This window comes from Cherax quadricarinatus, chromosome 3, assembly GCF_038502225.1.
Source record: "Cherax quadricarinatus isolate ZL_2023a chromosome 3, ASM3850222v1, whole genome shotgun sequence".
In the NCBI taxonomy this organism is placed as follows: Eukaryota; Metazoa; Arthropoda; class Malacostraca; order Decapoda; family Parastacidae; genus Cherax; species Cherax quadricarinatus.
In genome coordinates this window covers 71,860,647-71,932,735 of record NC_091294.1, presented here as the reverse complement: position 1 = coordinate 71,932,735, position 72,089 = coordinate 71,860,647, and the positions used below count along the sequence as shown (strand labels likewise).

General features: G+C 43.0%; 1 protein-coding gene across 1 annotated transcript; it reads right to left on the bottom strand.

Annotated features, from left to right (window-relative positions):
* Positions 1 to 26,994: 26,994 nt before the first annotated feature.
* LOC138853771 (C-type lectin 37Db-like) lies at positions 26,995 to 54,959 on the bottom strand. The gene is made up of 4 exons (XM_070092427.1): positions 54,854 to 54,959; positions 48,232 to 48,282; positions 29,118 to 29,294; positions 26,995 to 27,257 (listed from the first exon to the last, which is right to left on the bottom strand). Exons 1-4 carry the CDS (start codon positions 54,885 to 54,887, stop codon positions 27,016 to 27,018), a joined length of 504 nt encoding a protein of 167 aa, XP_069948528.1. The 5' UTR covers positions 54,888 to 54,959; the 3' UTR covers positions 26,995 to 27,015.
* Between the last annotated feature and the right edge of the window lie 17,130 nt (positions 54,960 to 72,089).

The following is a 72,089-nucleotide window of genomic DNA, read 5'->3' as shown; positions in this document are numbered from 1 at the left end:
AGAGTCACTGTCTTGGTCTAAAATTGTAGCCGTAGACATAACAGAACGACTCTGAAAATAATCCAGTAGTTATTCTAATTTCTGAAGTGAGTTATTGTGTAAATAAATCAGTAAATAAAAGTGTAATTTTAAAAATAAATATTGTAAGTAAATTACAGTATAACTGATGAGTAATATTATTTTTTAGAAATATTTATAAATACAGTTAAAATTTTAAATTATAATTTAAAAAATAAGTGAATACTGGGAATTAAGCTTTAAAATGCATGGAAAAGGTGAAAAAAATATTTAATTTTCTTGAAACTCGTTGGCAACATCGCTAACAAATTCGTAATTATCATGCCATAATTATTAATAATTATCAATAATGAAGTTTCATTAGAAAGTGTTTATAATAATCTGTCTAAAAAAATCACAGAACGGGCAGGGAGACGAATCCATGGCAGGTGAGTTTTATGTCTCACAGGCCAGTGTGTTAACCACTAGGCCAGTTGGCTTTGCTAAGATTCATCCACCTATGTATAAGTCTATATACAATAGATAGGTTTGCCTGGGCCCTGCTGTGGGGCCCAAGCTAACTTCCCGTTGATTTTCTCTGACTATTTTTGTCACTCTTGATTCTCGCTCCCAATTTCTTTCTCCCTGATGATGATATTCGTTGCCTGATTTTGACCGCCTTTCCATTTTGCGCTCCCTATTTTTGTTTTCCCGTTAATTCGCTCTGCCTATTTTTGCTTCCCCGTTGATCTACAGGCAGATTGTTTTATTGATCCTTACCTGGTATATTTCTTTCTCAGAAGATGCTCAATACTATTCATTTCATTTCTTCCCACTAATTCTCGCTCTTAACCTTTGTCATGATAAAGAGACAATTGTGGAATGTTTAGGTATCTTTATTCAGGAAACGCTTCGCCAGCCAGTGGTTTTTTTCAGTCCAGTGCACAAGTGGCTCATTTATCAACTTGTCATTTTTCTGATGGCCGTTGTTGGCAATCTTTGTCTGTTTGAATTATATTAAGAGACGTTATTTCTCGCAAAACCAAAACAAACTACCTACAAACCTGAACTAAACTTTCAAGTCTAACTAGCGCAAATATTTACCAATTCACCCTCACCACAGTAGTGTTAACTCTGGTTTAATCCGATTATCACCTCACCAAACCTGTGCTCATCTCGCTATAAGCCAAATTTGCCTTGACTTTCCTATAAAGCAGCCAACTACTCTCCAGGGTCGTTTTTATATTATATTATGATGTCTTCTATATGGCATGACAAGCATATACGAAACTCATATAACTATAGAAAGGTCTTGGACACGAAAGTTTTACTTAGTAGAAACTGCGTTTCCACAAAGATATGTGAAAGAGAATGCTTGATCCCGAGGTAAAAAAAGAAATACTGAAGCATGGTCTAAGAGATAAAAAAAAAATAAAGAAGAGAGGAATGGTGGATGGCAGGCTGGGAACATCAAGTGTCCCCGCCCAACCCATTTGGGAATTAGAAGCCAGTTTAGGAATTGAATAATGGAAGTAGATCTTAAAGATTGTTATCGTAGGTCAGACTTGGAATGATCCCCAGAGAATAAGCTGGTGGATGAGAAGCATCTAACAAGCTGTAGCTTGGAGATCCTCCTTGGGGATTAGTCTCCAAGTTCAGTCTCGATGGTCGGCCGTAGAAGAGTACACTGGGTAAGAGAAAGTGATGAGATGATAAATGGAGGATAGGGGGCAGGGTAGTAGGACCATTTCATTGAAATAATATATGTAAACGTCACAATAAGGGCGTCACTGCTCCATTAAATTGTCCACATCAGTTAACCAATAGTGTGAGAGTTGGCATCCCAGTAAAACTAAGGTTGAGCTCTACCCATTCCCCCAAGATGTGTGTCAAACGCTCACAAAAGCTCGTCATATTCACTCAAATTCTGTTGTCTGTTCTGAGGGGTAAAACCAACTGATGTAATTGGCTCTTTGCTCCCTGGATCATTACTATTATATTACTAAACATTTAACTCTGTACATACTGTGCATATCCTGGTGAAGGAATATACAGATAAAGAAAAACTACCTCCTGTGTTTGCCTTTGGTTGCTTGGGTTGATTCTTGGTTTGAAACTTTAGTTACAGCAAGGTACAATAACATTGGAGTTGATTACCTTATTAGTAATAATTACCTACTCGTGTATATGTCTTCCAGTGCCCGTCAGTATACTCGTTGCTCAAGTTTAGACCCTCTTGTATCGCCCGTTTCCACTGAGAACACTAAATCGTTAATGCAATACTTCACAGACTTTGTTGTTACTCGTCAGCTCTTCCCCCCTCTTGAGTCGAATTACCTGATCTTTCAATGTCATCTGTCTTCTGATGTGGCTGTAAGGTAGTTTGGGCTTAGTTTTGACTTCTGCTCCTACGTCAATCTCAAATTGCTGCTCAACCTCTCTCCTTACCCTTGCTTATTCGTTTCTGGCTCTTCTGCATCCTTCTCTGTTTTCGACTGCCATTCACTTTTCATAGTATTTCTCCCCAGATCTTGTGATCTTCACGTTTTCTTCTCTGCATCTTTAGTGGAACTAAGAGCTCTGTTTTTGAGATTTTCCACCCTTAAGAGTATGAATTTCTTTTCTGTCTCCTTGTACTCCCCGGCTAATACTCCACCTCATTCAGTGACTTTACCCTCCTGCTCTCCATGTCTCTGCATTGTATTTAGAAATTCTTTCATCCCATCAAACTTCCCTCTTGTGAAGTCTATCACCCTCCACCTGACTCTCTACCTTCAACATTTAGTTACAAAATAAATATGAAGTTAAATACTGTATGGATGCTAGTGTGCATGGGGCTCTCATATTCTGTTTCACGTATGTCAGAAGTACTTGTAATAAATACAAGATTCAATCTCGCCAGCTCATCTCTTTTTCGTCATGTCCTTAATATGTTGACACAAGAGTTTTCCCCTAACTACCTCCATCCTAGCTCTCCATATTTCCTGTCTCTCATGTGGGTCCCAGTTCTCCCAAACATTTACTTTTTGATTGATATCACTCATAAGTAACAACCTCCCTTTATCCCTATGAGCTCTCCTTGATGCCTCTGTTAAGATGTCAACAATTGCCATGTTGTTCTTTTCATATTCCTGTCTTAGTCTAATATTGCTTGTTGGTGGGTTGGAAATGACTCCTATCAACACTTTGGATCCCCCAGCCTTGATTGTAATCAACTGCCTCATTTTTATTTGTTCGTCTCATCTCTTCAAAACTCCACTGATTTCTAACTAGCAGAGCCACTCACATCTTTCCATGTTTCCTCTGCCTTTCCTTATTACCTGGTATCTTGCTCAGAATATGGCATCAGTTATCTTCTCGGGTAGATTCGTCTTTGTGATAGCTATGATTTCTGGGTTTACCTATGCTATCTATTTTGTAAACTCATCACTTTTGTCCGATAATCTATCCACATCTGAATACCATACTCTGAACTTTCTTTCCTTTACAATGCCCTGGTTATTGTGGTTTAGTCTTTGTTGATCCTCTGCCTGAAGTGAAGTAGGTAGAGCTGGGGTTGGAGTATGCCTCTTCTGCCATTCTCTCTCTCTCTCTCTCTCTCTCTCTCTCTCTTTCTCTCTCTCTCTCTCTCTCTCTCTCTATATATATATATATATATATATATATATATATATATATATATATATATATATATATATATATATATATATATATATATATCTCAGACACACACACTAACACACACACACACACACATACACACACACACTGACGACACTGGAGGACAGAAGGGTCAGGGGAGACATGATAACGACTTACAAGATACTGCGGGGAATAGACAAGGTGGACAGAGATAGGATGTTCCAGAGAGGGGACAGAGGGATAAGGGGTCACAACTGGAAGCTGAAGACTCAGACGAGTCACAGGGACGTTAGGAAGTATTTCTTCAGTCATAGAGTTGTCAGCAAGTGGAATAGCCTAGCAAGTGAAGTAGTGGAGGCAGGAACCATACATAGTTTTAAGAAGAGGTATGACAAAGCTCAGGAAGCAGAGAGAGAGAGGATCCAGTAGCGATCAGTGAAGAGGCGGGGCCAGGAGCTGAGTCTCGACCCCTGCATCCACAATTAGGTGAGTACAATTAGGTGAGTACACACATACACACACACATACACACACACACACATACACGCACACACACACATACACACACACACACACACACACACACACACACACACACACACACACACACACACACACACACACACACACACACACACACACATATATATATATATATATATATATATATATGTTATATATGTATAAAGTTTTTACGAGGGTAGTGAGGTTCAGGTTAGACTATGTAGGCAAGAGAAAGATTATTTCCCAGTAAAAGTAGGCCATAGACTGGGATGTGTGATGTCACCGTGGTTGTTCAATATATTTATAGATGGAGTTGTAAAAAAGTGAATGCTCGGGTGTTGGCAAGAGGTGTGGGGTTAAAAGGTGAAGAATCTAACACAAAGTGGGAATTGTCACAGTTGCTCTTTGCTGATGACACTGTGCTTTTGGGAGATTCTGAAGAGAAGTTGCAGTGGTAGGTTGATGAGTTCGGTAAGGTATGTAAAAGAAGGAAGTTAAAATTTAATATAGGAAACAGTAAGGCGATGAGAATAACAAAAAAAAAATTAGATAACGGAAGATTGGATATCAGATTGGAGGGAGAGAGTATTGAGGAGGTGAATGTATTCAGATATTTAGGAGTGGACGTGTCAGCAGATGGGTTTATGAAGGATGAGGTGAATCATAGAATTGACGAGGGAAAAAGGGTGAGTGGTGCACTGAGGAGTCTGTGGAGACAAAGAACTTTATCTATGAAAGAAAAGAGGGGAATGTATGAGAGTAGAGTTATACCAACGCTTTTGTATGGGAGTAAGGCATGGGTTGTGAGTGTTGCAACAAGGAGAAGGCTGGAGGTAGTTTAGATGTCATGTCTGAAGGCAATGTGTGGTGTGAATATAATGAAGAGAATCCGTAGTTTGGAGATCAGGAGGAGCTGTGGGATTACCAAAACTATTATCAAGAGGGCTGAGGAGGGGTTATTGAGATGGTGTGGACAAGTAGAGGGGATGGAACAAAATAGAATGACTTCGAGAGTATATAAATCTGTAGTGGAGGGAAGGCGGGGTAGGGGTCGGCCTAGGAAAGGTTGGAAGGAGGGGGTAAAGCAAGATTTGTATGAGAGGGGCTTGGACTTCTAGCAAGCGTGTGTGAGCGTGTTAGACAGGAGCGAATGAAGACAAATGGTTTTTAGGACTTGACGTGCTGTTAGAGTGTAAGCGAAGGAACATTTAAGAAGGGATTCAGGGAAACCAGCAGGCCAGACTTGAGTCCTGGAGATGGGAAATACAGTACGGGCACTTTGAAGGAGGGCTGTTAATGTTGCAGTTTTATAACTGTAGTGTAGGCATGCCTGTAGCAAGACAGTGATGGAGTGAAAGATGATGAAAGGTTTTCTTTTTCGGACCACCCTGCCTTTGTGGGAAACCGTCGACGTGTTAATAAAAAATAATTATATTTTTTATTTTATTATTATCACACTGGCCGATTCCCACCAAGGCAGGGTGGCCCGAAAAAGAAAAACTTTCACCATCATTCACTCCATCACTGTCTTGCCAGAAGGGTGCTTTACACTACAGTTTTTAAACTGCAACATTAACACCCCTCCTTCAGAGTGCAGGCACTGTACTTCCCATCTCCAGGACTCAAGTCCGGCCTGCCGGTTTCCCTGAATCCCTTCATAAATGTTACTTTGCTCACACTCCAACAGCACGTCAAGTATTAAAAACCATTTGTCTCCATTCACTCCTATCAAACACGCTCACGCATGCCTGCTGGAAGTCCAAGCCCCTCGCACACAAAACCTCCTTTACCCCCTCTCTCCAACCTTTCCTAGGCCGACCCCTACCCCTCCTTCCTTCCACTACAGACTGATACACTCTTGAAGTCATTCTGTTTCGCTCCATTCTGTCTACATGTCCGAACCACCTCAACAACCCTTCCTCAGCCCTCTGGACAACAGTTTTGGTAATCCTGCACCTCCTCCTAACTTCCAAACTACGAATTCTCTGCATTATATTCACACCACACATTGCCCTCAGACATGACATCTCCACTGCCTCCAGCCTTCTCCTCGCTGCAACATTCATCACCCATGCTTCACACCCATATAAGAGCGTTGGTAAAACTATACTCTCATACATTCCCCTCTTTGCCTCCAAGGACAAAGTTCTATGTCTCCACAGACTCCTAAGTGCACCACTCACTCTTTTCCCCTCATCAATTCTATGATTCACCTCATCTTTCATAGACCCATCCGCTGACACGTCCACTCCCAAAAATCTGAATACATTCACCTCCTCCATACTCTCTCCCTCCAATCTGATATTCAATCTTTCATCACCTAATCTGTTTGTTATCCTCATAACCTTACTCTTTCCTGTATTCACCTTTAATTTTCTTCTTTTGCACACCCTACCAAATTCATCCACCAATCTCTGCAACTTCTCTTCAGAATCTCCCAAGAGCACAGTGTCATCAGCAAAGAGCAGCTGTGACAACTCCCACTTTGTGTGTGATTCTTTATATTTTAACTCCACGCCTCTTGCCAAGACCCTCGCATTTACTTCTCTTACAACCCCATCTATAAATATATTAAACAACCACGGTGACATCACACATCCTTGTCTAAGGCCTACTTTTACTGGGAAATAATTTCCCTCTTTCCTACATACTCTAACTTGAGCCTCACTATTCTCGTAAAAACTCTTCACTGCTTTCAGTAACCTACCTCCTACACCATACACTTGCAACATCTGCCACATTGCCCCCCTATCCACCCTGTCATACGCCTTTTCCAAATCCATAAATGCCACAAAGACCTCTTTAGCCTTATCTAAATACTGTTCACTTATATGTTTCACTGAAAACACCTGGTCCACACACCCCCTACCTTTCCTAAAGCCTCCTTGTTCATCTGCTATCCTATTCTCCGTCTTACTCTTAATTCTTTCAATAATAACTCTACCATACACTTTACCAGGTATACTCAGCAGACTTATCCCCCTATAATTTTTGCACTCTCTTTTATCCCCTTTGCCTTTATACAAAGGAACTATGCATGCTCTCTGCCAATCCCTAGGTACCTTACCCTCTTCCATACATTTATTAAATAATTGCACCAACCACTCCAAAACTATATTCCCACCTGCTTTTAACATTTCTATCTTTATCCCATCAATCCCGGCTGCCTTACCCCCTTTCATTTTACCTACTTTCTCACGAACTTCCCCCACACTCACAACTGGTTCTTCCTCACTCCTACAAGATGTTATTCCTCCTTGCCCTATACACGAAATCACAGCTTCCCTATCTTCATCAACATTTAACAATTCCTCAAAATATTCCCTCCATCTTCCCAATACCTCTAACTCTCCATTTAATAACTCTCCTCTCCTATTTTTAACTGACAAATCCATTTGTTCTCTAGGCTTCCTTAACTTGTTAGTCTCACTCCAAAACTTTTTCTTATTTTCAACAAAATTTGTTGATAACATCTCACCCATATATATATATATATATATATATATATATATATATATATATATATATATATATATATATATATATATATATATATATATTTTACAGAAAATATATATAGGGAAGTACCACCTCTATAGCTGGAATGGGGACCCTCATCCTCAGAGAAGACAATAAACGTACCTCAGAGAAAACTCAAGGTTCTCCCCGGAGCTGATGATATATATATATGTACTTTACACGGTTAGCTTGAATGATACCAGGTGAAAGTGAAAATAATGAATGACAAAATGTAAATAAGCATAGGTGTACGAGTTAACAAGAGAATAACAGTAGTTTGTATACAATTATATCCAGAGGTTTATGAGTAAACAAATAATGATAAGTACTATAATTATAATTATAAAAAAAATGCATAATAATTGGTAAATTAAGGAAGATTTGATCCAAATATTAAAATATAATTAATTATTGTAACTAACAGAGGCAGTTGATGATGAAACGTAAATTTAATAGTGAACGATATTAAGGTAACATTTTTTGTCGAGTCAATTTGTTTGCTGTGTGGCTAAATGTGTACAATGAAAATGTCAGTGTGATTGTTGTCAGGCTTAATATGTTGCGAATAAAGTACAGTGTATATTTATTTATTGAAAAATGCGTTTTAGTGAACTAAATATTTTTAGATTTTTTGCAAAATTTACTATCAATTAATTCCTATAGTAAGTTATGTACAATGATAATATTATTTAAATGTGTGATGGTGTATATAAGACACTCTGTAGTTATTCTCAATAACAATATAAAAAGTAACAGAATCACTGAGGTGGTCCTTTAGGCTCGTGCTAGGTAAGTGTGGTGATGGGATGATGTGAGGGTGATGATGGGATGATGTGAGGGTGATGGGATGATGTGAGGGTGATGGGATGATGTGAGGGTGATGGGATGATGTGAGGGTGGTGATGGGATGATGTGAGGGTGGTGATGGGATGATGTGAGGGTGATGATGGGATGATGTGAGGGTGATGGGATGATGTGAGGGTGATGGGATGATGTGAGGGTGATGGGATGATGTGAGGGTGGTGATGGGATGATGTGAGGGTGGTGATGGGATGATGTGAAGGTGGTGATGGGATGATGTGAGGGTGATGATGGGATGATGTGAGGGTGATGGGATGATGTGAGGGTGATGGGATGATGTGAGGGTGATGGGATGATGTGAGGGTGGTGATGGGATGATGTGAGGGTGGTGATGGGATGATGTGAGGGTGGTGATGGGATGATGTGAGGGTGATGGGATGATGTGAGGGTGATAGGATGATGTGAGGGTGATGGGATGATGTGAGGGTGGTGATGGGATGATGTGAGGGTGGTGATGGGATGATGTGAGGGTGATGGGATGATGTGAGGGTGATGGGATGATGTGAGGGTGGTGATGGGATGATGTGAGGGTGGTGATGGGATGATGTGAGGGTGGTGATGGGATGATGTGAGGGTGATGATGGGATGATGTGAGGGTGATGGGATGATGTGAGGGTGATGGGATGATGTGAGGGTGATGGGATGATGTGAGGGTGGTGATGGGATGATGTGAGGGTGGTGATGGGATGATGTGAGGGTGGTGATGGGATGATGTGAGGGTGGTGATGGGATGATGTGAGGGTGGTGATGGGATGATGTGAGGGTGATGATGGGATGATGTGAGGGTGATGGGATGATGTGAGGGTGATGGGATGATGTGAGGGTGATGGGATGATGTGAGGGTGGTGATGGGATGATGTGAGGGTGGTGATGGGATGATGTGAGGGTGGTGATGGGATGATGTGAGGGTGATGGGATGATGTGAGGGTGATAGGATGATGTGAGGGTGATGGGATGATGTGAGGGTGGTGATGGGATGATGTGAGGGTGGTGATGGGATGATGTGAGGGTGATGGGATGATGTGAGGGTGATGGGATGATGTGAGGGTGGTGATGGGATGATGTGAGGGTGGTGATGGGATGATGTGAGGGTGGTGATGGGATGATGTGAGGGTGATGGGATGATGTGAGGGTGATGGGATGATGCGAGGGTGGTGATGGGATGATGTGAGGGTGGTGATGGGATGATGTGAGGGTGATGATGGAGTGATGTGAGAGTGGTGATGGGATGATGTGAGAGTGGTGATGGGATGATGTGAGTGTGGTGATGGGATGATGCGAGGGTGGTGATGGCATGATGCGAGGGTGGTGATGGGATGATGTGAGGGTGGTGATGGAGTGGTGTGAGAGTGGTGATGGGATGATGTGAGTGTGGTGATGGGATGATGTGAGGGTGGTGATGGGATGATGTGAGGGTGATGGGATGATGCGAGGGTGGTGATGGGATGATGAGAGGGTGGTGATGGAGTGATGCGAGGGTGGTGATGGGATGATGTAAGGGTGGTGATGGGATGATGTGAGGGTGATGGGATGATGTGAGGGTGGTGGGATGATGTGAGGGTGATGATGGGATGATGTGAGGGTGGTGATGGGTTGATGTGAGGGTGATGATGGGATGATGTGAGGGTGATGGGATGATGTGAGGGTGGTGGGATGATGTGAGGGTGATGGGATGATGTGAGGGTGGTGATGGGATGATGTGAAGGTGATGGGATGATGTGAGGGTGATGGGATGATGTGAGGGTGATGGGATGATGCGAGGGTGGTGATGGGATGATGTGAGGGTGGTGATGGGATGATGTGAGGGTGATGATGGAGTGATGTGAGAGTGGTGATGGGATGATGTGAGAGTGGTGATGGGATGATGTGAGTGTGGTGATGGGATGATGCGAGGGTGGTGATGGGATGATGCGAGGGTGGTGATGGGATGATGTGAGGGTGGTGATGGAGTGATGTGAGAGTGGTGATGGGATGATGTGAGTGTGGTGATGGGATGATGTGAGGGTGGTGATGGGATGATGTGAGGGTGATGGGATGATGCGAGGGTGGTGATGGGATGATGAGAGGGTGATGATGGGATGATGTAAGGGTGGTGATGGGATGATGTGAGGGTGGTGATGGAGTGATGCGAGGGTGGTGATGGGATGATGTAAGGGTGGTGATGGGATGATGTGAGGGTGGTGATGGGATGATGTGAGGGTGATGATGGAGTGATGTGAGTGTGGTGATGGGATGATGCGAGGGTGGTGATGGGATGATGCGAAGGTGGTGATGGGATGATGTGAGGGTGGTGATGGAGTGATGTGAGAGTGGTGATGGGATGATGTGTGTGTGGTGATGGGATGATGTGAGGGTGGTGATGGGATGATGTGAGAGTGGTGATGGGATGATGTGAGGGTGGTGATGGGATGATGTGAGAGTGGTGATGGGATGATGTGAGGGTGGTGATGGGATGATGTGAGAGTGGTGATGGGATGATGCGAGGGTGGTGATGGGATGATGTGAGGGTGGTGATGGAGTGATGTGAGAGTGGTGATGGGATGATGTGAGAGTGGTGATGGGATGATGTGAGTGTGGTGATGGGATGATGTGAGGGTGGTGATGGAGTGATGTGAGAGTGGTGATGGGATGATGTGAGAGTGGTGATGGGATGATGCGAGGGTGGTGATGGGATGATGTGAGGGTGGTGATGGAGTGATGCGAGGGTGGTGATGGGATGATGTGAGAGTGGTGATGGGATGATGTGAGGGTGAGGATGGAATGATGCGAGGGTGGTGATGGGATGATGTGAGGGTGATGGGATAATGCGAGGGTGGTGATGGGATGATGTGAGGGTGGTGATGGAGTGATGCTAGGGTGGTGATTGGATGATGTAAGAGTGGTGATGGGATGATGTGAAGGTGGTGATGGGATGATGTGAAGGTGGTGATGGGATGATGCGAGTCTGGTAATGGGATGATGTGAGAGTGGTGATGGATTGATGTGAAGGTGGTGATGGGATGATGTGAAGGTGGTGATGTAATGATGCGAGGGTGGTGATGGGATGATGTGAGGGTGGTGATGGATTGAAGCGAGGGTGGTGATGGGATGATGTGAAGGTGGTGATGGGATGATGTGAAGGTGATGATGGGATGATGCGAGGGTGGTGATGGGATGATGTGAGAGTGGTGATGGGATGATGTGAAGGTGATGGATTGATGTGAGGGTGGTGATGGGATGATGTGAAGGTGGTGATGGGTTGATGCGAGGGTGGTGATGGGATGATGTGAGGGTGAGGATGGAATGATGCGAGGGTGGTGATGGGATGATGTGAGGGTGATGGGATAATGCGAGGGTGGTGATGGGATGATGTGAGGGTGGTGATGGAGTGATGCGAGGGTGGTGATTGGATGATGTAAGAGTGGTGATGGGATGATGTGAAGGTGGTGATGGGATGATGTGAAGGTGGTGATGGGATGATGCAAGTCTGGTAATGGGATGATGTGAGAGTGGTGATGGATTGATGCGAGGGTGGTGATGGGATGATGTGAAGGTGGTGATGTAATGATGCGAGGGTGGTGATGGGATGATGTGAGGGTGGTGATGGATTGATGCGAGGGTGGTGATGGGATGATGTGAAGGTGGTGATGGGATGATGTGAAGGTGATGATGGGATGATGCGAGGGTGGTGATGGGATGATGTGAGAGTGGTGATGGGATGATGTGAAGGTGATGGATTGATGTGAGGGTGGTGATGGGATGATGTGAAGGTTGTGATGGGTTGATGCGAGGGTGGTGATGGGATGATGTGAGGGTGGTGATGGGATGATGTGAAGGTGGTGATGGGATGATGAGAGGGTGGTGATGGGATGATGTGAGGGTGGTGATGGGATGATGTGAAGGTGGTGATGGGATGATGAGAGGGTGGTGATGGGATGATGTGAAAGTGGTGATGGGATGATGCGAGGGTGATGGGATGATGTGAGAGTGGTGATGGGATGATGTGAGGGTGGTGATGGAATGATGCGAGGGTGGTGATGAGATGATGTGAGGATGGTGATGGGATGATGTGAAGGTGGGGATGGGATGATGAGAGGGTGGTGATGGGATGATGTGAGAGTGGTGATGGGATGATGTGAGGGTGGTGATGGAATGATGCGAGGGTGGTGATGGGATGATGTGAGAGTGGTGATGGGATGATGAGAGGGTGATGATGGAATGATGCGAGGGTGGTGATGGGATGATGTGAAGAAGGTGATGGGATGATGCGAGGGTGGTGATGGGATGATGTGAAGGTGGTGATGGGATGATGTGAAGGTGGTGATGGGATGATGAGAGGGTGGTGATGGGATGATGTGAGGGTGGGGATGGGATGATGTGAAGGTGGTGATGGGATGATGAGAGGGTGGTGATGGGATGATGTGAGAGTGGTGATGGGATGATGTGAGGGTGGTGATGGAATGATGCGAGGGTGGTGATGGGATGATGTGAGGGTGGTGATGGGATGATGTGAAGAAGGTGATGGGATGATGTGAAGGTGGTGATGGGATGATGCGAGGGTGGTGATGAGATGATGTGAAGGTGGTGATGGGATGATGTGAAGGTGGTGATGGGATGATTCGAGGGTGGTGATGGGATGATGTGAAGGTGGTGATGGGATGATGTGAAGAAGGTGATGGGATGATGTGAAGGTGGTGATGGGATGATTCGAATGTGATGATGGGATGATGTGAAGGTGGTGATGGGATGATTCGAATGTGATGATGGGATGATGTGAAGGTGGTGATGGGACGATGTGAGGGTGGTGATGGGATGATGTTAGGGTGGTGATGGGATGATGTGAGGGTGGTGATGGGGTGATGTGAAGGTGGTGATGGGATGATGCGAGGGTGGTGATGGGATGATGTGAAGGTGTTGATGGGATGATGCGAGGGTGGTGATTTGATGATGCGAGGGTGGTGATGGGATGATGCGAGGGTGGTGATGGGATGATGCGAGGGTGGTGATGGGATGATGTGAGGGTGGTGATTTGATGATGCGAGGGTGGTGATGGGATGATGCGAGGGTGTTGATGGGATGATGTGAGGGTGGTGATGGGATGATGCGAGGGTGGTGATGGGATGATGCGAGGGTGGTGATGGGATGAATGTTTTAAATGCGAATGTGAGGGGAAAGTTCAACAGATAAGAGTAGCGAGCGAGTATATGTTAACGGCATTAAGGGGACTTGAGCTAGAGTTCGTCACGGCCACGCTAGCTGGAGATTCGTCTGTAAAAACTTGCATTTGTGGTCACAGAGGTGCCTGTGCTAACCTTCCTATGGTGTAGAAATATACCTAGTTGGACGAATCTTATTGTGGCTAGCTGGTCCAGTGGCTAACGCGACGGTCTGGAGTTTTGAGACTCTCTGATCGCGGGTTCTATCCCCGCCCGTGGCATGGTTTGTGACGATAGTTTGATTACCAGTTTGCTTGTTAAGGTAGGGTCAGTGTCTAGCTCCCGCTATCTCCCCCCCCCTTTTTCCACCCAGAAAGGTGACGTGTGGGGCTCCGACCAAATGGATAATCACTTGACTCACAGCTCCCAACGCAACTGTAAGTAAAAGCCTCTGCTGTTTTTAATGGATATATTGGTTAAAAGCTTCTCTTTTAACTAACTGTGGAGACTAAATTTATCCTTCCTTAAATTTCATGTTTAAATCCTCACCAGTCTTTTAATTTCCGTACAATTATCATGGAGAGTGATTTGTCGAGCAGTGAGTTAACCTTTCTCTTTCTAGCTTGGAATGCCAGCTTGGGTCATCTGACGTCCCAGAACTCACATGAGTTCTGGGACGACACTTTTTATGTACATACCTAAGTGTAGCCAACCCTGGGCAACTACCTCTCATCTTTGCAGTAGTGAAGGACCTACGTTCCTATTATCTTGACGGATTATTCAAAGCTAGAGACACTGTGACGAAGAAGTCGTTGGGTTGTCACTCAACAGCTGTGACCTCCTCCCCACATCCTCAGCAACGGCTACAATTTCTACAATACGCAGTGTCAACAACATCAACCAGACACACCAGTCTAACTGTACATATTAGCGTTGAATTCAAATATCATTTTTATATTTCATTTTTCATTTTTCTTTCAAGTAGGACAAAAGTTCATATTTAAATGTTTTATATTTTCAATTATAACAATAAAGTGTTTATATATGTGTGTTATTATTCTTTTTCTATTCATTAATTTTCCTAAGGAGGAGCCATCCTTGGTAAGACCAACTTAAGATCTTACATGGTTGAGTAAGCCTTCACAGCGAAATTTCTGCTTTGCGTCTTTCAGTAGGTTGTTGTTGGAATTCCTAAGATGAAGACACTTCATACGATGGGAACATAAATTACTCATCCCGGCCCCATGTACAGTTCCCGCAAAAACAATCCGATTTACATATATGAGTTTCTACGGTAACAGCCTCCTGTGAAGGGACGTTTTACGTTGTCCGACTCCTGTGAAGGGACGTTGTGCGTTATCAGCCTCCTGTGAAGGCTGCTGATTCTCTACATTGCTATTGATTCTAGATTTTCTTTATATCGTTTACTACTTCCTTATGTTCATTTAATTCCCTCCCAACTCTTTCCAAAAGATCGTCTGTCTTCTCATGTCGAATGAAAAATGAATTCATTCCAGATGGGGATTGGCGCTCCAGTGGTACTCATGTGCCGATGGGTCACACTCACCCCAACACCTTATACGGAAATTCGAGGTTTTGTTGATTCTGGATACTGAAGGATGAATGGTCAGTAAGGGATTTTCAGGTTGTTAGGTAAGACACATATGCAACAGTTAGGTATCTTTATTATGAAACGTTTCGCCTACACAGTAGGCTTCTTCAGTCAAGTACAGAAAAGTTGATAGAAACAGAAGATACTTGAAGACGATGTAATCAGTCCATCACCCTTAAAGTTCAAAGGATTTTCAGAGAGTGTGAAGACTTAAATTTAGTGTTATCAGTATGATTTTTTTGCGTTTTCAGAAAATCTATGCGTGACGAGTGTTAATAGATTAGTTTTCTTTATTGATTCAGAAACATTGAGTGGTGAATGTTAATAAATTACTCTTTTATAATGATTAGGAAACACTGTGTGACAAGTATAATAATTTTATTTCTTTGCTAAGGGTGAGAAATACCGGATCAGAGTTTGTACCTGCGTTAAAAATGAGTATTATTCGAGCGCTAAACCCTACCTTGTATAAACTCATTCCTCAATTCATTCGACTCATATGAGAATTATTATAATCATCGGGGAGCGCTAAACTCGTAACGATTATATACTGCCTGTGGGGGGCCGCGGATGGAAGACATTTACACTTAATTCAGGGAACTGGAGCACAGATCCAATTCCCTAGATCAAGAGCCTCTCACCAGCGTCAAAGAATCTCCCGTTAGGGGTCGACTAGAGAAGAAAATGGACGTTCCTTTGGAGAGGGAGGGGGGGGGGACTTCCTTAAATGAACACAAGCAAGTATTGAACGATGTAAAATCCTCGTATCAGTAGTAATGAAGTTTGAGAATATTTCATATTATAATGTAGAGAATCACCTTCACAGGAGTCGGTTAACGACGAACGTCGCTACACAGGACGACGTTAACGTAGAACGTTCCTACACAAGACGATGTTAACGTAGAACGTTCCTACACAAGACGATGTTAACGTAGAACGTTCCTACACAGACGATGTTAACGTAGAACGTTCCTACACAGACGATGTTAACGTAGAACGTTCCTACACAAGACAATGTTAACGTAGAACGTTTCTACACAAGACAATGTTAACGTAGAACGTTCCTACACAGACAATGTTAACGTAGAACGTTCCTACACAAGACAATGTTAACGTCGAACGTCCCTAAACAGGACGATTATAACGTAGAACATCCCTACACAAGACGATGTTAACGTAGAACGTCTCATTTGTAAATCAGATTTTTTTACGAAAAATGTACATAGAGCTGGGATGAGTACTTTACGTTTCCATCGTATGAAGTGTCTTTATCATATGAATTCCAACAATAGCCTATTAAAAAACCCAAAGTAGAAATTTCGAATATAATATATTCATCCCTATCACCGCCCTCATTTAGCATATCTGATGATGATGATGATGATGATGATGATGATGATGATGAATAAACTGCACATAAGATATGAAGGTAGTTAAAAATTTAGAAATGATAGTTACAGAAAGGAAGAATAGTAGTCGATGGTGACGCTGATGTGACACGGAGTTGTAATCTTGAAAGGCTACATTTTGAATGTTTTACATGTATATAATGTCACTTGTGTGTTTGAGATATAAAAATTTTTTCTTGAAATTGCCAAAAAATCCTTGTAAAAATTTGTAATTATTTTTCATGCATGACTGTGTTTAATATGCATATTTCACTATTGATGTGGTTGTACATGCTTACTTACCGTTGGGGGACCAGGAGCTGTACCTTAAGTTCCACATTAATGGTCAGGTCACCTGCTTACCCTTCGAGGCCAGGAGCTACACCTTAAGAGGCGCATTAAGTGAAAGGGTTATACTGAATATACCTTTGATACACTGAATTGGTAAAATGAGCCTTATGTACAAATGGATTACGATTCAGAACAGCATAACACAATTTTATTTAGTTACAAGACCGCGAGAGTGAAACTCTAAGGATAACACGACCTATATTTCATTATTATTAATATTTATTCGTAATTATCTCTTGAAAAAAATCGAATTTTCATATTTACAAATATAAATCGGAGAAAATATTCTTGATGCGAGGAAATGGAGTGAGGATAAACTCTCGAGGAACTGAAAACGAAATTTCATTCGCCGAAGTCTTGGGAAAAAAAATTTGTGATTTGTTTCTTTAACAAATTTGATCCTACGAAATGGAGCTAACCCTAGCCTGAGACCATAGAGCTAGCCATAGCAAATGTATATATATATATATATATATATATATATATATATATATATATATATATATATATATATATATATATATATATATATATATATATATATATATATATGTCGTGCCGAATAGGCAGAACTTGCGATCTTGGCTTAAATAGCAACGCTCATCTTGCCATATAGGACAAGCGAAAATTTGTGTATGCAATAATTTCGCCAAAATCATTCTGAACCTAACGAAGAAAATATATTTCACTGTGTTTGTTTAGTATTAAATTATTGTAAACAAATCTAAAATATATTTAGTTGGGTTAGGCTAAAATAAATTGCTCTTGTTATAATAAGGTTAGGTAAGTTTTCTAAGATTCTTTTGGTGCAAAATTAAAAATTTTTACATTAACATTAATGAAAAAATATATCTTTAAATGTATAAGAGAAAATCTCAGAAAGGACATAATTTTAAATGAGTTCTTGCTAATTGACCAGTTTTACATATTCGGCACGACATATATATATATATATATATATATATATATATATATATATATATATATATATATATATATATATATATATATATATATATATATATATATATATATATATATAGATAGATAGATAATATATAGATATACATGCAATAAGATCACAGTAAACAGATGATATCACAATATTCATAACAACCACTGTGAAAAAATAGTGAAATTAACAAAAGTGGTTAACAGGAAGGCATATAAGGACGAGACAACACTTCGCTGTCACCCACGACGCCCAACAACACCTGACTTAATATGATGATGTAGGTAGGTAGTCAATGATCCTTGAAACATAGCTTATATTCTACCCATGGACCACTAACTATCTACCTACATCATCATAACTAACAAACAAAGGCACAATACCGTGACTGGAATGGCACATAGAAGAGAGGAGCTTACGGCGACGTTTCGGTCCGCATTGGATCATTTACAAAGTCACACTAACGAAAAGGAGAGAAGGATGAAGTATATATAAGCAGGAGGTGGTAGTAGTAGTAGTAATAGAGGTAAAAGGTAGTAGTAGTAGTGGGGAAGGTAGTATGGAGGAAGAGGAGCCAGTCAAATACTAAGAAAGAGGAGCACTACAAGGGAGCTAGGTGCCCACAAGGGAGCTAGGTGCCCACAAGGGAGCTAGGTGCCCACAAGGGAGCTAGGTGCCCACAAGGGAGCTAGGTGCCCACAAGGGAGCTAGGTGCCCACAAGGGAGCTAGGTGCCCACAAGGGAGCTAGGTGCCCACAAGGGAGCTAAGTGCCCACAAGGGAGCTAGGTGCCCACAAGGAAGCTAAGTGCCCACAAGGGAGCTAGGTGCCCACAAGGGAGCTAGGTGCCCACAAGGGAGTTAGGTGCCCACAAGGGAGCTAGGTACCCACAATGGAGTTAGGTGCCCACAAGGGAGCTAGGCACCCACAAGGGAGCTAGGTGCCCACAAGGGAGCTAGGTGCCCACAAGGGAGCTAGGTGCCCACAAGGGAGCTAAGTACCCACAAGGAAGCTAGGTGCCCACAAGGGAGCTAGGTACCCACAAGGGAGTTAGGTGCCCACAAGGAAGATAGGCACCCACAAGGGAGCTAGGTGCCCACAAGGGAGGTAGGTGCCCACAAGGGAGCTAGGTACCCACATAGGGTAAGAGCAAGAACACACAGGGGGGGAATAACTAAATAAATAAAAAAGCAACAAATACACAGGGCAGAAGAAAGACAACCCACGAGCCCCTTTGAGGCGGGGTAGATGGCAGACCAGAGGCCTAGCTTCTCCCTACGAGCCCCGTGAGGGCGGGGAATGTGGCTAGGCCTGGGGACACTTGGTCCCAAAGATGAGGAGGTACTTGTACCTCCTCCCATGGGAGACTTAAGTCTCGAGACACTCCCCAGATAGGGAGCCAAGGCCGGGTCACCACTACTTGGAAAAGACCCGGGCCGGGAGAATACCGGCGAATAAAAAAAAAAAAAAAAAAAAACCCAAAGGAGAAAAAGGAAAGAGGAAAAGGGGAAGAGGGAGAAGAAGAAAAAGGAGGAATCAGGTTAGGTCACGAGTGTTATGAAGTTTGGAGCATTTTACAATGCAGTGGGAGAGGAAGGCATCTACAGAGACGAAGCCAGGACTAAGATTCATACAAGGAAAGTTGTGTATTAGGGAGGATTCAACCAGACGGCTCCCTAAGTCTGTCAGAAAGAGATCGGCCAGTTTCTCCAAAGTATATTGAAGAGGACAGGAGGAACAAGAAATAGAGTAGACACCAGGAGCATCTGTAGAGGGAGGAGAGGTATGAACGAGGTTAGTGAGAAGAGTGTTAGTCTGGCGGAAAGTAAGTTTGATGTCTAAGGAACGGAGAGTGTTGTTGAGATTAGAAAGGCCAGAAATGTAGGAAGGCAGAGGACAGAAGAGTTCCCAGGAGTAGAGAGTTTGGGAGAGAAGAAATTAAGTTTAGCACGTGAGAGGGCAGAGTCTATGAAATGGGAAGGGTAGCCAAGACGGGAAAATGAATTATGAAGAGTGGAAATTTCAGACTGAAGGAACTGAGGATCATAAATGTGGAGAGCACGGAGAAAGAGGGCGATAAGAACACTTTTCTTGACAGAGGAAGCATGTTAAGAAAAGTAGTGAATATACAAGCCTATAAACAGTGGCATATTGGTCAATAAGGTAACTCTCCTCTTTTGATGAGTCTATAAATTCCTCTTTTCTCTCCTAGTAGATGCTTTAGCCTTAAGAACATAAGAACATAAGAACGAAGGAACACTGCAGAAGGCCTACTGGCCCATGCGAGGCAGGTCCAAGTCTCCTACCGGCTTAAGCCAATGCACCCAACCTAGTCAGGTCAGGTCACATTGACTTAAGGGAGGAACACGGCAACCGACCTGGTAGCACAAGCTATCAGGTCCAACTCACACCCACCCACATCCACTCATGTATTTATCCAACCTATTTTTAAAGCTACACAACGTTCTGGCCTCTATAACTGTACTCGGGAGTTTGTTCCACTCATCCACAACTCTATTACCAAACCAGTACTTTCCTATATCCTTCCTGAATCTGAATTTTTCCAACTTAAAACCATTGCTGCGAGTCCTGTCTAGGCTAGATATTTTCAGCACACTATTTACATCCCCTTTATTTATTCCTGTCTTCCATTTATACACCTCAATCATATCCCCATTTGTCTCCATTCACTCCTATCAAACACGCTCACGCATGCCTGCTGGAAGTCCAAGCCCCTCGCACACAAAACCTCCTTTACCCCCTCCCTCCAACCCTTCCTAGGCCGAAGGCGGGGTAGGGGTCGGCCTAGGAAGGGTTGGAGGGAGGGGGTAAAGGAGGTTTTGTGTGCGAGGGGCTTGGACTTCCAGCAGGCATGCGTGAGCGTGTTTGATAGGAGTGAATGGAGACAAATGGTTTTTAATACTTGACGTGCTGTTGGAGTGTGAGCAAAGTAACATTTATGAAGGGATTCAGGGAAACCGGCAGGCCGGACTTGAGTCCTGGAGATGGGAAGTACAGTGCCTGCACTCTGAAGGAGGGGTGTTAATGTTGCAGTTTAAAAACTGTAGGTAAAGCACCCTTCTGGCAAGACAGTGATGGAGTGAATGATGGTGAAAGTCTTTCTTTTTCGGGCCACCCTGCCTTGGTGGGAATCGGCCGGTGTGATAATAAAAAAAATAATAAAAATCATATCCCCCCTAATTCTACGTCTTTCTAGAGAGTGCAGATTCAGGGCCCTTAGTCTATCCTCATAGGGAAGGTTTCTGATACATGGGATCAACTTTGTCATCCTCCTTTGTACATTTTCCAGAGAATTTATATCCATTCTGTAATACGGTGACCAAAACTGTGCAGCATAATCTAAATGAGGCCTAACCAAAGATGTATAGAGTTGAAGAACAACCTGAGGACTCCTATTATTTATGCTTCTTGATATGAAGCCAAGGATTCTATTAGCTTTATTGCGAACACTTATGCACTGTTGTCTTGGTTTCAGATTACTGCTAACCAGAACTCCTAAATCTTTTTCGCAATCCGTAATATTAAGATCTTCATTATTTAGTTTATATGTGGCATGGTTATTGTCCTGTCCAACATTTAGAACTTTGCATTTGTCTATATTAAACTGCATCTGCCACTTCTCCGACCACTGCATCAGTCTATTCAAATCTTCCTGGAGTGCTCGAATGTCCTCGTCAGAATGAATTCGACGGCCTATTTTGGTGTCATCGGCAAACTTGCCGATGTCGCTCTTTATGCCCTCATCTATGTCGTTTATGTAGATTGTGAACAGCAGGGGGCCCAACACTGACCCCTGTGGAACACCGCTCGTGACGCTTCCCCACTCTGATTTCTCCCCATTTATGCAAACTCTCTGCTGCCTATTTGTCAACCATGCCTCTATCCAGGAAAAAATTTCTGCTCCTATTCCATGTGCTTTAATTTTCCTCAATAGTCTCTGATGTGGGACCCTGTCAAAAGCCTTACTGAAGTCCATATACACAATATCATATTCATTACCATGATCTACCTCCTCAAATACCTTAGTGAAAAAAGTTAATAAATTCGTAAGGCAGGAACGCCCCTTTGTAAAACCATGCTGAGATTCGTTGATTAATTTATGCTTTTCAAGGTGGCTACGAACTGCCTCGGCAATTATTGATTCCATAAATTTTCCCACTATGGAGGTTAGGCTTATTGGTCTATAGTTCGAAGCTAAGGACCTGTCACCTGTTTTGAAAATAGGTATCACATTTGCCATTTTCCACTTATCTGGCACCATGCCAGTTTGTAGTGATATGTTGAAAAGATTAGCCAAAGGTGTGCTAAGCTCCTCTTTACATTCCTTTAGAACCCTTGCATACAGTTCATCAGGGCCTGGGGATTTGTTAGGTTTTAATTTATCTATTTGCCTAAAGACCATGTCACTTGTGACCCTAATCGTGCACAGTTTATTATCGTCCTGTTCTACATAATTTATCATTACTGGAATATCGCTGGTATCCTCTTGTGTAAAAACTGAGAGGAAGTATGTGTTAAAAATTCTACACATTTCCTTATCACTGTCAGTGAGCTGACCCGAGGAACTTTTGAGTGGGCCTATCTTGTCCCTGATCTTACTTCTGTATACCTGAAAGAATCCTTTTGGGTTAGTCTTCGATTGTCTTGCAACTTTAACCTCATAATCTCTTTTTGCTTTTCTAATTCCCTTTTTTATTTCTCTCTTTAACTGAATATATTGATTTCTTAATTGCCCCTCTCCTCTTTTGATTTGCCTATATATGCCTCTCATTTGACCAATCAGATATTTTAATCTATTGTTCATCCATTTAGGATTATTTTTGTTTGATCTGATTTCCCTATTTGGAACATAATTTGACTGAGCAGCTAGAACTATGCCCTGGAAAGCATCATATCGGCAACCATCACCACCTACCTGACCCTTAGTCAGGTCATTCCAGTTCAGCCCACCTAAGTAATTTTTCAGTCCTATGAAATCAGCCAAGCGAAAGTCAGGGACGGAGACTTGATTGCCATTATTAGGGGAATTCCATGATATATTAAAACTGAGTGATTTGTGATCACTTTCCCCAAGCTCATCATTAACCTCAAGATTATTAATTAGTGTTTCCCTACTGGCAAGAACCAAGTCAAGGAGATTATTTCCCCTAGTTGGCTCTGTCACAAACTGTTTTAAAAAACAATCCTGGATCGTATCAAGAAAGTCACTTGACTCTAAATTTCCTGTCAAATTGCTCCAGTCAATCTGTCTATAGTTGAAATCTCCCATTAGCACAACATTTTCGTATGTAGATGCCTTACGAATTTCGTCCCATAGAAGTTTACTGCACTGCCTATCAAGATTTGGGGTCCTGTAAATCACACCCAAAATTAGTTTTTCTCGGCCCTCGAGAAGCTGTAACCAAACAGATTCAGTGGCTGACGCTTCTAATTTAATATCTTGTCTAACACAACAATTTAAATTGTCTCTGACATACATCGCTACTCCACCACCTTTCCTGTTGACCCTGTCAGTGTGGAATAATTTATAGCATTGTATGTGACATTCAGAGGGCATCTCTCTATCTTTCAGATTGAGCCAGGTCTCTGTTATAGCAATAATATCTATGTTTCCTGCACTTGCAATTAATCTTAGCTCATCTATCTTATTTCTTACACTCCTGCTATTAGTATAGTAAACCTTAAGGGAGCTAGTCCCTTGCTGCCGTCTGCTCTCCCCCTTTGTTTGCTGACCTGATCTATTGTCTTTATTTATAACTTCATGCTGAGTGCCTTTTATACATTTACTGTTTCCAACCCTAGTGTTGCAACCTGCTTGTTTCCCACACACACCCATACCTCTATCTTCCATCAGTTTAAAATCATAGGCATTTCACCAATGGCCTTCTCAATCGAGTCTGCAAGTGCTACCACCCCTGCCCCAGAGAGATGTACCCCATCCCTTGCATACATATCATGTTTGCCATAAAAGTTGTTCCAGTTGTCAATGAATGGGATTGCAAGTTCCTTGCAGTATCTGTCTAGCCAGCAATTTACACCAATTGCCCTAGACAACCATTCATTTCCTACTCCCCTTCTAGGCAAGATGCTACATATGATTGGGATCCCTCCCTTAGACTTAATGAAATCTATAGCTGACCTGTACTTATCTAGCAGCTCTTCTCTCCTACCCTTCCCAATATCATTTCCACCAGCACTGAGACAGATAATGGGCTTGTTCCCATTACCTGACATGATATTATCCAGCCTGTTGACAATGTCCCCAACACCAGCTCCAGGGAAGCACACTCTATCTCTCATCTTCTTATTCCTATTACAAAAAGCACGGTCAATATATCTTACCTGAGAGTCACCAACCACAAGAATGCGCTTACCTCCATTAGCAGGGGCAGTAGTACCCTTACCTTCACTGGCCACTGAAGTACATTCATCCTGGAGAACAGAGAAGCGATTTCCTACCTTCAGATCTTCACTCTTAAGTTTCCTTACTCTGATGCGCCTCCCATTACTGTGAACCACTCGCCACTTGTAGCAGGTGCTGGGCTGCACCTCACTGCTGGTAGCCGTTCCTACCTCCCCACCTACAGCCTCCTCACAGCGAGAGACAGACTGCACCTCACTGCTAGAAGTCTCATTCCCCACAACTCCAGCCACCTCACACTCTCTCCCAGACCCATTGAGGTGGACCTTCAGCCTCCTAATCTCCTCCTGGAGAAGCAAGACCTCCTCCTTCAACTCTCCAACCTCAATTTTTAAAACACTGCAGAAGCAAGCCATGCTTTGTAACCGTCCACGCTAATCCCCAAAGCAGCTCAGGGTCTGTGACCTCACTTGACGACTGACCACTGTTAACCCATTTGAGATTGTTATTATTTGATCTAATTTCTCTCTGGGGAATATATATACTCTGAGCACGTTGTACATTATTGAAAAAAAATCATAAGCGCAGATCCCTTCGTAATCGTAAGTATGATTATCGTCAATAAAATCATTAGCAAGATTACCCCAATCGAGATTAGACAGATGTTCCCTAAGTCCAATATAATCGGCAGAAAGAAAATCGGTGACTTTTACCGTATTATCCTTATTCTCGTACTCCCAGGTAATGTTAAAAGTAATAGATATGTGATCACTTGCGCCAAGCTCTTCAGTGATCTCCAGATTATTTATGAGTGTTTCTTTATTTGACATGACTAGGTTGAGCAAATTATTACCTCAGGTAGGCTCTGTTACACACTGCTTCAGAAAACAGTCCTGAACTACTTCCATAAAGTCACTGGACTCCTGACTACCGGTCAAAGAAGTCCAGTCAAATTGACTAAAGTTAAAATTCCTTCCTATCACTACATTATAGTGTCTAGAAGCCCTGGAAAAATAAACACGTAAGTAGTATAATGTGATCTTTTATTTACAACGTTTCACCCATACAGTGAGCTTTATCAAGTTACGTATTTATAGGATGGAGTCAGGTGGAAAATGTTGGGTAGGTTGGATCTGATAAGGACCTGCACGGAACTGGCGGGTGCGTATGTAATGTGGGATAACGATGAAGAAGTTTCTTGGCAAGTGGTTCAGCTATGAAGCAGTGGACAGTGATAAAGAATATGATATTGTTTACTTGGATTTTAGTAAAGCCTTCGATAGAGTACCTCACAAGAGACTCTTAAGAAAAGTGGCAACTCGTGGTATAGGAGGTAAAGTTCTAGCGTGGATAGAGGCATGGCTTACCAATAGAAAGCAGAGAGTTTCCGTTAATGGCGTCAAATCTGAATGGGGATTAGTCACTAGTGGCGTTTCACAAGGATCAGTTTTAGGCCCATTGTGGTTCATAATTTCCATTAATGACATTGATGAAGGAATTACAAGTGACATGAGCAAATTTGCTGTTTCAGACACTACACCTGTTTGAAGAGATATATTAAAAATATTAGTCAATGGTTCACAGAGTTCATTTTACACTCCTTAAGAGCCCTTGAAAAAAGTTCATCAGGGCCCTAGGATTTATTATGTTTCAGCTGGTCTACTTGTTCCATAACCATATAGCTAGTGACTGTTACATTACATAATTTTTCTTCTTCAGGCCCACTATAAAAATTAATTACTGGGATAATGTTAGTGTCTTCCTGTGCGAAAACCGAGAGAAAAAAAATTATTAAAAATAGAGCACATTTCATTCTTCTCGTCAGTAAGATGTCCAGAGTTATTTTTAAGGGACCGATCTTATCTCTAACTTTTGTTCTATAAACCTGGAAAAAAAAAACTTTTGGGCTAGTTTTTGAATCCCTGGCAACTTTAATTTCGTAGTCCCGTTTAGCTTTTCTTATCCCTTTTTAACATCCCTCTTAATGTCATTATTGATTCATAAGATGACCCTCATCTTTTTTGATGCGCACATCAATTCCTTTCTTCTCTCCATAAATTCCTTTCTTCTGCCCATAAATTCCTTTCTTCTGCCCATAAATTCTTTTCTTCTCCCCATAAATTCCTTTCTTCTCCCCATAAATTCCTTTATTCTGCCCATAAATTCCTTTCTTCTCCCCATAAATTCCTTTCTTCTCCCCATAAATTCCTTTCTTCTCCCCATAAATTTCTTTCTTCTGCCCATAAATTCCTTTATTCTGCCCATAAATTCCTTTCTTCTGCCCATAAATTCCTTTCTTCTCCCCATAAATTCCTTTATTCTGCCCATAAATTCCTTTCTTCTCCCCATAAATTCCTTTCTTCTGCCCATGAGGGCGTAATGTTACCATAGCTTATTTCTTGGGCAGCGTTGAGAACGGGCTGGAAAATATTTAATTAGATAATTTGAGTTTGAAAACAACTTGCCTAGTATGGGCAGGTAGACATTTATTATGTTATGTTCTTATTGACACCATATTCCATACTAATAATGCTAAATGGAATATGCCCGTATTGATACACAAAGGTTTCTTTAATTTTTGACAGATGTCAAATGTACTCTTGCAATTTCCTTAGGAATATTCATATATTTACATTTGACTACACAAATAAATTGGGATTGTATTATAAGGTTTTATTGTTCACAGATAACATTGGCTTCCTGAGAACAGGTTCCATCATTAAAATACAAATGAAAATGAGCATCAAGCAGCGCACAGTTTTGAGCTGTTCCACCAGTTGGCATCTGGTCGTTATCACAGCCACAGTTTGCCCAGTAAGGTGTTCCCATCTGTACAGGTTCTTGGTCTATCCACACCCACAGTCCTTCATGTCCCTCGTCTGTGGCGCCGATCCAGTAATAATCTATAGGGAAACCTGGAACGGGAATAAATGACCCTCGTTAGTATGCATACCATTTGTTTTTATTTATGTCTTTATCATTTTTAGTTTATTATTTTCTTCAAAATATCATGTAATGCAATATGTATCGAGAAATACGTATGAAGGGGTTCAGGGAAACCGGCAGGCCGGACTTGAGTCCTTGAGATGGGAAGTACAGTGCCTGCACTCTGAAGGAGGGGTGTTAATGTTGCAGTTTAAAAACTGTAGTGTAAAGCACCCTTCTGGCAAGACAGTGATGGAGTGAATGATGGTGAAAGTTTTTCTTTTTCGGGCCACCCTGCCTTGGTGGGAATCGGCCAGTGTGATAATAGAAAAAAATAAATACTAAAGTGCCAAACGAACAAATGACTTTAAAAGAACATACAATATCGTGAACCTGTAAATGTCCTCCGTAATTTTTTTATGGTTCCTATCTGTGGGGTGAAGCATAATAGTTAATACCGAAGAAAATTATTTACAGATCTCGGGTTATAGACACTAAGAACTGAATATCGTTCTGTTTACATTTGCTAATAATTTACTCATTAAGCTTTCCTAATTGCTGGAATACAGAAGAAATGCATTTCCAATGACCCTCGTGCACTTGATAAACTTTTAACCTAACAAACCGAACAACGGGAAGTGTATAACAGGCAACTCACAACTCTTCAGATGCAGTATTGTAGCACGAATCTATTTTGAACACATATTTTACTATCGCTGATTTCCAAAATGAGAGAAAAAATTAAAATTAACTGAAAACCTCCTTCAATACTCGCAAAAGACATTTACTTTTACTGTATCAACAATATTCAGGAAGGTGTTTATACTGTGAAGTGCGAACGTGCAAGTGGATCCTTGTATAGAGAGTAAGTTATTCCTAAGTATTTACTGTGAGAGTTTAATAAGTATTTTAGGGATAAATGCACTCTTTGTTCCGTTAAATGTAAGTCTGATATTTTACACTACCGTTCTCATAATGTGAAACACAGTCATGTGAAAAGCTTTCAAGACGGCAGGTCGACGTATTACCATTGTGTCAGAGGCTTAAAAATAATGAGTAACAATGTTGCAACATAATATATAATTTCTTGTGATTTTCCACAATTGTTGCCCATTATACATCACATCGTTCCATCACTGGTTTAGCTGGTACGTGCTTCCATGTTTCGTAATTCAGAATATGTACATCCCCCTCTCTCACATAATATGAAAGAATATCTATGTTAATTCCCAGTTATTACGATAGAAGTAAAAGGAATATCATGGGATACAATTAACAGTTACTGTGTCTCACTTTTGATCCAATAATGTTGAGTTGTCTATCTTATTGTATATTGGTCTATGCTTCATTAAAGTTTATCTTAAATACCAGCTAATTTCGTCATAATAAACATTAATAATACGATCCTATCTAATTTCTTATGTTTATAAAGTTATATAATAATGTTTAAAACTGAGTATATATTGTGTTAAGGAGTATCTTGTGTTGAATGATATTAGGATTGTATATAGTGATATTGTAAATGTGTTTCTGTTATCTGGTGGAATGGTAGCGAATTGGTTATTATAAATATTACCAACATTTAGGCTTCGCTGACATTCCTTTTATGTATTGTGCATATAAAGTTTTAAATAAATTATAAAAAAAAATCTTCATGTTTGTCTATGGGAACGTGGTAAAATTTCAATTTACAGCAAAGTGACCAGAGTCAATAGATATAAGGAGATTTGTCTGCTCGGGATTCATCTCTGAACGTTTTAATTGTGAATAGAATGATTTGTCATTTTGAAAGAAATTCACCTTTATTAGCAGAAGAATCTTATAACTTCATATTAATAATTACTACATACCGTTGCCGTGAATATGACGAATGAGAGCAGCGTACACCTCTCCATCATTCAGCTTAACTAAGTCGCCGCCGAGACTCTTACAGTGGTTACGCATAACACTCCACGTTCCCTTGTTCAAAATGTCAACATACATACAACGTCCTCCCACCTCCTGGAATGGCGATTCACAGCTGACTTCTGTATGGAGATAGATTAATGGTAAATAACACAACTTTTTATAAAATAATTGTGGCACAATTGTTTACCCAATGGGAATAAATAAACAAATATGTTTCATTAACTACTCGATCCATATCCCAGGTCCCAGTCTTATGTATGTCAAGGAACGCAAGGAGTCTTGTGTCTTTATCTTAGCTTCCTCAAAGGGATAAATTTCATCCACTTCCACCTCTTCTCCAAACCATATTCCCCATATGCTTTTTTTGTTAAATTTATAAGAAACCTAGCACTTGTTACTTAACACCACAGAAAGTTCATTGTATGAATTTTTATGGTATGACCTACAATTATTTTAAGAGTAGTCCTAAAGGCACACATATAAAAGTAAACTATGATAACCTGACCTGTGATAACCCAATAAAGAAACAGACTTATTTTTGATCAGTTACTTCATAGAAACCAATTTTGTTTAATATAATTGTTACACTAAAACTTACACAATTTAAAATAAAGAGAATGTTTCTCTCGAGAAAAATAACACAATAATAAAAGATTGAAGCGAACCAGAAGATATATTCCCTAGTTATTACACATAATTTTTTTAGATTTTATTTAAAACAGTGCATACAAATATACATAGGTAGTTACGTATATAACAGTAGTACAGATATATATGTTATTATTACAATCAAAAAGAAGCGCTAAACCACAAGGGCTATACAGCGCAGCAGGGCAGGAAGGAAGCGAGGGTATCAGGTGGCAAAAGGTAGAAAGATGATTACTAGGTTACGGAGAACAGCAGGGCAGTGGATAGTGAAGGGGTAGAGGGTAGCAAGAGATTGAGGTAGAAAGGGCTGAGGGGAGTGCGGAAGGTATCATCATCAGAGTTTGTGGAGTAAATCAGTCGTTGTCAAGAAGTCAATGAGAGAGTCAGGATTAAAGGAGGGTCCATCAGCAAGAAGGGAAGGTAAAGAGAGAGTAGTAGAGCGGAGACGACGTTGGAGGTAAATTCTGCGTGCTCGTTGATAGAGAGGGCAGTCTAACAGAATGTGGCTAACCGATACTGGAACCTGACACTTCTCACAGAGAGGAACAGGGTGCCTCTCCATGAGATACCCATGAGTAAGACGAGTGTGGCCAATGCGAAAACGGGAGAGAGTGATCTCCCAAACTCGACACTGGTGACAAGAAGACGGCCAGTGACCAATACTCGGTTTAATAGATTGAAGTTTGTTACCGAGCAGAGTAGACCAACGTTGTTGCCAACGGGTGTGAAGGTGGGTAGCTATTCCAGCAAAATAGCCCGAAAATGGAACACCTCTATATGAAACTGGTAGGTCACGTACTGCTGACCGCGCAACAGTGTCTGCCTGTTCATTGCCCTATACGTCAACATGACCAGGGACCCAACAAAAAACAATATCTTTATGCTTGGTAGAGATGCGGTGTAGCCAAAGTTGGATACGGAGGACTAAGGGGTGAGGTGTATCAAATTTTCGTATAGCCTGAGTCTGAGACAACCACAAATGATGACACGGGCATAGATGCAATACGGATAAGTGCTGCAAGAATGGCATACAATTCAGCATTAAAAATGCTAGCCGAAGGTAGTAAATGCCCTCATACGATGCTGTCCGGAAACATTGCTGCGAATCCTACGCCGTCAGAAGACCTAGAGCCATCTGTGTACACTGCGATGGCATGAGAATGAGAGTGGAAATGGTCAAGAAAAAGAGAGCGGGAAGCTACCGTAGGCAGTTGGGCTTTCGAGCAAGGGAGTGAGAAAGAACAGACTCGAACAGCTGGAACTTCCCAGGGGGGTAGGGAAAAGTGAGATGCTACATGAACATATAAAGGTGGTAACTGAAGGGAAGACAAGAGCGAATGTAGGCGAAGAGAGAAGGGACGGAGTAAACAGGGGCGGCGAACAAATAAAGAATGTCTACTAATATCAGTGACCATTCTATAAATGGAAGGTTTGCGGAGATCGTGAGAGCGTACATAGTAGCGAAGGCAATGGGCATTACGGCGATCGGACAAGGATGGAACGTTCGCTTCTGCATAGAGGCTCTCAACAGGGGAAGAGCGAAAAGCACCAAGGCATAAACATAATCCTTGGTGATGGATGGGGTTAAGGCTAGAGAGAATAGCAAGAGATGCCGCTGAATAGATCTGGTCACCATAATCGAGTTTCGACAAAATGAGGGTGGAATGTAGGCGAAGGAGAGTTCGACGATCAGCTCCCCATGAAAGATGAGCAAGGGTTTTAAGAAGGTTCAGCCGGCTGTGATAAGTTGCCTTCAGAGAGGTAATGTGGGGTTTCCAGGATAACCTACGGTCAAAGAGAAGGCCTAGAAACCTGATTGTATCATGTTCAGGGATACGGGAGCCATAGAGGTACAAAGGATGATCGGAGATGACAGAGCGTCTAGTGAAAGTAATTTGGTGAGTTTTAGTATTGGAAAATTTAAATCCATGTGTGGTAGCTCAATTGGAAACATGGTCGACCACATGCTAGAGAGAAACTGTAATAAGGTGACAGTCAGCGCCCGCACATGCAAGAGCGAAGTCATCAACATAGAGTGATGACCAAATATTTGATGGAAGACTAGAGGCCAAATCATTTATAGCAAGGAGAAAAAGTGTTGTGCTCAGAACACATCCCTGAGGGACACCTTTAGCTTGGATAAAGTCCGGGGAGAGCACATTATTAACTCGAACACGGAAATGTCTGTCAGTTAAAAAGTTTTTAAGGAAGGATGGTAGATTGCCTGGGAGGCCTAAGGAGTGGGCTTGGGCCAAAATATTATACCTCCAAGTTGTATCATATGCCTTCTCAAGGCCAAAAAATATGGCAATAACTGAGTGGTTATTCGCAAAGGCATTACGAACATACATATCCAAGCGTAGTAAGGGGTCTATGGTAGAACGGCCCTTACGAAAGCCATATTGACGAGTGGAGACTGTTGTGTGTCTCTAAATACCACATTAAACGTCTATTTACCAGACGTTCCATCACTTTGCAAACTGCACTGGTAAGAGCAATGGGACGATAGTGGGAGGCTTCGTGTCCCGTAGTACCCGGTTTGCGGAAAGGGAGAACAATGGCAGATTTCCACAGCTGTGGACTGCAAGGGCTGACTGATGTAAATGTTGTAGCATACGAATATGAATGTCGTCGGGCCCAGCTGCCGATGATCGGCAAGCTAAGAGTGTTGCCTCCAGTTCCTGAAGTGTAAAAGGCACATTATACTGTTCTTCTCTGAGAGAAGAAAAGTCCAATGGTGCTAAGTCTCTGGCAGACTTTGAGGAAAGAAACGAGGGGCATAGGTGGAGCCCCAGAGAAAGACGGACCAGATGATTGCCAATTTCATTGGCAACATCTAGTGGGTTTGCTTTATCAACACCGGCAACCCGCAGAACAGGAGCCGGGTCAGGAGAATATTTACCACTCAGTTCCGTACTTTTTTCCAGACTGCACTCATAGAGGAAGCAGAGGTGATGGTGGAAACAATCTTGCCAGCAAGTGCGTTTATCGTCACGGATGACACGGCAAGCGATCGCACGCTTCTGCTTAAAATCAAGCAGGGGACCACCAAGGCATGCATTTCTGAGAATGCAGTTAAAACTGAGGACGAGAAGAGGTGTAAAAGCTCATCAATGGAGGACGAAGAAGGAACCTCACTAAAAGCAGTTAGTTGTGAGTAAAGGTCCCAATTTGCTTGATCAAATTGCCAGCGTGGGTTACGAAGAGGTGGTGAATATGAAGGGGAAGTAAGAATGATTGGAAAATGATCCCTGCCATGTAAATCCGGGAGAACAGACCAGGTGAAGTCTAGTGCAGCGGAGGAATAGGAGACTGAGAGATCGATGCAAGAGAGAGTATGAGTAACAGGATCAAAATGGGTGTGAGTACCTGTATTTAAAACATGGAGGGGGTGGGTAGCAAGAAAAGCCTCTAACTGAATGCCACGGGAATCACAGTGAGACCCCCCAGAGGAAATGATGGGCATTAAAATTGCCAAGTAACAGAAGTGGTGGCGGTAATGACGAAACAAGAAAGGCAATATCCGGGATAGATAATGCCCAAGAAGGAGAGAGATACGAAGAACAGAGTGTATACCACCTATGCAAGTGGATACGGGCTGCTGTGTAATGCAGCGAAGTACGAACAAATTGCTGATGGTACGGAATATCAGTGCATAGTAGAAGGGCACTTTCATTAAAGGTCCCATCAGGAAAAGGATCCGAAGAATACAATAAATTATAGCCTGAGATGGGATAGATAACAGCAGAGTGTAATTTTGGTTCTTGTAAGCAAACACCAACAGGGGAAAACTGGGAGAGCAACATCTGAAGCTCACTCCGATTACCCCTGAGGCCGTGTATATTCCACTGTAAATAGGCCATGATTGGCAACGATAAAGATACCAGAAATCTGAAGGCAAGGGTACCTACGGACTAGAGGAGTTAGAAAAATCCACATGCGGCGGCAGATGAAAACGTTCCAGCAGCGAAGGAACGGTGCGCTGCAAAGAAAGGAGTTGCACAGATGGAGGAGAGGAAAGAGAAGGAACAGAGGGTGGATCAGTGTCCATTGATGGTTTGGTCTCTGCAATATATTCAGAGACTGCTTCAAGTGTTTCGGAATTCAAAGACGTCGTATGGGAGACAATATTGGAGATGGAAGGAGGAGGATGAGTAAAGATTGGAACTGTAATGGACTGTACCAAGGTAGGGGGGGTGCAAGTGCGAAAGGGCGGAGGGAACTGGAGAAGAAGTGTGGGAGGGGACAGAAGAGGCAGAAACCTGGGAGGTGGCAGAAGAGGAAGAAACTTGGGAGAGGACAGGGAAGGAAGGCACAGTACGAGGAGGAGGGTGAACTTCCACACTTGTAACAGAGCCAGTGAGAGGGGAAGAACCAGGTACAGAGACCGGGGAGGTAAAATGAGGAGGTGGAAGAAGGGAAGGAGGGTTAAAGGAAATTTTTTGGACTTCTGAGAAGTAGAGGGACGATTGAGATGTGTCGTCATACGAGGTCTTGTCGATACCGGGGCTTGTGAGGGAGAACACAAAGAAGTGAGAACAGACTGAGGTGTTGAGGTAGGGACGTCTGAGCCCAGGACAGCAAAAGAATTAGATACAGGAGTGACTATGGGACTGGCAACTGCAGAGGAGGCTGCAGAATATGGGACCCCAGAAGTGGGGGGACGTTTTGAAACATGAGAATAAGAAACACGGGGTAGTCTCCCTTGGAGGCGGAGATGAGAAACTGCCATAGCATAAGGGAGACCTTCTGCCTCTTTGAGGTAACGGATTTCCCGCTCATTTAAATAGACCTGGCAACGGCGAGAGTATGAGGGTTAGCCTCATGACAAGGCAAGAGGAAGGCCGAATGCAAGACGTATTAGAATGGTCATCGGCACCACAGACTGGGGCAAATCGGATGGCCAAATCGCCAGCAATTTCTACACTGTTGTGGTGTAGGGATCACCTTTCGAACTTGTAACCGATGTCCTGCTACATAAACTGAAGATGGGAGTTCACGGCTGTCAAAATTTAAACGAGCCACATTGCAAGGGTATTGTCTCTGCCCGTGGGCAGGAAGGACATAAGTGTCTACCTTGAGGATTGAGAGATCTTGGAGTTCCAGCTGTTCGAGAATGTCATTGCCACATGTCTGGAAATTCTATTGGACTATGGTATGGGGCAGAATGACAGTACCACTACAAGAATTGAGGGAATGATGTTTTTCAATAGTGACAGGAATAGTATCCATATGTGAGAGAAGAGAAAGATCATGAGTTTGGCTAGCATTCTGGACAGTGATGATGCACATACCGCTCTTAAGAGCATGAAAGGAAATATCTCTACCAACATGGCATAGGAGCGCCTTGCCAATACTGTGGTCGGAGAGATAGACAATAGAGGAAGTCGGTTGTACAGTAAAGAATTTAGTCCATTGTGCATTCTGAAACTGAGGGTGGAAAGGGAGTGCATGACATGTCGATCTTTTCTGAGAAGAACGAGAAGGTGGAGAAGTATTATCATCAGGTAATTGTCGTTGGCGTTTAGGAGTGGGACCGGAGTTGGTCCGACGTGGAACGGGCTGGCTATTCGAAAATTGCCGCACCGTAGAGAGAGACGCCGAAAGCATAGTCAAAGGAGAGCGAAGGTCAGATAAATCGAAGGAGTCAGTCGAAACCCTAGTACCTGAAGCGGGTGAGGAAACAGCACCAGCAAGAGGTACAGGGGCATTAGGAGTGTCCGAAGAGTGGTCAAAAGACGAGGCAAGGTCAGAACGGGGTGCGGTAACAAGAAGGGGCCCGGGGGTAGCGCGGTCATGGATTGGGTCCTCCATGGTTAGGTTACTTCTTTCTTTTTGTTTTTAAGAAAAAAAAGAAAAGAAAAGAAAAAATAAATATAAAAATAATGAAACATTAATCCAAGAACGTGTCCTTGACACGTTTGTAATTTCATTTATAAATAATTATGATCACTGGCATTGTTATTCATACTGTACACACAAGATATTCGTAAAGTAACAGTTACTTAAACAATTTTATATACTCCATACTTATATACAGTTAAACCCCTGTTTTTTTATTTTATTTAAAACATTACAATACATTAATAAATAAATGAACCCCTCCACAGAAAACATGAATTTTCATTTTCGAAATACACACCACGAGTTTATCTTTGTGCTGACACAAAATATCCCTCATCCCCTATTCTTTTTATCCCTTTACACCTATGCTAAATACAAGATTACACAAAAATATATTTTTCATTATTCAAAATATATTACAATATACATGAATATTTCAATAATACTTATCACCCGACTAATAGGTGTGCATTGTCATTACACAGAATTCCATGAAATTTTCTTAAGAATTAATACAAATATTGACAATCCTCACAACCCCTTCCCGTCTTCTAAATACAGTGTACACATAGACAACTGCATGTCGTCATGATCCAATCATAATGACTTACATCCCCCCCATCCTTTTCCCCAGTGCAAAAAATAAATGCCACTTGCACTAGACTTCACAACATCTTACAACTGTTCACTGAAGTTATAAAATACAAACTAACATAATTATACCTTATGACAATATATAGATAACACAACTTTACAATAGTGAAGAATGTCAACTAATATGATAACAGTACACTAGATATTGAAATACACACTTGTAATACATATACCCAGATTTATATTAGCAAACACTTATTATCATGTTTATTGACAAGTTTTCAGAGCAATATCAGACTTGCTCTTTCACACACTAAGATAATATAACATTATAGCAACTAATCGAATTAATAAGCCGCCTCTCGCTTCCCATGAAAACACCACTACGGTTAAATCAGTGCTAAAATTCAAGATATTCTAGCAATTCTATATCCATGTAATTCATTCCTCCCCCCCTCCTTATGCAGAGACCAGTCCACCCAACCATTACAACACTAAATCGTGCAGCCCTCTCAGTCATACCCCTATACGATACCGGAAAATTTATAGCCTATCTACGTCCATACACTACCTCATTTATACACTGTTTTATAGAAATGTCCAGCTAAAGCCCTTGTTCTTTCCTCCCTCCCCCACTTCCCTCATCGCCCACGATATATAGATATAATCTGCCACTAAATACATGACGGCCCTCCTCACACTATCTCCCACTTCCTCTATATCCAAACTCAATGCCCTTAATACCACTAACCCTCTCCCACCCACCATATCCAAGACTCTGTGAAACCATAGACGTGCCCTCTCGATATGCTCACAGAAATACACCACATATGCTGTTCCCTCCTCCCCCCCACACAAAACACAACATTGAGACTGCAAAATTCCCATCTGATACAGTCGTACTTTAGTTGGCAAAATCCCATGTAAAATCCTATACATAGTTTCTCTCACCCTTGGCTTCAACCGTAACTTACGGAATACTCCCCAGATTCGTGTCCAATTATATAATGGAAAAACACACTCCCCTTCCACCACCTCATGACATCTTTCCAACCTCCCCAAAACGCACGCTAATACATTTCCCGGATTTCTTACCTGTAGTAAGTATCTCAACATACTCATACACTCCTCTAAGTCCCTACCCCCCTTCCACCACCGCCTCACATCTTCCATCACATCCCTCACTCTGACACCACGTTCCCCACCCAATCTCAGAAAACAGTGCTTCACATACATGCTCTTCAGTCTGCTACCCAAAGGAATTAAACCTAAACCCCCCATCGCCAGTGGTGTCATCACAACCGTCTGCCGCAGCCAATGACAACCATACCCCCATATAAAACACAGTACTTTGCACTCGCCGCACATCTTTCGCCATCAAGGGAATCACCACAGCCACGTGCCACAATTTAGGATAAATGAGTGTATTAACCACAATGACTCTGTTGTATAGTCAAACCACTCGATCTTATTCCCCCTAACCTTCGCAAGGCCCCTTGCACTACCCGCTCAGAATTTGCCTCTCTAGCCCCCTGCGCCGCCCCTCTGTATAAAACTCCACAAATTTTTACCTGCTCTACGACCTGCCATCCATACCTATTCCCCAGTTTCATTCCCACCCACGATCCAACCTCCAGTAATTTCGACTTTTCACTATTAACACACATACTGTTGCTCCACTAAATATTTCGACGATTCTGCCTACACTCTTTAACCCCTCCTCTTCCCCACCCAGACCGTCGTGTCATCAACATAACCAACTATACCCTTAGCACCCCTATGTCTTATTCCCCCCTCACTTACCCCTACATTAATCAACCTATAGAATGGGTCTTGCAGACATACAAAATAGGATCTGAGACATGGGGCATCCCTGCCTCAGTCCCCTACCCATACTAACCATCTTCCCCACCCTTCCATTTATTTGTACTCGTATTTCTGCACCTCTATATAAAGTTTCCACCCACCGCACAATTTCCTCACCGAAACCCATCCTCTTCATAATCATCCATAATGTCTCTCTCTCTACACAATCATAAGCCGCCTTCCAATCCAAAGCAAGTACATCTCCGCCGTCCTTCCTACGCTTCTCTATATAGTCCTTTATTCTCCCATGCCCACTAAACATTGTTCGCCCTGGCACACCCATCTCTCCCGTATCTATAACCTTTCCGATTACTTTACACAACCTATTACCTAAAACCTTGGCAAACAATTTATAATCCCCGCACATTAATGATAAACCTCTGTAATCTAGGATGCTATTCTGTACTTCCCCCTTCAGAACCATAACTACAACACCTGTTCTTTGTGTCAGACTCATACATTCCTTATCCTTCATCACATTTACCAACCACCAAGAATTCCTTCATGACCTCCCAGTTGCTCAAATAAAATTCATTTGGGATTCCATCTATCCCAGGTGTTTTCCCGACACTCATCCCCTTTAAAGCCATCCACACTTCCTCTTCATCTATTGGCTCCTCTATCACCACTCTATCTGATGACTCTAGGTTCCTCTATATCCCCTTCTCTAAAATCTTCAGGTCTCCCATCTTTCTTTTTCCCCCTCTCATATATATCTCAAACCACTTATCACTAAAACCACTCATACCTTCCGTAGTAACTAACCTCTGTCCCACCTTATACCCTCCCACATCCGTATGTACGTCCAACTTCATCATAGTCATTATCCTCTGCCGTATCTTTAATCACCGCAATACACAGGCGTATGACTTATCTCCCCATAAAACATCCTCCAATCCATCTCTCAATCTTTCACCATCAAATCCTGCATTCTGCATTTCCATCAATTGCGCTTTGATGCCCTCAATCTCTTGAACCGGATATATCCCATTAAAACCTTCATAGCACTGTTTCAACTGCCCTTTCAAATATCTCTGTAATCCATATTTCATTTCATTTGTCCACCACTCAACAAAACTAACACCATCTTCCAACTCCCTTAACAAGCTCACATTAATTTTCCAATAACTCACGTAACGCTTTGGTAAACCTCCCCATCCCACATCCACGACCACTCCTCTATGATCTGAAAATACAACATTTATAATTTCCGTGTTAGCAACCTGTATCCCCGGAGAAGCATAAATACGATCTAATCGTGCCGCATATCCTCTCCTCATATAAGTATGCTCCACGTTCCCCCCCTCCCCCCCTCACAACACCCACTAAACCTGCTCCCCCTAAAACATCCAGTAGGACCCCCAAAACACACCCTGCACCCCTCGGCTCTATATCTTTCCTACGTATCACGCTATTCCAATCTCCTCCAAATAATGAATAAACAGGTAACCCCCGCATATGATAAATTAGTGTGTCCCGCACAAAATCCTCTTTAACACGTCTATTGCTGTCCGCCGGCATGTATACACTCACAAAACACACACGTACCCCACCCCATGCCCCATCCACCCTCGATACTCTCCCATCTCCCCCTTCTTCCCAATGTAACAATTGGAAAGGACTGGTCTCAGCTATTAAAACAGCAGCACCTCCCTTAAGCTTCCCAGTTTACCCAGCATAAACTTTATATCCATCTACCAACAAATCCCTTCCATACTTAAAATTATGCTCTTGTAAAAATATGATTTGTATTCTAAGTCTCTTTAAAAAATCACTAAAGATCCTGCGCTTCACATCAGCCCTTAGGCCATTTACACTTTATATTAGGCACTTAAAAATGCTATCGGGGGCTTACCAATCGACCGATATCCTTGCGTGTCCTTACGTTTTTGCACAACATACTTTTCACAATATCCTTTCTTTGCCTCACCTTTAACCTGCCCCTCTCCCCCCCCCCCGATACTTTTTTTGGCACATCCATTGAGAGTTTCTTACCAGATCTTTGCGCTGGTGTTAGGACATCACTATCAGAAGCACCTGCCTCTTTCTTGCATGATGCCTCTACTATGTGCATGCCCTCATCTGCACTTTCAACATTGTGCATTTCAACCACAACCTCACAAATCCTCTGTGGTTGCCTATCCCCATCACCCACATTACCCACTTCATGAATTCCACCCTCACCTACAAGTTTCCCATCCGACACCACGCGTAGTGTCCCGTCCTCATTCTGATCATCCAAGAATTCTTGTATAACAGTGTCTATTGCAGCCGTAACTTGACTATCCAATTCCACTCGTCTCACCTCATCCTCTATACGCATATTCTCAATAACCTGAGAGACCTCCGGTAATGTTGCACATTCTTCCGGATTGTCCTCCACGATTTCACACCATGTTCTACGATCCTGAAGATGCTCTCCTGTAGACTGGGTCGTCACATCTCTCCTTCCCCACTTCTTTCCCCTCTCCATGTGTATCAGATGACGATCGACGAGGACACATCGCAGCCATATGATCATACGCTCCACACAGTCTACAGGTTCTTCTCTGCCCTGCATATGTTACATATACCTGAGTTCTAAAGTCACTCAGTGCCACATATGATGGTGTAGATTTGCGCAAAGATATCTTAAGGGTAAAGGATCCCTCACGCAGTCCAGCATACATACCATCAGACCACCTTCCAACTGATGCCTGATGTATAACACCATACTCATTGAATGTTGCTTTTATATCTTCTTCATCCGCCTCAAATGGGACATTCCGTAACTTTAATACTTGGACACGTCCCTCAGTCGTACTTCTAAACCAGGGTTAACCAACATACACACATCTTGGTAGTTTTCCACCATCTTGTTATATATCGCATTTCGAATTTCACAAAGATCCTTGTAGCTCCGTTTAAGGCAATTCCATACAGATCGTCGTTGTTGATGTAGTAGGTATCTCGTAAGATGGCAGGTAGCATAACAGATGCATTGGTATTATAAACCGTTCCTTTGAACACCTCAATACACCCAGTGTTGATTCTCCGCCTGGTAGCCTGCGCCATCTTGTGAAAATCACTCAGTGCTACCAACAGATGCTAGAGCAACAGCCAATGTCCGTCCTCCACCAAGGGTGAGTAACGAATGCAGGAGCAAGGCGTAGCACAACCTCTCGGCCCGAAAACGAAGAGGTCAATTATTGTGGCAACGTTTCGCTCTCCAGAAGGTTCATCAAGCCGTTAACGGCTTAATAAAGCTCCTGGAGAGCGAAACGTTGCCGCAATAAAAATGTCACATTAGTTACACTTGTGTCCTTTTACTTTACGTAATAAGGCTGCCTGGGTGAGAGGGGAAAAATTCCCAGAACCCTCTTCCGCAACCCAAATAGGGCTCTCAAACTACAGGAAAAGTCCTTCAAGTTTCCTTGTAAAATGTTCGAAACATTACGGGAAGGCCACACAGTTGTGACCTAGCAGTGAATGTGGCGCCATCTTCCCTCAGGAGAGTCAGACCTGGGAACCAGGCAATCATAACTTCTTGCATGAGATCAACAATCTACTGACATCTGGTCAGATAAAAGCTTCTTACACACCGCTCTCTCCTAACCTAACTGCACTCTAATATCATTGGTTTCCTTCACTGAATAAATAGTAACAGTTCATATTAGATAATATAAATTCGGCGAACAGAATAATTATATAGACAAATATAAGCAATAATATTAAGAGTACAATAATGCAAATAATAATCATGAGAATTGACATTACATAGTTTATGTGTTAGTTTGTTCATTAAATTTAATCCCTGATGTGTGAGATTTTTTATTAGTCACTTTCTAGGTATAGCACACTAGGGATACTTTAATAAAGTGTGGATGAGAAGAATAACTGGGGATATTTCCTGAAGTTGCGGTCTGAAAGTGTGGGTGGAAGGTACAAGTGGTATACTTCAATGAAGTGTAAGGTGGAAATATAAACACATATGCAGTATAATGTGATCCTTTATTGACAACGTTTCGCCCACACAGTGGACTTTATCAAGTCACAAACAGATTTACCTGGGTGGAAGGTATCAAGTCACAAACAGATTTACCTGGGTGGAAGGTATCAAGTCACAAACAAATCTACCTTCCACCCAGGTAGATCTGTTTGTGACTTGATAAAGTCCACTGTGTGGGCGAAACGTTGTCAATAAAGGATCACATTATACTGCTTGTGTTTATATTTCTATTGTGTCGGCATTTTATACCATTTACTTTCGAAGTGAAAGGTAAGGGAATAAGTAGAGATGGTCTCTGAAGGTACGGGTGAAGGGTATGACTGAAGATACTTGCCGAGACTGAATGATTTTTTTTTTTTTTAAATTTTTTTTTTTTTTTTTTTTTTTTTTTTTTTTTTTTTACACAGGGTTTGACAAGGTTAAGGATCCCTAGCTTTATTGACAGCTATTTACAGGTTAAGGATTCCTAACTTTATTGGCAAGCTAAGAGCTGTTACCTACATCAGCTCATTTGAAAGCATTTTTATTGTTATGAGACATACAAGTAGGGAACAGGATGAAGTTGGAGCCATCTGTGGGCCAGCATTTTCATTTGATCAACCGACTTTATCTCGTTGACATCATTATGCTGAACGAATGTGTTCCATACTCGAGTCATCCTGGGTATGTATGATCTCAGGTGGAGTGATGTTCTGGAGAAGGGTACAACCAGAGTGAAGTTGCTGCTTTCTGCCCGTCTTGTGGCATAAAAGCTTGTTTCACGCTGTCCTCGAAGTGGATCCAAGTGTGGTATTTTGACAATATTGGCCTTGTACATAACAGTAAGGCCACCCACATCCCTCCTATGTTGAAGGCTCTGCTGAAATGACAGATCTATCCAGGATGGGTCCAGGCGAGAGATGAGACGTCTTGCTCTGTTCTCTACTCTGTCAAGCAGTCGCAGATGAGAGGGGGGGCAGGCAAACCAAGAAAGTGGAGCATACTCAAGGTGTGAGCGTACTTGTGCATTTAACTGGGGATACTCCCTGCACAGTCTACCTGGAGCTGACACCTTCTATTAATGTGTGTTTACCTTGCAGGTAAGTGAATGTTGACAGTTCGCAGAAAGACAATTAACTATCACCGGTTACAAATTTCATCGTTATCATACGTGTAGCATATACACGAGCATACACGAATATTCGCAAATAAGGATAAAAAGGAATATAAGCTAATCTATAGTAGTACATATTCCTTATCGTCATGGAGGGCATAACGGATAAGGGATTTTGATGACCTATCTAAGAGATAATCAAAATCCCCTACTTTGCAGTAGATGTGGACACGAGAGGCTCCATGTCCTTGTCGTAGCCGGGGAGGCCATGCCTAGTTAACATTGGTAGACTCCTTCCCTTCCCTAAATCAATGAGGGCATTCAACCTTCCTTCCGTGAAGTCAGAGGATAGAACGAGATGAATCAGGACTCATCCTTGAAGTTACAGCAATGATACACAAGCTTTGTTCACGTCCCAAAATATTATATCAGTCTCGTCGCAATCAAATGATACTTCTACTTATCTCAGCAAATCGTCATCCCCTCTAGGGAGCTTCCTTAATGCTGTTGAGTGACTTGATCCAAAGAATGGGACCTACCTTTCCTTCCCTGGATCGAATCTGAGCGTCTTCCATAGCAATACAATCTCTTCTCATTATTTTTGACTTCGTTGATGCTTTACATTTCTTCTTGTTCATGAAATTTTGTTTTTTCTTATTTTGAGGCGATGGGTAGGACCATCCATGATCCACAAGAAGGTCCTCATGTGCATCACCACAGACTCTAGAAAGATACCTAGGTATCAACTTATCAGTGCTATACAGTAGGAGGACATCGGAACCCCAATTCGGTCTACGACCCTTGGCTTTCGAACTCATGTTTCGGCTCCTTAAAGCAGAGTGGTCAATATCTTCAACATCTTCGGCTATATAGACAAGAGATCTCAGGAACGGGGCAGCAAATGGTAATTTCATATTTTGAAAATGAAAGAGGTTGTAAGACTAGCAGCACTAGACAACATGAGGGTAATGTAATGCAAAGATTCTTGTATTTTAAAGTTTGAGTTACGTCAGGAAGACGATATACCAGAACTGTAGGAGAGCAACTTTTGTGCCTTATAGGCATACAAGTTGCTCTGCTAATATTTTATGACATGATAAAGCTCGACAAAATAAATATATATACATCAGATAATTAAACAAACTGGATAATTCAAGAAAAAGGTAAAAAGAATAAGAGAAATTTATATTAGAGCGAATTTCGTTCTTGCCAACTAATGAGAATTCTGGGTGCGATGTTTTTTTCTTCTTACCAGTCTCTCCTGTACACTCAGCGGCCACTTTATTAGGTACGCCCTTCTAGTACTGGGTAAGGGCATGTTCCTCCCCTTCTGCCACCTTCCCGTCAGCTGGAACCAGTCGAGCCATTCTCCTCTGATCTTTCTTATTAACACGGCATTTTAGCTCACAAAACTGCCGCTCACTGAATGGTATTTTTCACACCATTCTCTGTAAACTCTAAAGACTGTTGAGTGTGATAATCCCAGGAGATCAGAAGATTCTGAGATACTTGGGCCAACCCGTCTGTCACCAACAATCATTCCACGGTCAAAATCACTGAGATGGCATTTTTTTCCCATTCTAATCCGGCTGATTAGATGTTTGTATTAACGAGCAGGTGTACAAGTGTACCTAATAAACTGGCCACTCAGTGTATGTTAATGGCGTCTCAGGATAATAATAATAATAATAATAATAATAATAATAATGATAATGATAACAATAATATAATAATAATAATAATAATAATAATAATAATAATAATAATATAATAATAGGTAGAAGGTTGGTAGACAGCAACCACCCAGGGAGGTACTACCGTCCTGCCAAGTGAGTGTGAAACGAAAGCCTGTAATTGTTTTACGTGATGGTAGGACTGCTGGTGTCCTTTTTTCTGTCTCATAAACATGTAAGATTTCAGGTATGTCTTGCTACTTCTACTTACACTTAGGTCACACTACACATACATGTACAAGCATATATATGTATATATATACACATCCCTCTGGGTTTTCTTCTATTTTCTTTCTTGTTCTTGTTCTTGTTTATTTCCTCTTATTTCCATGGGGAAGTGGAACAGAATTCTTCCTCCGTAAGTCATGCGTGTTGTAAGAGGCAACTAAAATGCCGGGAGCAAGGGGCTAGTAACCCCTTCTCCCGTATAAATTACTAAATTTAAAAAGAGAAATTTTCGTTTTTCTTTTTGGGCCACCCTGCCTTGGTGGGATACGGCCGGTTTGTTGAAAAAAAAAATAATAATAATAATAATGTTTTGCCTAATGATTCACAACATAGATTATATAGGCAATTCGTTTGTTTTCGAGAACCATTAGATACCTTACCTATGTATGTCCCAATGCCGCTAACAATGTATTTAAAGGTTTTGCATCTGAGGACAGTATTATTCGACTTGCACTTCCACTTCTGGAGATGCCAGTGTTGTTATGAACTGCCGTCATTGCAAGATTTCACTCGCTGATCACAGTATGAAGACTTCCCCAGCGAGTATTACTTTCCAACTGCTGTTTTTGATCCTTATGTAGTGTTACGTCATTTGATGTTCGTTACTAATGGATCCCTAGCTAAGATTTCATACGTATTCACAAAATGCTGAGAGCATTTAAGGTATCCTTAGAATTCTCAACCTTCATCCGTAAACGATGCAAGGAGTTTGCCCTCGATATAGATAAGGTCTCTGCTTTCGGAGCGATGAAGCAGTTATTATCACATGCTACTGAGCGTAGGTTCTCAGACAGCCCACCTTCGGTGGATATAGAACCTATGGTGGATCTTCTGAGAGCTTTGATCAATCGTTGATGCAGGTACTTTTCTGCCTTTAGATAGAGACAGATTTTCCTTTCATCGAGTTGTTTGTGTAACAGCTATTCAGTCTCAAGATAAGGCGCATGTTCAGTCTCGTCCTTCCTCTAGGGCAAATATAACGAGTACTCATTCAGCTCGTATTGCTAACAGTAATCACAGTAATAATGTTAGCAAGTGTTACTGTTGCAACAAGAGAGGACATATTCCTAAATATTGTTGGGATATTAGGAAACAACACCATAACCTCCAGTTATAGGTTCTTGTTTGAGCTATAAGAAACAATGTATGCAACAAAGTTCTCGTACTAACTTACCATATTACACTTTCCATAATGTACATGACCATCACACTTCTCAGTGTTTTGCTCACCTCAAAAGTATATTCCGAGAATTTTCTCGTGGTCATCACAGCCGTGGTCACAATAGAGGTAGAGACAGTAAAAGAGGTTCTCTTAATAAGCAGGATCCTTCTCAAGTGTCACGTTCGGGAAAAGCCTTGTGCCCAGATCAAACCTTTTAATTGTGACATTAGCTCATAATCAGCATACCATCCCTATTCAACATTCATCCAAAGCTTTATGCAGTCTCGAAGATGAGACCCTCGTTGACGCTTAGCTAGACCATTTGGCTTATATGAAGTGCCTGGCATCAGAGAACCTGCACACTAGCCAGACCAAGATGAAGAGACTATTAGACCACAAGACAGTGCCCCATGCTCTTGAAGTTGGAGAGGAGGTGCGAGTATTGGAGCCAGTGCCTGGCAATGCCTTAAAGGTACAATGAGACGTACAAGGTGGTGAAAAAGGTCACTTATCCAAATTACAGAATTCACACCCCTGGGCGGCGGAAGCCTAAATGTGATGTGCATATCAACTGGCTAAAATGGAACTATCAAAGATCTGGTGTGACGAGTGTTAATAATTTAGACATTACAGAGGAACTTGGTGCAAGCGACCACAAATCAATTACCTTTAACACTGAATGGAAGTATGATATGTTAAGTAAAAGGACACAAGTGTAACTAATGTGACATTTAATTGTGACCAGATGAGGAAGTATGATAGTAGGGATAACTCATAACGATCCCAGATTTTAGCTTAACAAATTACAGTGGGCTTAGAGAACACTTATCATCTGTGAACTAGGGTAACGAAGAGAGCTATCAATATGACAGTTTTCTAAACACTATACATGCTGTACATGAATGGTTTACAATACCGACAGGATGGAAATTAGGCACATGTGTAACATCTGGGCATCATTATTGTAGAAGTTTCTCCATCCAGTGGCTGTATCAATACAAATTCAAGGATATGAATGGAAGACAGAAGGACTATATACAAAAGATGAGGTAATCAGTCCCTTAGCCTTGGAGTTGGTGTGAAAAGCACCGTAGTCGTGAATAGGAATCAATTATGAATAGAAATCAATGTAAATTTGAGGAAATGAAGACTGTATTGGGAAAGTTTAATTTTTTTTTTAAACCTTCAGGAACTTTAGACACACCAGAAACTTTAGACACACCAGAAACTTTAACATTAGGAAATCCAAGGCAGCAGTGGAGGTATTATATAGCCTATCTTCCATCAGGAGAACTGGACAAGTATATGAAGATGGACAAAGGGCCACACCACAGGGAGAAAATAGCAGCAAAATACAACGTTTTTAAATCTTGAACAATATCAGTCGTACACAGAATAAGAAAGGATAGGAGTCGTACACCGAAGGACTGAGCGAATAACGATTTCTGAGGGCCACCAGATGTATGAAGAAGAAAGTTGTGTACGGTAGCCAGGACACATGTCATGAATCATCATGTTACAGAGAGTACAAGGTAATATAGTGCCAGAGAGTACAAGGTAATATAGTGCCAGAGAGTACAAGGTAATATAGTGCCAGAGAGTACAAGGTAATATAGTGCCAGAGAGTACAAGGTAATATAGTGCCAGAGAGTACAAGGTAATATAGTGCCAGAGAGTACAAGGTAATATAGTGCCAGGTATGATAAGGTATATGAATAAAACAGAAATAAAAGAAACAATATATTATGATTCTTTAGAAGTAAATTATTACTCATGACTGAATTTTGAATATCTAGAAGATGTGATAAATAGAAAGAATTGAAGATCAACTGGAAGCTCTAAGTACATTATAGGTGTTTTAAAGAATAAATGTGAGAAATTAATTAAAGATAATACTCACCGCCTTTCATTATAAACTTCTGCGGCAGCTTGAAGCAACTGGCAGAAGCTCCTGTGAAAAAACAGCAATTTAGTGAAGAAAGCCTTAGTAACACTGACTAGTTGATCCTGTCTCCATGACCCTAGCTGGAAGACCCTAGCTGAAAGACTAGCTGGAAGTCCCTAACTGGATGACCCTTGCTGGAAGGCCCTAGCTGGAAAACTAGCTGGAAGGCACTAGCTGGATGACCCTAGCAGGATGACCCCAGCTGGAAGACTATCTGGAAGTCCCTAACTGGATGACCCTTGCTGGAAGACCCTAGCTGGAAAACTAGCTGGAAGGCACTAGCTGGATGACCCTAGCTGGATGACCCCAGCTGGAAGACCCTAGCAGGATGACCCCAGCTGGAAGACTATCTGGAAGTCCCTAACTGGATGACCCTTGCTGGAAGACCCTAGCTGGAAAACTAGCTGGAAGGCACTAGCTGGATGACCCTAGCTGGATGACCCCAGCTGGAAGACTATCTGGAAGTCCCTAACTGGATGACCCTTGCTGGAAGACCCTAGCTGGAAAACTAGCTGGAAGGCACTAGCTGGATGACCCTAGCTGGATGACCCCAGCTGGATTATCGTAACTGGAAGTTCCTAGTCGGAAGAGCATGGCTGGTTGACTGTAACTGGAATACTCTAGCTGAATAACACTACTTCGATGACACAAGCTGAATAACCGTAAGTGGATGATACAAGCTGGATAACCCTAGGTGGATGACACAAGCTGGATAACCCTAACTGGATGACACAAGCTGGATAACCCTAACTGGATGACACAAGCTGGATAACCCTAACTGGATAGCACAAGCTGGATAACCCTAAGTGAATGACTTGTCCACTCAGCTTGGGTCAGACACCCACACATGCAAGTTCTCTCTCTCTCTCTATCTATCTATCTTTCCGTCCCGGCGTTCTCCCACACTTTTTGTGAGGAAGTATGTACATGTAAGTTTATTGAGGAATACACAAATACAGTTACATAGATTATCAAAGTAGAAGTGATGCAAGGTAGAAGTGATGCAAAGTAGAAGTGATGCAAGGAGGGAGGAGTATATGGAGAAAAAGAGAGAGGTTAAGAGAGTGGTGAAGCAATGTAAAAAGAGAGCAAATGAGAGAGTGGGTGAGATGTTATCAACAAATTTTGTTGAAAATAAGAAAAAGTTTTGGAGTGAGATTAACAAGTTAAGAAAGCCTAGAGAACAAATGGATTTGTCAGTTAAAAATAGGAGAGGAGAGTTATTAAATGGAGAGTTAGAGGTATTGGGAAGATGGAGGGAATATTTTGAGGAATTGTTAAATGTTGATGAAGATAGGGAAGCTGTGATTTCGTGTATAGGGCAAGGAGGAATAACATCTTGTAGGAGTGAGGAAGAGCCAGTTGTGAGTGTGGGGGAAGTTCGTGAGGCAGTAGGTAAAATGAAAGGGGGTAAGGCAGCCGGGATTGATGGGATAAAGATAGAAATGTTAAAAGCAGGTGGGGATATAGTTTTGGAGTGGTTGATGCAATTATTTAATAAATGTATGGAAGAGGGTAAGGTACCTAGGGATTGGCAGAGAGCATGCATAGTTCCTTTGTATAAAGGCAAAGGGGATAAAAGAGAGTGCAAAAATTATAGGGGGATAAGTCTGTTGAGTGTACCTGGTAAAGTGTATGGTAGAGTTATAATTGAAAGAATTAAGAGTAAGACGGAGAATAGGATAGCAGATGAACAAGGAGGCTTTAGGAAAGGTAGGGGGTGTGTGGACCAGGTGTTTACAGTGAAACATATAAGTGAACAGTATTTAGATAAGGCTAAAGAGGTCTTTGTGGCATTTATGGATTTGGAAAAGGCGTATGACAGGGTGGATAGGGGGGGCAATGTGGCAGATGTTGCAAGTGTAAGGTGTAGGAGGTAGGTTACTGAAAGCAGTGAAGAGTTTTTACGAGGATAGTGAGGCTCAAGTTAGAGTATGTAGGAAAGAGGGAAATTTTTTCCCAGTAAAAGTAGGCCTTAGACAAGGATGTGTGATGTCACCGTGGTTGTTTAATATATTTATAGATGGGGTTGTAAGAGAAGTAAATGCGAGGGTCTTGGCAAGAGGCGTGGAGTTAAAAGATAAAGAATCACACACAAAGTGGGAGTTGTCACAGCTGCTCTTTGCTGATGACACTGTGCTCTTGGGAGATTCTGAAGAGAAGTTGCAGAGATTGGTGGATGAATTTGGTAGGGTGTGCAAAAGAAGAAAATTAAAGGTGAATACAGGAAAGAGTAAGGTTATGAGGATAACAAAAAGATTAGGTGATGAAAGATTGAATATCAGATTGGAAGGAGAGAGTATGGAGGAGGTGAACGTATTCAGATATTTGGGAGTGGACGTGTCAGCGGATGGGTCTATGAAAGATGAGGTGAATCATAGAATTGATGAGGGAAAAAGAGTGAGTGGTGCACTTAGGAGTCTGTGGAGACAAAGAACTTTGTCCTTGGAGGCAAAGAGGGGAATGTATGAGAGTATAGTTTTACCAACACTCTTATATGGGTGTGAAGCGTGGCTGATGAATGTTGCAGCGAGGAGAAGGCTGGAGGCAGTGGAGATGTCATGTCTGAGGGCAATGTGTGGTGTGAATATAATGCAGAGAATTCGTAGTTTGGAAGTTAGGAGGAGGTGCGGGATTACCAAAACTGTTGTCCAGAGGGCCGAGGAAGGGTTGTTGAGGTGGTTCGGACATGTAGAGAGAATGGAGCGAAACAGAATGACTTCAAGAGTGTATCAGTCTGTAGTGGAAGGAAGGCGGGGTAGGGGTCGGCCTAGGAAAGGTTGGAGGGAGGGGGTAAAGGAGGTTTTGTGTGCGAGGGGCTTGGACTTCCAGCAGGCATGCATGAGCGTGTTTGATAGGAGTGAATGGAGACAAATGGTTTTTAATACTTGACGTGCTGTTGGAGTGTGAGCAAAGTAACATTTATGAAGGGATTCAGGGAAACCGGCAGGCCGGACTTGAGTCCTGGAGATGGGAAGTACAGTGCCTGCACTCTGAAGGAGGGGTGTTAATGTTGCAGTTTAAAAACTGTAGTGTGAAGCACCCTTCTGGCAAGACAGTGATGGAGTGAATGATGGTGAAAGTTTTTCTTTTTCGGGCCACCCTGCCTTGGTGGGAATCGGCCAGTGTGATAATAAATAAAAAAAGATTATCATTCATAGCAGCATATGTGTAGAGACCTAGGACAGCCCAAAAAAGTCAGACAGAGTGACTTATTTCCATTAGGGTCCTTTATACCTAATTATTATTAGAAAATAAAGGTGACAGTATCTTATTATTATTTTATAATGGAGATAACATCGTATTATTATACTATTAAGACTATCTGCTATACGAGGGTCATTAAGACTATCTACTATACGAGGGTCATTAAGACTATCTACTATACGAGGGTCATTAAGACTATCTACTATACGAGGGTCATTAAGACTATCTACAATACGAGGGTCAATACTAGGAATAAGGTAAAATTACACGTGTATTAGCTAAAAAAAATAAAAAAATCATTCCCCTCTCTTTCTGTAGCTACATTCATCAGACACCTTTTGGCACTCTTCTTGAACTGGCTCATGCTATGACTGGCTTTGACATGTGCGGGCAGTCTGATCCATTCCTTTATTGATGTACAATAAAAGGTGTTTTACAATCAACAAAAGTAAGGTTAACTGGCACATTTTTGACCTAGTTAAGCCAGTACTACTGCCATGTTCGTCCTTCTATACGAATTCAACTCTTGGCACCAGCGGTCTTAAGTGAATGTTTTCCTGCAAGTTTAGCTAGGGGGGAAAGGAGAGATAGACACGAGCGGAGCCCAGGAGACAGCACTATCATTTAACTTCTGTACACGACATCGTCAAACAGCCAGCACAGGAAGATGCTTCAGTAGCAAGCTAAGTGGTCTCTTTCGTTCAATAATTTCAGCCCAGTAATTCTGAATGTTCTTCGTAGGTAGAACGTCGTCGCCTGTACACAATCGAAGTATATCGTTTCTGTCAGCATTGACAAATCCTTCTTTGTTTAGGAACAAGAGAGAGAGTCCAACAATAAGAACAAATCTAGTCGCCTGTCATCAAGTTCTTGGCCAAATAGAATGGGAGCCTGCAGATAGAACCACCAATACTTGTGAATGACTTTGTAATTAACTAGGTGCTGCTGTGCCTACATGCTAGACAAGTGAATCCTTGTGAAAAATTTTTTAAAAACAGACAAGTTGAAGATTGAGACCCTTATGATTCCCATATGTTGCAAAAGTGTCTCAATCTTCAAGTGAATCCTTGTTGTAACATTCATCAAACAGTCATCCCTAGTGCCTCAGTACCTGCAGCCATGATACTGATCAATGACTTTTCTGGTGTACCACATCCAGGAAAAGATCACAGAATCAAACACGCTTTAATGAAATATTTCAGGCTTAAGATGGCAAAGATTTTAGAATATGTACATAAAATGCAATGTCTACCTCCAGCATAGAAGTGTTGTAAACAGTCCTCCACTCACAAAAGAGTTTTAGGAGAGAACTTCCAGTGACTCTACAAAATATTCGTCCTCTGAGAACAGTAATAAGCGCCTGCTCGTGATGGTTAATATCATGACTCCACATTGCTAACTTGTTCCAATTCTCGACAAACCACCAAGATCGTAAACAATGTATTTAGTTAGAGGATTATTGCTTTTTACACTTGTTCTAGAGTCCTCATGTCTGAAAACAACTCTGAATTTATTAAGATGCAATAAAGAATCATTGTTGTAAGTTAGTGTTTGTGCTTGTGCATTAGTGAATATACGAATTGCAAAACTATCGATGCACTCTGAGCAATAATATATCCTAGGAATGAATTCATTCCAGACATGTAGAATATCCAAACACTTCACTTAACAACACAATAGGGGAGTCACCGCACTATATATTGTACAGTTGTGAACCCTGTTTGCTCTGCCTAAATCTAACTATGATTTTAGCAATCTCAGCGTATTAAAAGTGGATATTACCTAATGCGTCTTCCAGAAATTGTCAGAAAACTGTAAAAGGGAAACGAAAGGAAAATTTTACCGGGATACAAAGTCATGTACCAAACCACAGTCAATATATAAAAAATAAATGAACATTAAAATGGTATAAAATACCGACAGGTTGTTAGGTAAGACACATATGCAACAGTTAGGTATCTTTATTTCGAAACGTTTCGCCTACACAGTAGGCTTCTTCAGTCGAGTACAGAAAAGTTGATAGAAGCAGAAGATACTCGAAGACGATGTAATCAGTCCATCACCCTTAAAGTTTTGAGGTGGTCAGTCCCTCAGTCTGGAGAAGAGCATTGTTCCATGGTATGAAACAATATAGATATAGATACCTAACTGTTGCATATGTGTCTTACCTAACAAAAAATAAATGAACCAGACACCAAAATACTAAAAGCAGTGACATCCAAAGATCAGGCCATCTCCAGAATGTTAAGAGACGGTGACACACCACCACCACGATACCAGACCACTAACAATATATTGACAAACAGTGACACATGAACTTGAAGCCCTAATTTTATTTGCAATCAAGAATGACTATAGTCGTTGAACATCAAAATGGTATACAATACCGACAGGTTGTTAGGTAAGACACATATGCAACAGTTAGACAACTTTATTCCGAAACGTTTCGCCTACACAGTAGGCTTCTTCAGTCGAATACAGAAAATAGGCAGGAACAGTAGAGATGTGAAGACGATGTAATCAGTCCATCACCCTTGTAGTCGTAGAATTTGAGGTTGTCAGTCCCTCGGCCTGGAGAAGTTCAGTTCCATAGTCAGGAACTATCTGAAGATCAAGCGACAGTGCGGAGACTTAAATACTGTCGGAAGGAGAGGTGCATAGTAGTAGTAGTAGTAGTAGTGAGAATGTAACCACTGATAGGTCATGTCCCTCTCAGATCCAACACTTCTCACTTGAAAAGCTTGTCCAAGGTGTAATTCTACGACTACAAGGGTGATGGACTGATTACATCGTCTTCACATCTCTACTGTTCCTGCCTATTTTCTGTATTCGACCGAAGAAGCCTACTGTGTAGGCGAAACGTTTCGGAATAAAGTTGTCTAACTGTTGCATATGTGTCTTACCTAACAACCTGTCGGTATTGTATACCATTTTGATGTTCATCTTGTCAGACACTGCAACACGTGGCATCTTGGTACAGAAAACACCTTGGACAAGCTTTTCAAGTGAGAAGTGTTGGATCTGAGAGGGACATGACCTATCAGTGGTTACATTCTCACTACTACTACTACTACTACTACTACTACTATGCACCTCTCCTTCCGACAGTATTTAAGTCTCCGCACTGTCGCTTGATCTTCAGATAGTTCCTGACTATGGAACTGAACTTCTCCAGGCCGAGGGACTGACAACCTCAAATTCTACGACTACAAGGGTGATGGACTGATTACATCGTCTTCACATCTCTACTGTTCCTGCCTATTTTCTGTATTCGACTGAAGAAGCCTACTGTGTAGGCGAAACGTTTCGGAATAAAGTTGTCTAAGTGTTGCATATGTGTCTTACCTAACACACTATAGTCGTTACTTACCCAGGAGCAACAACAAGAACAAGAAGTTTATCATGGTGACAGGTTGTGTTGTCTGGCTGGTGGCGGAGTGAAGCAGTATTTATACCCAGCCGATAGGTTATTATCTTGAGACAAACCTTATCTCCACCATCTTCAGTTACATTATCTCACTTCTGACACACATATACTCCCATTATCACTTCCCTGCGCCCTGCATGTAACATGACACATGTTCTGCTCCCAGGTCTGGTATGAGAGAAAATACATCTGTTAACCTTCCTACAGATTCTTCAGTTCATATATTCTAGAGACCTTGAAGCATCACACATTCCCTGCAAGAATAAAAACTGTCAAGATATACAAATACAGTGGACCCCCGCATAACGATCACCTCCGAATGCGACCAATTATGTAAGTGTATTTATGTAAGTGCGTTTGTACATGTATGTTTGGGGGTCTGAAATGGACTAATCTACTTCACAATATTCCTTATGGGAACAAATTCGGTCAGTACTGGCACCTGAACATACTTCTGGAATGAAAAAATATCGTTAACCGGGGGTTCACTGTAGTGCATGATATTTCATACGAGAGATATGCTTGCTACTTTCCTAAATTTTTTCTTTCGTATTAACTATATATTACAGAGACTGATACTACAAAATATAATGCAATAGTAAAATTACTTAATTAGGTTTTGAAACCACAAGCGTCTAGCTTATTTTGTACTTTAAATCTCTTGTGAACGGAGCAGAAAAGCTTATGGATACACAATACAGTTTGAGTTTAGGGTGAAAAGGGTTAACAGAAGAACGTTCAGGTATATCAACAAATTTATATTTATCTGTTTCAAACAAATTTATGATTCCTGATCTATTTTTTTTGACAAATTTTTTTCACTAATGTTATTCAATATGATGACAGTCAAGTAGTGTTCATGAGAGTAACCATAAAGTTGACTGTTCACTGTACGTTTCGTTTGAACTGTGTTGTTATTCGTGTCAGCAGTAAATGTAACGAAACCTAAGTCCGGCTGGTATAACTTAACACAGTTGATGTACTTATCTACGAACTACATTACAATGACACTCAGGTTCATCATTTATTTTATTGCAAATGTTAACAATAACGACACTGAGAAACTTAAGTTCTATTGCAATTATGGCAGTAAATAATTCAGTTTGTACTTTTTGAAAGTCAATTGTTAACTCTTATGCCCAACTCCACATTGTTACTAAAACTCCTCATCTAAGTAGCAACAAGGACTATTGCAACCTTGCAAGTTTATATCATGAATACATATAATTTGTTATATTTGCATACTAGAAGATTAGCGAGTAATTTCTGTTAAGCAATTGTTTATTCAAGTGATTTCAAGAAGATGATTAATAGTGAGAAGCTTCGTGGGAGGAGCATCAAGTAACGTGTTATTAAATTAATAAATCTTTCAAGGAGGGATGGAATATTTTTGATATTTGTAATAATATATTTCAAGCAGGTTAAATTTATTTTATAATTATCTATCTAGTTTTGTGTTTTCATACACTTAGATAATTAACAAGATTTTTTTTCTTGTGTCATTTATTACCAGAAAAATGGTAAAAAGTTTGAGATATTTTATGATATAGCGGATACATTACAATATAATTGATTGATAAAGAACAATGGTTGTCACCTGATGATATGCTGTCTACTTCAGTGAGTCTACCTGCCTGGAGGGTCTACCTGGGTGTCAGTGAGTCTACCTGCCTACCAGGCAGGTAGACTCACTGATACCGAGGTAGACCCTCCAGGCAGGTAGATTCACTGACACCCAGGTAGACCATCCAGGCAGGTAGACTCACTGACACCCAGGTAGACCCTCCAGGCAGGTAGACTCACTGACACCCAGGTAGACCCTCCAGGCAGGTAGACTCTCTGACACCCAGGTAGACCCTCCAGGCAGGTAGACTCACTGACACCCAGGTAGACCCTCCAGGCAGGTAGACTCTCTGACACCCAGGTAGACCCTCCAGGCAGGTAGACTCACTGACACCCAGGTAGACCCTCCAGGCAGGTAGACTCTCTGACACCCAGGTAGACCCTCCAGGCAGGTAGACTCACTGAAGTAGACAGCATATCATCAGGTGACAACCATTGTTCTTTATCACTCAATTATATTGTAATATATCCGCTATATCATAAAATATCTCAAACTTTTTACCATTTTTCTGGTAATAAATCACACAAGAAAAAAAATCTTGTTAATTATCTAAGTGTATGAAAACACAAAACTAGATAGATAATTATAAAATAAATTTAACCTGCTTGAAATATATTATTACAAATATCAAAAATATTCCATCCCTCCTTGAAAGATTTATTAATTTAATAACACGTTACTTGATGCTCCTCCCACGAAGCTTCTCACTATTAATCATCTTCTTGAAATCACTTGAATAAACAATTGCTTAACAGAAATTACTCGCTAATCTTCTAGTATGCAAATATAACAAATTATATGTATTCATGATATAAACTTGCAAGGTTGCAATAGTCCTTGTTGCTACTTAGATGAGGAGTTTTAGTAACAATGTGGAGTTGGGCATAAGAGTTAACAATTGACTTTCAAAAAGTACAAACTGAATTATTTACTGCCATAATTGCAATAGAACTTAAGTTTCTCAGTGTCGTTATTGTTAACATTTGCAATAAAATAAATGATGAACCTGAGTGTCATTGTAATGTAGTTCGTAGATAAGTACATCAACTGTGTTAAGTTGTACCAGCCGGACTTAGGTTTCGTTACATTTACTGCTGACACACAATGACACACAGGTAGGCTCTCCAGGCAGGTAGACTCACTGACACCCAGGTAGACCCTCCAGGCAGTAGATTCACTGACACCCAGGTAGACCCTCCAGGCAGGTAGACTCACTGACACCCAGGTAGACCCTCCAGGCAGTAGATTCACTGACACACAGGTAGACCCTCCAGGTAGGTAGACTCTCTGACACCCAGGTAGACCCTCCAGGCAGGTAGACTCACTGCCACACAGGTAGACCCTCCAGGCAGGTAGACTCACTGACACCCAGGTAGACCCTACAGGCAGGTAGACTCACTGACACCCAGGTAGACCCTCCAGGCAGGTAGACTCAATGACACACAGGTAGACCCTCCAGGCAGGTAGACTCACTGACACCCAGGTAGACCCTCCAGGCAGGTAGACTCACTGCCACACAGGTAGACCCTACAGGCAGGTAGACTCAATGACACACAGGTAGACCCTCCAGGCAGGTAGACTCAATGACACACAGGTAGACCCTCCAGGCAGGTAGACTCACTGACACCCAGGTAGACCCTCCAGGCAGTAGATTCACTGACACCCAGGTAGACCCTCCAGGCAGGTAGACTCACTGACACCCAGGTAGACCCTCCAGGCAGTAGATTCACTGACACACAGGTAGACCCTCCAGGTAGGTAGACTCTCTGACACCCAGGTAGACCCTCCAGGCAGGTAGACTCACTGCCACCCAGGTAGACCCTCCAGGCAGGTAGACTCACTGACACCCAGGTAGACCCTACAGGCAGGTAGACTCACTGACACCCAGGTAGACCCTCCAGGCAGGTAGACTCAATGACACACAGGTAGACCCTCCAGGCAGGTAGACTCACTGACACCCAGGTAGACCCTCCAGGCAGGTAGACTCACTGCCACACAGGTAGACCCTAAAGGCAGGTAGACTCACTGCCACCCAGGTAGACCCTCCAGGCAGGTAGACTCTCTGACACCCAGGTAGACCCTCCAGGCAGGTAGACTCACTGACACCCAGGTAGACCCTACAGGCAGGTAGACTCACTGACACCCAGGTAGACCCTCCAGGCAGGTAGACTCAATGACACACAGGTAGACCCTCCAGGCAGGTAGACTCTCTGACACCCAGGAGTGTTCTACCTGTGTGTCAGTGAGTCTACCTGCCTGGATGGTCTACCTGGGAGTCAGTGAGTCTACCTGCCTGGAGGGTTTACCTGGGTGTCAGAGAGTCTACCTTCCTGGAGGGTCTACCTGGGTGTCACTGAGTCTACCTGCCTGGAGGGTTTACCTGGGTGTCAGAGAGTCTACCTGCCTGGAGGGTTTACCTGGGTGTCAGTGAGACTACCTGCCTGGAGGGTCTACCTGTGTGTCATTGAGTCTACCTGCCTGGAGGGTCTACCTGGGTGTCAGTGAGTCTACCTGCCTGTAGGGTCTACCTGGGTGTCAGTGAGTCTACCTGCCTGGAGGGTCTACCTGGGTGTCAGAGAGTCTACCTGCCTGGAGGGTCTACCTGCGTGGCAGTGAGTCTACCTGCCTGGAGGGTCTACCTGTGTGGCAGTGAGTCTACCTGCCTGGAGGGTCTACCTGGGTGTCAGTGAGTCTACCTGCCTGGAGGGTCTACCTGTGTGTCATTGAGTCTACCTGCCTGGAGGGTCTACCTGGGTGTCAGTGAGTCTACCTGCCTGTAGGGTCTACCTGGGTGTCAGTGAGTCTACCTGCCTGGAGGGTCTACCTGGGTGGCAGTGAGTCTACCTGCCTGGAGGGTCTACCTGTGTGGCAGTGAGTCTACCTGCCTGGAGGGTCTACCTGGGTGTCAGAGAGTCTACCTGCCTGGAGGGTCTACCTGGGTGTCAGTGAATCTACTGCCTGGAGGGTCTACCTGGGTGTCAGTGAGTCTACCTGCCTGGAGAGTCTACATGTGTGTCATTGAGTCTACCTGCCTGGAGGGTCTACCTGGGTGTCAGTGAGTCTACCTGCCTGGAGTGTTCTACCTGTGTGTCAGTGAGTCTACCTGCCTGGATGGTCTACCTGGGAGTCAGTGAGTCTACCTGCCTGGAGAGTCTACCTGTGTGTCATTGAGTCTACCTGCCTGTAGGGTCTACCTGGGTGTCAGTGAATCTACCTGCCTGGATGGTCTACCTGGATGCCAGTGAGTCTACCTGCCTGGAGGGTCTACCTGGGTGTCAGTGAATCTACCCGCCTGGAGGGTCTACCTGGGTGTCAGTGAATCTACCTGCCTGGAGGGTCTACCTGGGTGTCAGTGAATCTACCTGCCTGGAGGGTCTACCTGGGTGTTAGTGAATCTACCTGCCTGGAGGGTCTACCTGGATGCCAGTGAGTCTACCTGCCTGGAGGGTTTACCTGGGTGTCAGTGAATCTACCTGCCTGGAGGGTCTACCTGGGTGTCAGTGAATCTACCTGCCTGGAGGGTCTACCTGGGTGTCAGTGAGTCTACCTGCCTGGAGGGTCTACCTGGATGCCAGTGAGTCTACCTGCCTGGAGGGTCTACCTGGGTGTCAGTGAGTCTACCTGCCTGGAGGGTCTACCTGGATGCCAGTGAGTCTACCTGCCTGTAGGGTCTACCTGGGTGTCAGTGAGTCTACCTGCCTGGAGGGTCTACCGGGGTGTCAGTGAGTCTACCTGCCTGGAGGGTCTACCTGGGTGTCAGTGAGTCTACCTGCCTGTAGGGTCTACCTGGGTGTCAGTGAATCTACCTGCCTGGTGGGTCTACCTGGGTGTCAGTGAGTCTACCTGCCTGTAGGGTCTACCTGGGTGTCAGTGAGTCTACCTACCTGGAGGGTCTACCTGGATGCCAGTGAGTCTACCTGCCTGGAGGGTCTACCTGGGTGTCAGTGACTCTACCTGCCTGGAGGGTCTACCTGGGTGTCAGTGAATCTACCTGCCTGGAGGGTCTACCTGGGTGTCAGTGAGTCTACCTGCCTGGAGGGTCTACCTGGGTGTCAGTGAATCTACCTGCCTGGTGGGTCTACCTGGGTGTCAGTGAGTCTACCTGCCTGTAGGGTCTACCTGGGTGTCAGTGAGTCTACCTGCCTGGAGGGTCTACCTGGATGCCAGTGAGTCTACCTGCCTGGAGGGTCTACCTGGGTGTCAGTGAATCTACCTGCCTGGAGGGTCTACCTGGGTGTCAGTGAATCTACCTGCCTGGAGGGTCTACCTGGGTGTCAGTGAGTCTACCTGCCTGGAGGGTCTACCTGGGTGTCAGTGAATCTACCTGCCTGGAGGGTCTACCTGGGTGTCAGTGAGTCTACCTGACTGGAGGGTCTACCTGGGTGTCAGTGAGTCTACCTGCCTGGAGGGTCTACCTGGATGCCAGTGAGTCTACCTGCCTGTAGGGTCTACCTGGGTGTCAGTGAGTCTACCTGCCTGGAGGGTCTACCTGGGTGTCAGTGAGTGTACCTGCCTGGAGGGTCTACCTGGGTGTCAGTGAGTCTACCTGCCTGTAGGGTCTACCTGGGTGTCAGTGAATCTACCTGCCTGGTGGGTCTACCTGGGTGTCAGTGAGTCTACCTGCCTGTAGGGTCTACCTGGGTGTCAGTGAGTCTACCTGCCTGGAGGGTCTACCTGGATGCCAGTGAGTCTACCTGCCTGGAGGGTCTACCTGGGTGTCAGTGACTCTACCTGCCTGGAGGGTCTACCTGGGTGTCAGTGAATCTACCTGCCTGGAGGGTCTACCTGGGTGTCAGTGAGTCTACCTGACTGGAGGGTCTACCTGGGTGTCAGTGAGTCTACCTGCCTGGAGGGTCTACCTGGATGCCAGTGAGTCTACCTGCCTGTAGGGTCTACCTGGGTGTCAGTGAGTCTACCTGCCTGGAGGGTCTACCTGGGTGTCAGTGAGTCTACCTGCCTGGAGGGTCTACCTGGGTGTCAGTGAGTCTACCTGCCTGTAGGGTCTACCTGGGTGTCAGTGAATCTACCTGCCTGGTGGGTCTACCTGGGTGTCAGTGAGTCTACCTGCCTGTAGGGTCTACCTGGGTGTCAGTGAGTCTACCTGCCTGGAGGGTCTACCTGGATGCCAGTGAGTCTACCTGCCTGGAGGGTCTACCTGGGTGTCAGTGACTCTACCTGCCTGGAGGGTCTACCTGGGTGTCAGTGAATCTACCTGCCTGGAGGGTCTACCTGGGTGTCAGTGAGTCTACCTGCCTGGAGGGTCTACCTGGGTGTCAGTGAATCTACCTGCCTGGTGGGTCTACCTGGGTGTCAGTGAGTCTACCTGCCTGTAGGGTCTACCTGGGTGTCAGTGAGTCTACCTGCCTGGAGGGTCTACCTGGATGCCAGTGAGTCTACCTGCCTGGAGGGTCTACCTGGGTGTCAGTGAATCTACCTGCCTGGAGGGTCTACCTGGGTGTCAGTGAGTCTACCTGCCTGGAGGGTCTACCTGGGTGTCAGTGAATCTACCTGCCTGGAGGGTCTACCTGGGTGTCAGTGAATCTACCTGCCTGGAGGGTCTACCTGGGTGTCAGTGAGTCTACCTGCCTGGAGGGTCTACCTGGGTGTCAGTGAGTCTACCTGCCTGGAGGGTCTACCTGGGTGTCAGTGAATCTACCTGCCTGGAGGGTCTACCTGGGTGTCAGTGAGTCTACCTGCCTGGAGGGTCTACCTGGGTGTAAGTGAGTCTACCTGCCTGGAGGGTCTACCTGGGTGTCAGTGAGTCTACCTGCCTGGAGGGTCTACCTGGGTGTCAGTGAGTCTACCTGCCTGGAGGGTCTACCTGGGTGTCAGTGAATCTACCTGCCTGGAGGGTCTACCTGGATGTCAGTGAGTCTACCTGCCTGGAGGGACTACCTGGGTGTCAGTGAGTCTACCTGCCTGGAGGGTCTACCTGGGTGTCAGCTTTTACAGTAATCATTACATTAACCATTGTGTTCACAATTCCTTGTGTATGATGTAGATGCAGTTACAATGAGACATATTGGAGACTTGTATTATTGACTGCATAAGATTGTGGACTTTGTTCTTCGCAATCAAGCCATAATTGATGTCTACAGTATACTGGTATACTTAAGAGAAGTTAACAATATTTTGTAACCTATAGTATACTTGAAGTCACGTGATCTGGTAAACTGTTTATTTTTTTATATTTTATTTAAAAACTTTACAGCTTTATATTAAATAAAAAGATATAAATGGGTACAGTAGGATCCTCAATCCTACACAACATACACTAACAATCCTACACAACATACACTAACAATCCTACACAACATACACTAACAATCCTACACAACATACACTAACAATCCTACACAACATACACTAACAATCAAGCATGCACTAACAGTCTGCACAGGCATGCACTAACAGTCCTGCGCAGCATGCACTAACAGTCCTACGGACATGCGCTAACATCTACACAGCATGCACTAACAGTCTGCACGCATGCACTAACAGTCCTGCACGACATGCACTAACAAGTCCTGCACGACATGCACTCAACAATCCTGCACGCATGCACTACGTCACCTGCACGCATGCACTAACAGTCCTGCACAGCATGCACTAACAGTCCTGCACAGGACATGCGCTAACAGTCCTGCACGGACATGCACTAACAGTCTGCACAGCATGCACTAACAGATCCTCAGGACATGCACTAACGATCCTGCACACGACATGCACCAACAGTCTACGACATGCACTAACAGATCACAGCATGCACTAACAGTCCTGCACGGCATGCACTAACTGACACACGGAACTGTATGCACTAACGAGTCCTGCACAGCATGCACTAACAGTCTGCACATGCACTGGCTGATCTGCACAGCATGCACTAACAGTCTACAGCAGTGCACAACAGTCTGCACAGCATGCACTAACAGTCCTGCAGGACATGCACTAACGATCCTGCACAGTATGCACTAACATCCTGCACGACATGCACTAACAGTCCTGCACAGCAGTGCACGCTAACAGTCACCTGCACAGCATGCACTAACAGTCCTGCAGGCATGCACTAACAGTCGCAAGCAGTCACTAACAGTCCTGCACGCATGCACTAACAGTCCTCACAGCATGCACGAACAGATCCTGCACAGCATGCGCTAACGATCTGCACGCATGCTGCAGTCCTGCACAGCATGTCACTAACAGTCTGAACAGCACTAACAGTCCTGCACAGCATGCGCTAACAGTCTGCAGGACGTACACTAACAGTCCACTGCTGCATGTACGCTAACAGTCCTGCACGCATGCACTAACGATCCTGCACAGCATGCACTAACGATCCTGCAGCATGCGCACTAACATCTGCACAGCATGCACTAACAGTCCTACTGCACAGCATGCTAAGGCAGTCGCACCGCATGCACTAACAGTCCTGCACAAGCATGCCTAACTGATCCTGCACGCATGCGCACAACAGTCCTGCCAGCCACGCATGCACTGCAACAACGTCCTGCACAGCATGCACTAACTTGATCCTGCACGCACGCATAACAGTCCTGCACAGCATGCACTAACAGTCCTGCACAGCATGCACTAACAGTCTGCAGCTAGGCAGTCTGCGCTATGCACTCAGCACTGCACGCATGCACTAACAGTCCTGCACAGCGCGCACGAACAGTCTACCAGCCACTAACATCCTACACGACATGCACTAACATCCTACACAGCGTGCACTAACAATCCTGCACGCATGCACTAACAGATCCTGCACAGCATGCACAACGATCCTGCACAGCATGCACTAACAGTCCTGCACGCATGCACTAACAGTCCTGCACACAGCGCACTGATCCTGCATACTGCACCTACGCACTGCACTAACGATCTGCACACGTATGCTAACAGATCCTGCACAGCATACGCACAACAGTCCTGCACAGCATGCACTAACGATCCTGCACAGCATGCACTAACAGTCCTGCACGCATGCACTAAGCATCCTGCGCAGCATGCACTAGTCCTGCAGCATGCACTAACAGTCCTGCACAGCATGCACTAACAGTCCTGCACAGGCATGCGCTAACATCCGCACAGCATGCACTAACAGTCCTACACAGCATGCACTAACAGTCCTGCACGGCATGCACTAATGCATCATGCACAGCAGCACTAACAGTCCTGCACACTGCACTAACATCTGCATGCAACAGTCCTGCACAGCATGCACTAACAATCCTGCAGCATGCACTAACGATCCTGCACAGCATGCACAACAACCTGATGCCTAGCAGCATGCGCTAACTGATCCTGCACGAAGCATGCACTAACAGTCCTGCACGAGCATGCACTAACAGTCCTGCACAGCATACGCTAACATCAATCCTACACAACATACACTAACAATCCTACACAACATACACTAACAATCCTACACAACATACACTAACAATCCTACACAACATACACTAACAATCCTACACAACATACACTAACAATCCTACACAACATACACTAACAATCCTACACAACATACACTAACAATCCTACACAACATACACTAACAATCCTACACAACATACACTAACAATCCTACACAACATACACTAACTATCCTACACAACATACACTAACAATCCTACACAACATACACTAACAAACCTACACAACATACACTAACAATCCTACAGAACATACACTAACAATCCTACACAACATACACTAACAATCCTACACAACATACACTAACAATCCTACACAACATACACTAACAATCCTACACAACATACACTAACAATCCTACAGAACATACACTAACAATCCTACACAACATACACTAACAAGTTTTAACAACACATTGTAATTGACATAAAAGAGGTTGCCCATATACACTCATAATTTTTTCCATATAACATACTACTACAATATAAACTATATAAACTATATAAAACCTTTCAGATTTATATAGCTAACATACTATGACTGTGACATATAACAAAGGTTCACAACCTACACAGTAGATAATCAGAGGAATGACCTACATCACAATCTCATTAAAACAATTACATGCTCTTCCCAAAATTAACCCCCTATACAATAAGAATTACCTAAAAACATACATACGTGCCTCACTACAATCCCTCTTTAAGCATTGGAAAAAATGAAAATCCTAAGCCTCACACTTATACTGAATAAATATTACTACAGCCTCTTCCACCGGCTGAGCACATTATATAAAGTCAGAGACTAAACCATACTCTCCCATTACAAATTTTTAACGAGGCATTACAAATTTATGGAAGTCATTAGCGTTCCATCTCTCATCAACTGGATGAGCACATTATATAATGCTAAAATAAAGTCAGTACACTCGCTAAAAACCCCAACACTAAACACAAACAACATAATTTAAATAACCTCTCCATTGCAATACGATTATCACACATGAAATATGCCCAATAAAGGCTATAAACGCACACTCTACAGAAGCCCAAAAGCTCTTCAAGGTCTTACACCTATAATCTTGACACCATTCACACTAAATACATGAAGAAGGTCATGACGACCCTGACACATCAAACACAGAATTCTCAATTCGTTACTACGTAATTACTTGATATCACCTTTGTTTTCTGTGCCCACTTGCATGCTACATACACTTATGCCACACATCTACACCTTCTGTACCCACATACACCTCACTCTCACCCCTCCCCAGGAGGCGACCCCGCTGTGTCCCCCTGAATTCCCACTTCTCATATGTAATCCCCAAACCCCCACCCCTTACTCAGCCCAAGTCGTAGATTGATGAGAAACCCTAACGTTAACATTCTATAACCTTCCGAAAAATCCTTCTCCCACCTCCTCCCATACAGTTCTCTATTACGACACATCGTACGATAAACCGTTACCGCTAGTACCCGCCTCCGCACCTCACAATCCCCCCTTCCCCTCACCACCCACGATATATATATATAATCCACTATTATATAATCCAAAGCACTTGTGGCACTCTCATCGAACCCTCCCACATCTAGGCTTAGTGCACGCAGAACCGACACCCCGCTGCCCCCCACCCTCTGTACAACCCTACTTAACCAATACCTAACACCCTCCAGTCCCTCACAAAAGTATACTGCATGGAACGCCGTCTCATCCTCCCCACAGATTCCACACCTTCCGCCCACAATTACCCCTCTGGTTCTTAGTACCTCCCCCGACGGTAGTATACCATGCAGAAAACGATACGTTACCTCCCTTACCCTAGGCTTTAACTTCAACTTGCTAAACCTATATCAAATACTCTTCCATGCGTACATGGGGAACAATCCCTCAACTGATACAACAATCCTTTCTGCAAGCAGCCTACACAAAACCCCTATTCGAATTTTCCTGGGTTCTCTAACCAACATCAAAGCCCTCAAAACAGTTTCACATTCCCTCAACTCCACACCCATGTGCAACTCTTGGGTATCTTTATTGAGGAAACGTTTCGCCACACAGTGGCTTCATCAGTCCATACAAAGGAGAATCTTGAAGAATAGGAGGAGAATGAGGTAATCAGTCCCTCAACCTTGAGTCGATGTGGTCAGTCCATCAATCTTGAATAGAATACGGCATACGTGCTGAGAAGGAGCTTATAAACCGTTGGCAGGAGAGGTGCAGCAGTCAGAGGTAGTGTAACATTTGTTCAATGTTGAAGTAGGTCGTGCCCAAGAATTAGGCAAGCGAAGAATTCCCAAGTATTAAGATCCCAAGAAGATGCAGTGTCTGACAGGTTGTAGATGAATTACAACCTCTCTCCGCAGCCAATCGCACCTTGAACCCCACAAAAAGTTAAACACTCGTCTCAGAATTCCCACAATCGCCGTCCCTGTTAATGGGAACACGGCTGCTACGTGCCAAACTTTATTATACAATAATACATTTATAACAATCACTCGTTGCACGAGAGTCAGATGGAAATATAAACACAAATGCAGTATAATGTGATCCTTTATTGACAACGTTTCACCCACGCAGTGGGCTTTTTCAAGTGTGTGACTTGAAAAAGCCCACTGCGTGGGTGAAACGTTGTCAATAAAGGATCACATTATACTGCATTTGTGTTTATATTTCCATTGTGTCGGTATTTTATACCATTTATTTCCAACGAGAGTCAGATGATGAGGTCGCAATGCACCCAGACGCCCCTGAATCCTTTCCATTAATCTATTCGAGTTTTCCTCTCGAGCAGCGTCCAAGTCATCCTTATAAGAACATAAGAATGGAGGAACACTGCAGAAGGCCTACTGGCCCATGCGAGGCAGGTCCTTATCAAAACGACCTCTACCTTATGCTACCCAAGAAATAACTCCCGTACCCAATGACACCAATCAAACCCAGCCCCTCCCACTCGTATATTTGTCCAGTCTCTTCTTAAAGCTACACAAGGTCCTAGCCTCTATCACCCCACTGGGAAGACTGTTCCACGCATCTACAACTCTGTTAGAAAACCAGTACTTACCTATATCCTTTCTAAATCTAAATTTGTCCAACTTAAATCCATTATTTCTGGTTCTTACTTGGTTCGACACCCGCAGTACTTTATTAATGTCTCCCTTGTTTATGCCCGTCATCCACTTATACACTTCAATGATATCTCCCCTCATTCTACGCCTCTCCAGAGAGTGGAGATTTAAGGCTTTAAGTCTATTTTCATACAGGAGGTTCCTTACACAGTAAATCATTTTAGTCATTCTTCTCTGTATGTTCTCTAATGAGTTTATATCCATCCTGTAGTAAGGGGACCAAAACTGAGCAGCATAATCTAAATGAGGCCTCACTAGTGATGTATAGAGCTGTAAAATAACTTTTTGACTTCTGTTACTTATACTTCTTGAGATAAATCCAAGTAATCTGTTGGCCTTGTTGCGCACACTGAGGCACTGCTGTCTTGGCTTTAGATTTCTGCTTACCATGACTCCCAAGTCTTTTTCACATTCTGTATGACCAAGCTCTACTTCACCAAGATTATAGCTTCGAGGGTTATTTTCATTACCAAGGCCAAGTACCTTACACTTATCCACATTGAACTTCATCTGCCGTTTTTCAGACCAAGACATTAATTTGTCCAAATCCTCCTGGAGTTCATTGATATCCTCCTCAGAGTGAATTATGCGGCCTATCTTTGTATCATCAGCAAACTTACTCATGTCACTTGTAATCCCTTCATCACAGTCTTAGTGCCCTTATTTGATCCCCAGGTCCTTCAAGGTGCGTCAGGTGACTCATGCTATATAACTTGGGTCACCTGACAATGAGCACTTTGAAAGGAACTCGTCTTATAGGTGATACCACAAATTTTTAAAGACACCGTTTGTTTCCTCACAACGTTACATCTCCCCCCCCTCCCCCCAATCACCCAACCCCATGATCATTGACTTCTCTCTATTTACCTGCATCCCTGTTGCATTTCCAAACAGTTGCACAACATCATCCAAAAACCCCAACACCATCCCCTCTCGAACCAGGACTGTTGTATCGTCTACATATCCTATTATTCCAGGCCACACTTTCCCGACCTCCCCCACACCTCCACTCGTGTCACATACACAACGTTCAACCATTCTGTAGAAGGGGTCCTGAATGCACGCAAACAACATTTGTGACATGGGACACCCCTGCCTAAGTCCCCTACCCATTACAATCTCCTCCCCCAAGTATCCATTAATCTGTACCCTCATCTTAGCTCCATTGTACAACGTGGTTACCCAATTAACTATTTCTTCCCCATAACCCTGCCTCCTAAGTATAGCTCCCAATGCTCCCCTTTCCACCCTGGGATTACTAGTGACATGAGTAAGTTTGCTGATGATACAAAGATAGGCCGTATAATTCACTCTGAGGAGGATATGAATGAACTCCAGGACGATTTGAACAAATTAATGTCTTGGTCTGAGAAATGGCAGATGAAGTTTAATGTGGATAAGTGTAAGGTACTTGCCCTTGGTAATGAAAATAACCCTCGAAGCTATAATCTAGGTGAAGTAGAGCTTGGTCATACAGAATGTGAAAAAGACTTGGGAGTCATGGTAAGCAGAAATCTAAAGCCAAGACAGCAGTGCCTCAGTGTGCGCAACAAGGCCAACAGATTACTTGGATTTATCTCAAGAAGTATAAGTAACAGAAGTCCAAAAGTTATTTTACAGCTCTATACATCACTAGTGAGGCCTCATTTAGATTATGCTGCTCAGTTTTGGTCCCCTTACTACAGTGGAAATATAAACACAAATGCAGTATAATGTGATCCTTTATTGACAACGTTTCACCCACGCAGTGGGCTTTTTCAAGTCACACACGGATCTACCTGGGGTTGGAAGGTACGGGAGTATTTATAGTTCAGAACGTTGAGGTCAGGTGAAGATTGCTGCATCAGATGATCTACCGGGTGGGGTTGTAGAGTCTTGGGTAGCTAGGCGGGGATATTGGACAAGTTGTGAGTAGACCTTCTGCAGTGTTCTATGTTCTTATGTGGGATAGCGATGAAGAAGTTTCTTGGCGAGTGGTTCAGCTATGTTATAGAAGCCATTGTTCTGGTTGAAATTGTTGGTTATAGAGATAAACGATGATTCCAGGATTCTTCTGTATTGAGTGTTGTCTTCTGTGGCTATAAGTCTTGAGTTTCTGTAGTTAATTAAATGGTTGTGTGAATTGCGATGTTGTACACAGGCATTCCTTGTATCGTCAGTCCTGCTTGCATATTGGTGTTCTGAAATACGTGTTTGGAGGTCTCTTGATGTTTCGCCCACGTATAATTTGTTGCAGTCATTACAAGGGATTATGTATACCCCTGCAGAGGATGGAGGCTTGTCCTGTCTACTACTGGTGATGTCCTTGATGGTCGTGGTTATGGAGGTAGATACTTGGAATGATGTTTTGGCAAAGATGTTGGAAACAGGTACTCCCGTACCTTCCAACCCCAGGTAGATCCGTGTGTGACTTGAAAAAGCCCACTGTGTTTATATTTCCATTGTGTCGGTATTTTATACCATTTATTTCCATCCCCTTACTACAGGATGGACATAAACTCATTAGAGAACATACAGAGAAGAATGACTAAAATGATTTACTGTGTAAGGAACCTCCCGTATGAAGATAGACTTAAAGCCTTAAATCTCCACTCTCTGGAGAGGCGTAGAATGAGGGGAGATATCATTGAAGTGTATAAGTGGATGACGGGCATAAACAAGGGAGACATTAATAAAGTACTGAGGGTGTCGAACCAGGTAAGAACCAGGAATAATGGATTTAAGTTGGATAAATTTAGATTTAGAAAGGACATAGGTAAGTACTGGTTTTCTAACAGAGTTGTAGATGCGTGGAACAGTCTTCCCAGTGGGGTGATAGAGGCTAGGACCTTGGGCAGCTTTAAGAAGAGACTAGACAAATATATGAGTGGGAGGGGCTGGGTTTGATTGGTGTTGGGGGGTGCGAGAGTTGTTTCTTGAGTAGCTTTAGGTAGATGTCGTTTTGATAAGGACCTGCCTCGTATGGGCCAGTAGGCCTTCTGCAGTGTTCCTACATTCTTATGTTCTTATGTTCTTATGTCATAGGCCCCCTGCCAGTCTAAGGCCAACAACGCCGCCCTCCCTCCCCCCCTTTTGACTCCACAAAACTTCTCAGTATTCCATGACCTTCAATCATCGACCTTCCAGGCAAACCACACTGCGTTTTCGAGACACTCCCTACCACACATTTAAACCGATTACCCAAGACTTTAGCGAACAACTTACAATCAGCTCATAACAGAGATATGGCATGGTACTCCTTGAGGGTGTGCTGCCCCTTACCCTTCTGGACCAACACTACAACTGCTGTTGCTTGCTTGTCCCCCATCACACCCTTCTCCTTCATCTGATTTAATAATCTAACCATGAAACCCCCTATTACCTCCCAATGTTGGAGATAAAATTCAGCCGGGAGACCGTCTATTCCAGGTGCTTTCCCCTTCCTCATTCCCCTTAAAGCCAACTCTATTTCCTCTTCCGTTATTACCCCCCCCCTAAAGCCTTTCTATCACTATTCCCTAAATTACACGTCACATGCTCACACACCTTCTCTAAAGCCACATTCCCCACCTTCCCACTTGTCCAATACCTTTCATACCATTTATCCACATACGCACACATTCCTTTCATAGTTAGTATCTCCTGACCCATTCTATAACCCCCGTCGTCTCATGTACCTCTAACCTCGGAGTAGTTGTAACCTGCTGTCTTTGTTTTTGACGTCGCAACACACATTCCGATGGCTTGTCTCCCCAAACCTCCTCTACCCCTGCCTGCACCCTTACCGCTTGAAACCTCTCATTTTGTAACTCCCTCAGTCTCCCCTTGACCTCGACAATTTCATCCATAGGATAGTTGCCCCCCACAGCCCCTTAACCTGTCCTCTAAATAATTTGAAAGTCCACATTTTAAATCATTTATACGTTTGCCCACCCCTACATAATATTTCCTAATCCTTTCCTTGGCTACACAATCCCACCATTGTACGACATCTTCCACTCCCTGTGCCTCC

What these genes read in the sequence shown, in the direction of transcription:
- LOC138853771 (XM_070092427.1), bottom strand. Translation starts at nt 54,887, where the DNA reads ATGATAAACTTCTTGTTCTTGTTGTTGCTCCTGG. An exon ending in GTTCTTGTTGTTGCTCCTGG is followed by an intron (nt 48,283 to 54,853) that starts GTAAGTAACGAC and finishes GTTTTTTCACAG; the next exon opens with GAGCTTCTGCCAGTTGCTTC. An exon ending in GAAGTTTATAATGAAAGGCG is followed by an intron (nt 29,295 to 48,231) that starts GTGAGTATTATC and finishes ATCTCCATACAG; the next exon opens with AAGTCAGCTGTGAATCGCCA.